The sequence below is a fragment of the Panthera leo genome, chromosome C1, assembly GCF_018350215.1.
Source record: "Panthera leo isolate Ple1 chromosome C1, P.leo_Ple1_pat1.1, whole genome shotgun sequence".
Taxonomy (NCBI): domain Eukaryota; kingdom Metazoa; phylum Chordata; class Mammalia; order Carnivora; family Felidae; genus Panthera; species Panthera leo.
This window is the reverse complement of record NC_056686.1, coordinates 106,359,387-106,431,475: the sequence shown is the minus strand read 5'-3', so window position 1 is coordinate 106,431,475 and position 72,089 is coordinate 106,359,387. Positions and strand designations below refer to the sequence as shown.

At 42.6% G+C, this 72,089-nt stretch overlaps 1 protein-coding gene and 1 long non-coding RNA gene across 2 annotated transcripts; one reads left to right on the top strand and one right to left on the bottom strand.

The window, feature by feature from the left end:
- Positions 1 to 32,082: 32,082 nt before the first annotated feature.
- LOC122228737 lies at positions 32,083 to 45,384 on the bottom strand. Its single transcript, XR_006206725.1, has 3 exons — positions 45,239 to 45,384; positions 42,035 to 42,104; positions 32,083 to 32,236 (listed from the first exon to the last, which is right to left on the bottom strand). It is a non-coding gene; the product is annotated as an uncharacterized LOC122228737 (long non-coding RNA).
- Positions 41,840 to 44,759, top strand: CRNN (cornulin). Its single transcript, XM_042954021.1, has 3 exons — positions 41,840 to 41,977; positions 43,317 to 44,034; positions 44,176 to 44,759. The coding sequence occupies exons 1-3, from the start codon at positions 41,840 to 41,842 to the stop codon at positions 44,757 to 44,759; spliced, it is 1,440 nt and encodes a 479-aa protein (XP_042809955.1).
- Positions 45,385 to 72,089: the final 26,705 nt, after the last annotated feature.

Here is a 72,089-nt window from a genome sequence, read left to right as displayed (position 1 = left end):
GGGGAAACAGAAACTTCTACCTATAACCCCTGAGTTCCAATAAGATGCAGTGGAAGGAGGAAAGGAGAGAAGGAGAAGCAGTCCTTGCACAGGGCTCCCAAGCCAAGGTGGGTAGCAGCCACAGCCCAGACTGCAGACCAGTGCACATAGAGGGAGCTCTGAGAGCCTGTTGTGGCTCCAGCAGTTCTGCCCTGGGGCTGGGGTTTCCAGGAAGAAATTGGAGAAACTGTGGGCTGGACCCCCATGTTAGCAATGCAGGGGACACTGTGCAGGCACAGGCATTGCTGGGGTGGTGGGCAGACTGTTTCAGCCTGAAAGTGAGTCGAATAAGTCAGATGAAGTAAATCTGGGACAAGGACAATTTTGCCTTTTAAGTCTATTTGCTGTGTGCTGGTAAGTAGTTAATAACAGACATTAATGGGAGGAATCAAGATGGCAGAAGAGTAGGAAGACCCTAGGCTTGCCTCATCCCCCAAACACAGCTAGATTAATATCAAATCATTTTGAACAGCCAAGAAATCGATCTGAGGATTGAGAAAGCAAAAATACACAACTAAAAAATTGCCACATCATGGAAGGTAGGAGCTGTGGAGAGTGATTTGGGGGAGAAAAGAGCTTCAGGTACTGCAGTGGGGAGGGAGCACTGATCACAGATAGAGTAGTGAGAGTGAAAGAGAGAGAAAGTAAAAGCATGCATAGGGGATTGTACAAGAAAATCCCTCCCCCAAAACCATTGACTGAGAAAAGGTGAGGAACTGAATACTGCAAGTCTTTATAAGCCACAGAGCACAAAATCTGAAGTTTTAGAAGTCACCAGGGTCATGCATGGCAGACTTAGCAGTGCTCCAGTGAGGAGGGAGGGTGGAGACCCAGGACCAGGTTGTGTGGTTTGAGGATCCCCTGGGCCTCACAGGGAGAAACAGTTCCCCTGCTTGCAGTGCATTTGGGAGTGGTGGCACAGCCTCTCTGAAGACAAAAGATGGTGAGTGCCATTGAGCGGGGACACTGGCTGAGGGCAGTGAGCCTTGGTGCCTGTTTTCTGCTTCACTTTACCATAAACTCTGGGGCACTTCCAGCTAACACAACCAATTTCTGGGACAAGCTGGCACCAGCCACAGTGCAATGAGATCCTCCACCAGAGGATCAGCATGGGTCTGCACCACGTGGATCTCTAAAATTTGGAGTTTGAAAACCCAACCAGGAAACCCAGCGAGATAAAACACAGGAGTGTTGTGCTGTGTGGCAGCAGACAGTTCAGACACAGGCAGGGTGAAGGCAGGGATCTGGAAGAAGCCAGTGACACAAGAGAGGTGATTGTTTGCTCTTCTATGAGGGCCTCCTTTAGGAGAGCAAGCAGGAGCAAACTCTCTGCTCTGGAGACAGAGAGAGCAGGGTGACTCTATTTTCACCCCACCCATCAGCACTGATGAACTTCAGGGAGCAAAACAGCACCACCAAGTGAAAGCCAGTGCTCCTTAAACCAAACTCCCTGCCTTGAGCCCTGCAGGTGTATCTCCACTATGGCAAGTCCACCTGAGAATCAGCACAGTGGGCATCACCCCCAGAAGACCAGCACAAACCACTCCTACACACCAACTCTACTGATCATAGAGTGAAACAAATCTTCAGCTCTAGGGGAAGCAGGGTCTAGCTTCCTTTGTTGTTGTTGTCATTGTCGTCATTGTCGTTGTTTGGGTTTTTTGTGTGTGTTTTTCCCTCCTTGGGAAACAGAAAAGGCAATTTTTTTATTTTTTTAAACTTTAATTATTTTATTCTATTTTTTGATCTAGCTTATTTTAACAAGCAGACCAAAACACACCTAACATCCAGCTTCTTTTTTTTTTTTTACCATTACAATATGTCAAAAGGGGTTCACCTCAAAAGAAAGAACAGGATGAAGTAACATCCAGGGTTTAATCAATACAGATATAAATAAGATTTCTGAACTAGAATTTAAAACAACAGTTATACTGAATAATACTAGTTGGGCCTGAAAAAAAGCAGAGAAGACACTAGAGAATCCCTTACTGCAGAGATTAAAAAACCCAAAAACTAATCAAGTCAAAATTAAAAATGTTGTAACCAAGATGCAAACCCAAATGGATGCAATGATAATGAGGATGGTTGAGGTAGAGGAATGAATCAGTGATGTAGAAGATAAAATTATGGAAAATAATGAAGCTGAAGAGGGAAAGAAAAATATTGGATCACAAATTTAGGCTTTGGGAACTCACAGACTCCTTAAAAAGTAATGATATTTACATAATAGGAATCCTAGAAGATGAAGAGAGAGAGAAGGAGGCAGGAGGTTTATTTGACCAATTATCACTGAAAATTTCCCTCATCTGTGAAAGGAAACAGACTTCAAGACCCAAGGAGCCCAGAAAACTCCCATCAAATTCAATATAAGCCAACCATCACCAAGACATATAGTGAAATTCACAAAATACACAGACAAGGAAACAATCCTGAAAGCAGCAAGGGAAAAAAAAGTCCTTAACCTACAAGGGAAAAGAGATCAAGTTGGCAGCAGACCTGTCCACAGAAACCTAGCAAAACAGAAGGGAGTGTCATGATATATTCAACATGCTGAATGGGAAAAATATGCACCCAAGAATATTTTATCCAGCAAGACTGTAATTCAGAATAGAAGGAGAGATAAAGAGTTATCCAGACAGGGGTGCCTGAGTGGCTCAGTTAGTTAAGCATCTGACTCCAGTTCAAGTCATGGTCTCATGGTTCATGAGTTCAAGCTCTGCATCAGGCTCTGTTCTGACAGCTCAGAACCTGGAGCCTGCTTCAGCTTCTGTATCTCCCTCTCTCTCTGACCCTCCTCCACTCATGCTCTGTCTCTCTCAAAAATAAACATTAAAAAAAAAAGTAACCCAGACACACAAAAACTAAACAAGTTCAAGACCACTAATACAGACCTGCAAGAAATATTAAAGGTGACTCTGAGTGGGGAAAAAAGAACCAAAAGCAACAAAGACTAGAAAGAAACACAGAATATCATTAGAAACACCAACTTTACAGGTATTACAAAGCCACTAAATTCATTTCTATCAATAATTACTCTGAATGTAAAAGGACTAAATGTTCCAATCAAAAGATAATAGGGTATCAGAATGGATTAAAAAAACAACAAGGCACATCTAGATGCTGCCAATAAGAGATTCATTTTAGACATAAAGACACCTCTGGATTGAAAGTGAGGGAATGGAAAACTATCATTTTAACAGACATCAAAAGAAAGCCAGTGTAACCATACTTATATCAGACAAACTAGATTTTAAATCGAAGTTTGTAATAAGAGATGAAGAAGGGCATTACATCATAATTGAGGGGTTTATCCAACAATAAGATCTAACAAGTGTAAATATGTATGCCCCCAACTTTGAGCACACAAATATATAAATCAATTAATAACAAACATAAAGAAATTCATTGATAATAATACAATAATAGTAAGGGATTTAACACGCCACTTACAACAATGGACAGATCATTAAAGCAGTAAATCAACAAGGAAACAATGACTTTGAGTGATACACTGGACCAGATGGACTTAACAGATATATTCAGAACATTTCATCCTATAGCAGCAGAATACATATTCTTCTCGAATGCACATGGAAAATTTTCCAGAAGAGATCACATACTGGGTCATGAATCAGCCCTCAACAGGTACAAAAAGATCAAAATCATATCATGCATATTTTCAGAGCACAATACTATGAAATGAAGTCAACCACAAGAAAAAATTCAGAAAGCTCTCAAATACATGGAGTATGTTATAGAACATCATACTAAATGAATGGGTTAACCAGGAAATTAAAAAAGAAATTAAAAAGTACATGGAATCAAATGAAAATGAAAACATGACAGTCCAAAACCTTTGGGATATAGCAAATGCAGCCTTAAGAGGGAAGTATATTGCCACATGGGTCTACCTCAAGAAACAAGAAAAGTCTCAAGGACACAACCTAACTTTACACCTAAAGGAGCTGGAAAAGGAACAGCAAATAAAGCCTAAAGCCTGCAGAAGAAGGGAAATAATAAAGATTAGAGAATAAATGATATAGAAACAAAAAGAAAAAAAACAGTAGGACAGATTAACAAAACTAAGAGCTGGTTCTTTGAAAGAATTAATAAAACAGATAAACCCCTAACCAGACTTATCAAAAAGAAAAGTGAAAAGATCCAAATAAATAAAATCATAAGTTAAAGTGTAGAGATCACAACCAACACCACAGAAATACAAATAACCATGAGAATATTATGAAAAATTATATGTCAATACACTGGACAACCTGGAAAAAAATGGACAAATTCCTAGAAACATACAAACTACCAAAACTGAAACAAGAAGAAATAAAAAATTTAAACAGACCCATAACCGGGAAAGAAATTAAATCAGTAGTCAAAAATCTCCCAATAAACAAAAGCCCAGGGTCAGATGGCTTCCCAGGAGAATTCTACAAGACATTTAAAGAGTTAATACCCATTCATTTCAAACTCTTCCAAAAAATAGAAATAGAAGGAAAACTTCTAAATTCATTCTACAAGGCCAGCATTACCTCAATTCCAAAACCAAAGACCTCATTAAGAAGGACAACTCCCAGATCAGGGAAGTTTTCAGCTATAATTGCTCAAATAAACTTCTGCCCCCTTTTCTCTCTTTTCATTTTCTGGGACTTCTATGATACAAATGTTATTACGTTTTAAAGGGTCACTGAGTTCCCTAAGTCTACATTTGTGACATTGATTCATTCCTCTGATTCACCCATCATCATTACGTCCAGGTTTGCATCTCAGTTATAGCATTTTTTATTTCATCCTGACTAGTTCTTCATTCCTTTATCTCTGCAGCAAGGGAGTCTCTAGTGTCTTCTATGCTTTTCTCAATCCCAGTTACTATCCTTATGATTGTTGTTTTAAATTCTGGTTCAGGCACATTACTTACATCTATTTTTATTAGATCCGTGGCCATGACCTCTTTATGTTCTTTCTTTTGGGGTGAATTCCTCCATGTTGTCGTGTGTGTGTGTGTGTGTGTGTGTGTGTGTGTGTGTGTGAGTGATTGTTAGGAAAGCCTGTTATATTCTTGCTCCTGAGAGTAATGGCTATTTTAAGAAGAGGTCCTATATGTCTTGGGCCTGGTGCCTCAGGAGGTGTTTCAAAGTGTACACTTTGCTGTGGTGTTTTGGTTGCTCCTTCCCTCAGGTCAGCCCTCTGCAGAGTTTCTCCTTGCCTTCAGTGGGGAGTGTTTGGATCTTGCCCACTTCGTGGCAAGTTATAACTAGGTGTGTTTTCATCTGCCTGTTAAAAGAAGCTACATCTTACTTCCCTGAACCGCACAGTGGTTCAGATTGTATCGTAAGTGTAACAAAAAGCAGGCCCCAAGGTTTGCTGCCTTCAGCAGGTGTCTCTTTGTCCCCAGAGAGGCCGTTCCACTTCTCCCAAATGCACTCCAAGAAGGGGAAGTGTTTCTCCCTGTGTGACCCAGAGGATCCTCAGACCACACTGCACATTGTCAAGGAGAACTTCTTTTCTTTTTCATGTTTATTTATTTTTATTTTTGAGACAGAGACAGAGTGTGAGCAGGGAGGGGCAGAGAGAGAGGGAGACACAGAATCTGAGGCAGGCTCCAGGCTCGGAGCTGTCAGCACAGAGCCCTACATGGGCCTCAAACCCACAAACCGTGAGATCCCACAGACCTGAGCCTAAGTCTGATGCTTAACCGACTGAGCTACCCAGGGACCCCTGAGGAGAACTTCTTCCTTATGTTTTCTTCTAGGAGAAAGTATTTCCTCTACCAGACATCAAGAATTATTATAAACCAATAGAAATTAGTATAGTATGGTATTGGCAAAGAGAAAGACAAATTGATCAGTGGAACCAAATATAAAACTCAAAAATGGACCTATGTATACATGGAACATCATGGATGAGAGAGCAGCCTTGAATATCATGAGTGATTTGCTGTCTGAACCATGACGAAGTAGATAACATAAAAATTTCTTTCTGCTGTAGAAGAAACGAACAGACATTTCTCCAAAGAAGACATCCAGATGACCAACAGACACATGAAAAGATACTCAACATCACTCATCATCAGGGAAATGCAATTCAAAACTACAATGAGATGTCACCTTACACCTGTCAGAATGGCTAAAATCAACAACACATGGAACAAGTATTGGCAAAGATGTAGAGAAAAAGGAACACTCTTGCACAGTTGATGGGAATGCAAACTGGTGCAGTCACTATGGAAAACAGTACAGAGATTCCTCAAAAAATTAAGATAAAACTACCCTACAATCCAGTAATTGTGTTACTGGGTATTTACAAAACAAACAAACAAACAAAAACAACACTAATCCAAAGCGATACATGTACCCCATGTTTATTGCAGCATATTTACTATAGCCAAATTATGGAAGCAGCCCAAATGTCCATTGATAGATGAATAAAGAAGACATGGTATATATACACAATGGAATGTTATTCAGCCATAAGAAAGAATGAAATCTTGCCATTTGCAACGACATGGATGGATCTAGAAAGTATAATGCTAAGTGAAATAAGTCAGTCAGAGAAAGACAAATACCATATGATTTCACTCATATGTGAAATTTAAGAAACAAAACAAACAAGCAAAGGGAAAAAAAGAGAGAGAAGCCAAGAAACAGACTATTAACTACAGGAAACAAATGATTACCAGAAGGGGAGGTGGATGAGGGGATGGGTGAAATAGGGGATGGGGATTAAGGAGGGCACTTGTGATAAACACTGGGTGATATACGAAAGTGTTGAATCACTATATTGTACACCTGAAACTAACACTGTATGTTAACTATACTGGAGTTATAATAAAATTTAAAAAATTTCTTGTTGCTGTAAACAGCTAAAAAGCTGAATAAAAGATATAAAACAAATTTTTCCCATAATTGGGCAGAAATCAACACAGTTACACTCCATGAGAAGCACAGAAGTTAAATTCCATGTTCAACATGAATTCTTTCCAAAGTGGCCAACTATGCGGAGGATGCAGAGATCAGAGTAAAGATAGTAAAAATGTGGTGCTCATGGTCCCAGAAATGAACTAGAGATGTCCCAGAAGGACACCTAAAAATCTTCATTAAAGCTCTCCCGTGGGTCTTTGGCCAACCCCTAAGTTCCTCATGATATGACAGAAGGTCTAGGACAGAAGAGCCACTGGGAGGCCAGAGAACCGAAGATATATTAGGGGCTTCACAGTATAAGAGACAGAAGTTGGGGTTTGATCCCAGATTCAGTGGAGAAAATTTGGATACCCCTTGAGTTTTCAGTTGGGACCCAGAAAGACCATGTGCTGGGATTATGACTCATGACCAAGAATAAAGCAACACCATGGAGTAAGGAAATATATCAACTATAACAAAACCCAAGGCAAAACCAGAACAGGATCTGGTAATTTAACTGCCTGCCAGAATAAAACACTCTTCAAAAGAAGATAACATGATCCAGAGCCTCTACAACGTATCATCCAGAATAATTTTTAATCAGTCATACAAAGATGTAAGAAAAAGTGATCAACATAAAGAGGAAAAGCAATGAATAAAAGCAGTCCAAGAGATAATCCAGATGCTGGAGAACTTTAATATAACCATAATAAATATGTTAAAGAATATGGAGGAAAACCAGATGAAAAAGAAAAGAATTTCAACAAAGAATTAGAATCAATTAAACAATTAAATGGATATTCTAGAACTAAAAAATGTAGTATCCTAGGTTATAAACTTACTAGATGGATCTATTAGTAGATTGGGAAAGGCAGAAGACAGGACAGGTGAAGAAAAGTCAAAAGAAAATATATGAACCTACTATGCACACAAAGAAAAAATGGGAGGGTAGGGAGTGAGTAGAAATAGAGCAGAGTGAACAAGACAACTGTACTACACTCAAAATGTCAATATGCATATACCTGGATTCCAAAAGAAGGGAGAATGGGACAGAGCAATCTTTGAAGAAATAATGGCCAAGAATTTTCAAAATCTGATGAAAGACACACAGATACAAAAAGTTCAACAAACTTCAAGCATCATATATGTAAAGAAGGCCATATCTAAGCAAATTATAGTGAAATTACAGAAAATCAAAGTATAATTTAGTAAATTACAGAAAAATAAAAAGTAGCCAGGGAGTAAACATTATTTTCAAAGGAGTAATCATAAAAATGATGGTTGAATTTTCAACTGAAATGATAGAATCTAGATTGTGATGGAATCATATTTTTAAAGTGAGGGCAAAACACATATTTAATCTCCCCAAACTAAGAACAACCCAAATGTCTATCAACAATTGAACGGTATAGTAGGCAAAATAATGGCTCCCTAAGGATGTCCAAGTCCTAACCCCCAGAACCTGTGAATAATTTTCATGGGAAAAGGGACTTTGCAGATATGATTAAACTAAGAACCTTGAGGTAGGAAAATTGTCCTGGATTGTCTACAATTGGCCCACTGTAAATTACATGGGTCCTTAAAATCTGAGACCCTTTTCTGACTGTGTTCAGAGAAGGGGATGTGAACGCAGAAGGATGGTCAGAGAGATGCAACACTGTTGGCTTTGAAGATGGAGGAAGTGTCCATGAGCCAAGGAATGTGGGCAGCTTTCTAGAAGGAGGAAGAGGCAAGGAAACAAATCCTCCCCTAGAACCTCCAGTAAGGAATGCAGCCCTACTTAGACCTTGACTTCTAACCTACAGATCTCTAAGGTAATAAATTTGCATTGCTTTAAACCACCACATTAGTGATAATTTATTATAGCAGCAACAGAAAACTATTACAAATGGATTAAAAAATATGTGATATATTTATAAAATAAAATACTACACAACTATAAAGACAACAAAGTCAACATAGATCAATTTCACAGATATAATGGTGAGTGATAAAAGATACAAAATAGCATATACTGCACGATTCCATTTATTTCTACTTCTATGAAAGCTTCATAGGCTTTCAGGCAAAACTGATTTGTCATGACAGAGTTCAGAATAGTAGTTATTCTTCATACTGAATGAAAGGGAACAATGAGGCAGTGTTTTGATGTGCTGGAAAAGTTCTTTATCTTGACCCAGGCAATTAAAAAAATTTTTTTTAATGTTTATTTATTTTTGAGAGAGAAAGAGAGACAGAGTGTGAGTGGGGGGAGGGGCAGTGAGAGAGAGGGAGACACAGAATCTGAAACAGGCTCCAGGCTCTGAGCTCTCAGCACAGACACAGACACGGGGCTCAAACTCACTAAGTGAGACCATGACCTAAGCCAAAGTCAGACACTTAACCAACTGAGCCACCCAGGCAACCCTGACCCAGGCAGTTTTTACACTGCTGTATATATATGTAAAAATGCATTAAGTTCTACACTTAAGGTTTTTGTAACCTAATTTTTTAAAGTTATACCTTGATATGAAAAAATAATGGGGAAAAAATAGAGTACTCAATTATTGCTGGTAGGGAGGTTAGTTATCCATAGAATAAAAAAAATTTTTTTAACTTCTTTTGTTTTTACTTTGCTGGTCTTTCACAAGAGGGCACCCCTGCATAAGAGCAAGTCCTGACCTTGCTTAGCGCAGATGGCTATTGACCACCTGTCCCAGCTGGGCTTTCTAGCTCATCAGGAGCTGTTTCCCTGCACAGTGACTATGCTGTTTTAAACCATTTATGGGAGGCATACATGTAGCCAGATGATAATATATGATAAGTGCTGTGACAAAATCATTTTTTCAACAATTAGATAAGACCTGGTAAGGAATCTGTGTAGCCAGGTCCAAGGATGAGCATAAATCAGCAAAACCTAAAATGCATGCAGTCTGTCTGTTTAAAAGTCAAAACCATAGCATCTGGGAATATTTTTATGAATTTTGACACCTAAAAGTTTTTAAAAGGGATGTTCTTGAGTTGCCCTATCAAAAAGGGGACTTTCTTCTTCCTTTTAAATAAACTCCACACATTTCTACAGATCAAAGTGCAGTCTGTTTTCTACTTATTGTTACCTGTTGCTGTTTACTTATTCATTCTTTCAACAGTTACTGAGCACCTTACCATGCCCCAGGTCCTGTGCTGCCACCTGGAATCAGAGAGAAATTATATACCTCCCTATCCTGGGGGCAGGGGGTTCACACACTGGGGAGGACACAGACACAATAACCACAAAGTCAGTAGAAGTCATGCAGGGGCCACGGAGGACTGGGGCTGGGGGAGTAACAGGTGGTTGCTGGGAACAGGTGATTTTCAAAGTTATGGCAGTTGAACGGGAGATGAGGGAAACCTTAAGTGTAGAGAATACTGTTCCTAATAAATACCAGCACAAGTAATGTTCAAGGACGTTAGCATGATGCTGCCATAAAGGTACCAGATACTATAAAGTGCTTTGGGAAAGCTGAAAAGGGAAAAATTAATTTGCTGCAGTCACAACTAGAAAAGCTTCCTCCACCATTTCCAAATTGACCTGGAAAAGGTTGAGTGAAGCCACTGGATGAAAATGTGGTTTGTACAACCAGCAGGTAGAGTCCACCCCTCCTCTAAGCACAGGGCCTGGCTGGATTCTTCCCAAAGTTTATCACCCAGGAAGCAGCCAAATACAGATTGATGCCTGCCTGGGGCAACCCCACCTGCGCGCGTGCACACACACACACACACACACACGCACACCTGCAGTATATATCCTGAACTATTCTGTACCCACTACCCAGAGAAACAAGAAGAGGAAACAGCCACGGTGAACAAAGCACCATGTTTGCTTTCGTTTTACAGAATGTAACTTCTGGGCTCTCCCTTTCAGAAATTTTAAAACAATGCCTTCTGAATGCCAAGAAAAATCAAAAAGTAAAAACGGTAGTGGATTTCAGAGTCGTGAGGTAGCTGGAACCTAAAATGAGGGGTACAGCAAGCAGCCTGGTGAGAAAACCCAGCACTCGCTGAGACCCCCCTCCCCCCACTTCGCCACCTACGGCTCCTGGGTAACTGTGAGCTGGCCCACCCACGCCACACCCACTGAGCCTGGAACCTGGCCTCCACTGCAGGCAGGGACAGTTCACCCCCAAAAGAAACACAGGAAGATAGGCAGGAGGGCATAGAGGAGAGAATAGGGGCTCTGGAGCAAAAACACCTGACTTGCTAGCCCTGAAACCATGGACAAATCACCCAATCTCACTGAACCTTTCCTCAGTTTATGAATGCTTCATACCACCCTCCAATAGGGGTGACAAGATCGGCACGTGGTGGTGCCCAGTGGTGCCCAGCGGGTAAGAGCTACTCAGGATCCCTATGACTCTCCTCCTCTCTCACACTCTCCCAGCCACATAGGCCTCCTTGTGTCTTTTTTAATAGGCTCTACTCTAGCAGTTACTGAGTTAAGTTTTTCACCTCTCTATGGCTCAATTTTTTCATCTATAAAATGGTTGTTAAAAGTTATCAATCTCTAAAAGTTAGTGTGAGGCTTCCACAGTGTGCTTGCACAAGTGCACAACCTATACATCCATACAAAAATGCCCCACTGTTCAAAAGGCCCCGCTGTTCAGGAAATGTCAACTATAATTAAAAGGGCTATGCCGAGGACACCCGGTTACTCCGTCAGTTTAGCCTCTGACTCTTGATTTTGGTTAAGGTCATGATTTCACAGTTTGTGAGTTCAAGCCCCCCACATAGGGTTTGGCTCTGGCACTTACAGCATGGAGCCTGCTTGGGATTCTCTGTCTCCCTCCCTCTCTGCCTCTCTCTCTCTTTCTCTCTCTCAAAAATAAATATATTTTTAAAGGGCTATGCTGGATACTTTACAGAGCTTCCTTGTGTAATCTCATTTAATAAACAATGAAATCACTGGATTCATTCTCCAAGGGGCTTGCTTTGGGTTCTTTCTCAAAGAATGGTGCATCCATCTACAAATTCTGGGTTTTTTGTTGTGTCTTGCATGAGTGAGGCACACTCTCATCTCAGGGCATTTGTACTGGCTGGAATGTTTTTACCCAAGATACCCCCTTGGCTCACTCCCTAACTCCATTCAAGTATTTGTGCAAAAGTAAGCTTCTTAATAAAGCAGATCTGACCAGTCCATTTAATTTGCAACTTAGCCTCCATCTCCCACATACATTCCCAATCCTCCTAATTCTTCCTATTTTTATAGGCATTATCACCTTCTAACATTTTGAATAATTTACTTGTGTATTAGGCTTAATGTTTAGTGCTTACTCTCCCCCCCCCCCACCTTTTGCACCCTTGCTTTTATCTATTCTGTTCACTGCTGTATCCCTAGTGCCAATAACATTGACAGGCACATTGTAGAGGCTCCATAAATATTTACTGGTGTTGTGAATTAATGCATGCATGAAAGACCTTCCATCTCACAATCAAGTCTCCTCCTTGGACAGAGCTGGTGTTAAGGCTGAGCTGGTGTTAAGAGGAAAGGTGGTCCCTTATAGGAAAGGGCTGGTCGGAGGCCAAGCTCTGCACATGGCAAACTTTTTTCCAAATGGCCGTCAAAAGCATTTAGAAGGTAAGAGTGAAGGACTGCCCTTGACATATATCTAGGGCCCAAGGTTCTTGTCCCCAGTGCAGAGGGGCATAAACTTGCTGGGGAGAAGCATCACAGGTAGGGAGTAAAGCAGGGCCGGTGTCTTTGGGGATTGGCCCCTATTGTGCTCCACTACACTCCGAGTACTCAGAAATCAGTAAACGTTGCTCCTTGCCCTGGAGGTGCCCACAGTCAACGGTCAACCTTTGTCTTTTGGAGAGGGGCAAACTTGGATATGATTTCCAGTACCATCACCACTGAATTATGATTTTGGACACGTCAAATAATTTCTCTGAACCCGGGTTTACATCTCTGTCAAACAGGGATAGTAATGGCCACTGCTAAAGGTTATTCTGAGTGCCCAGCTCACTGCTTACACACAGTGTGCATTTGATACAACTATTTCCCTTCCCCTTCCGTCGTCGTGAGACTGAAATTTCACCAACTTCCCATTTCCGGAGACACGGGGGTGCGTTTCAGCACTTTCCCTCAAGAGGGCGCCAGAGCACCAAGGAATCCTGGATCTCGGGATGACTCTGGGCAGGGCCCCTTGACAGCAAGGCAAGTCAGTCCGCGACATTTGCGGGGCCCCAGTCCCGGGTATCCCCTCTCTCGGTGCCCTGGACCCAAGCCCGCCCTCCGGTGCCAGCCTGCTGCCCTTCCCAGACTCCATCCAATCAAAATGCCAGTATTCTTTTCAGTCACTTTGTGTAATGGTTGTCCTGGGTAAGTGGGACAAAGCCGATTGTGCCCGCATGTTGCTAGGCAATATTCGCTCCTCCCAGGTAACACAGGTAGATTTTAGCAGGGGCTTTCTGAAGATGTATTTGGGAACCGAAGGGCATTCCACATGGTAAAATCAAGAGCGGCTCATTTAGACTGATGCATTTCATGGGGAATGCTGAGGATTTTAGTACTTATCCTCGGTATGCTTATATTAAACAAAATTGCTCATAACCCACCAATTTTCACCTACGAAACAACAGCTTCATATCGTCCAAATTAATATTTTACCCCTTCTCGTCTTCTCAATTTCACTACAGACTCTAGCTTTCTTTCTTTCTTTCTTTCTCTTTCTTTCTTTCTTCCTTCCTTCCTTTTTCCCTTTCTTTTACTGTACCCATTATCCTTCTGCCTTTAAATTCTGTTTTCACTCTTTTTGCATCCCCTCCTGGCCCTAAAGTTTCAGGGTCTTGCTCTTTGCCTTGGCCACGCCTCCCGCTGCAGGCAGCCGCTGTACTGGGAAGTGCCCACCTGGCATCTCAGAGTGCAGGTCCCTTGGGCATAGCAGGACACCAGCCAGCCAGGGCGCAGGGGCCCAAGGTCCTCTCTCACCAGGAGGTCCTATGAGCCCTCTCTCAGGGTCTGGAGCGTGAGTCCTACAGAATCACAATCTTCACCCTCTGAGGCTAACTGTCCTCAGCTGTAAAACGTAAAAGGAGACTGCCCACACATAAAGTTATCACAAGGAATGAATGGACTATAGACTGTAAGAAACCCAGCACCATGCCTGGCACATGACAGTCACTCTGCAAAAGACAGTCGTCTCTTGGGTCCCAGACACCGTCTATAAAACCAAAGCCCTCAAAACAACCTACCCCCCCATCCTCCCCTCCCTAAATTCTCATGTTTACTGTTGCATCCCCCACAGTTCCCCATCTTGTCAAATGTGGTCTGGTCCTGTTCTCCAGGCCTTCTGTAATTATTGCCTTTAAAGGCAAGAAGCCCAGATCACATACTCTTGAGATTGTTAGGGCATGGGCCAGGGTCAGGGCCAGGGCTCTATGACTCCATGGGGCTGAGTCCTGCCAAGACTCTCCTGGTCTGTGTGGGGACCCTAAGATCTTCCCTCCTATACAGCCAAGTAGTGACTGTGGTATCAGATCCCTATGACAACACTCATATTTCCACATTTATCTGGAATACTAAAAATACCTCATATTTTATTTCAAAAAGGAATAGTTGTCATTAATTTCTGTTCTTTCTCTGCAGATGTTGATGCAGTTGAGAAGGCCTGCAGTTCCTCTTCCTCAGTCAGTATGTCTGTCCAGTTAGGGTGACTGGGGAAGAAGACCTGAATAAAATAACTATCCTAGAGGAAGAGGGGCCAGTCCTTAAGAAAATCTGGCTTTGAAGGTGGAGGTGAGCAGCGGCCTCTATCCCTGGTCAGGTTGGGGGAAGGATGCTGGGAATTGGTTCTGGAAAACGGATGTCCCCTTCCCCCTCCTCCCTTCCATACCCTCTCCATTTGTTTTTAGCACCTCACCCCCACCCCTCACTTCCCCAGTTCTTGAAAAAATGTCTGTCAAGGCCTGTGGGAGTGGAAAGGGACCCAAGCTGGCTATGGAGGGATTAGAAATGACTGGTGAACACAAGAGAAGGGGCTCAGCCCCACTAGAAACAAACTCCTTGGAAGGATTTTCAATAGAGAAATTACATGTTTGTTCAATTTGAAATTTTAAAGTAATGTAGACTCCACTTATATTTTTAGATTTTGATTTTGAAAAAGAACAGAATAATGGTATTGAGCTAGTAAAAGTATAAAGTGTAAACTTATTTTTTTCTAATGAGAAGGGAATTACAGGGATGGATTTATCCTCCCACTTGAAAAAAAAACACAAAACCTGACAAAACTTTTTTTTTTTAATTTTTTTTAAACGTTTATTTATTTTTGGGACAGAGAGAGACAGAGCATGAACGGGGGAGGGGCAGAGAGAGAGGGAGACACAGAATCGGAAGCAGGCTCCAGGCTCTGAGCCATCAGCCCAGAGCCTGACGCGGGGCTTGAACTCACGGACCGCGAGATCGTGACCTGAGCTGAAGTCAGACGCTTAACCGACTGAGCCACCCAGGCGCCCCTGACAAAACATATTAAACGCTTGTCGGGACACTGGATCTCAAGCAGTGAAGGACTGTGATCTCTAAGAGATGAAAAACAAAGGAAGTGAGCCTGGGGTACCCCTAGCCTAATGCCCTAAGGTTTCTAGGCTACAGTGCATGGAGGGGAGCCAGGCAGAGCCCAGTGGTCTTTCTGAATTAAGGAAATGGGGCTTGGTCCCGAAGACTAGGGCAGCCAGACTTTCAGGGCAGGTCCTGCAGAGGAGGGCTGTGTAGAGACAGAGCTCTGACAAGCAGGGGAGGGCCTCTCTCATATCTTCAGCTTAATGGTGACTAGCATCTGTGTGTGAGGAAACTCTATGAGGTTGGAGGAAGAAAGGGTGAATCCTAGGAATCACCCAGGGCTGAGAAGAGTTCCATTCCCACCAGCCAGAGTGGAAAAGCCCTAACTCACTGGGCACTGGATGGAGTACTCAGAAAAGGTTTACTTCAGTAATGGAGTAAAATTAGTTGTAGACTAAACCTTTACACATCTTTAAAAGAAAAACTGGAAAGGATCAAACTTCTTCCAAGTAGCTTAACTGTGCCCCAGAACAAAGCTCAAGAATATTTATAAAAACAAAATTGTGTATATAGCCCCCAACAGTTAGGTAAAATTCAGAGTGTCTGGCATCCATCAAAAATTATCTGGCATGTGGAGAAGCAGGAAAGTATGATATACAATGAAGAGAAAAATCAGCAAAATCAATATTAACCCAGAAATAAGTTGACAGATGATAGAATTAGTCAATGAGAGCATTAGAAAAGTGAATATAACCATATTTCATATGTTCAAAACACTAGCAGAAAGACTAAGTAGGGATATGAAATATATTTTCAAAAAAAAAAGAAACAAAAATTGAAAAACAAGTGAGGTGAGCTGTGGACAACTTCATGCAGCCTCATACACTTGTGATTGGAGTCCTCTGGAGAATAGAGTGGGGTGGAGGAAAATATTTAGGAAATAATGGCCAAAATTTTTCTACATTTGATTTTTTAAAAAACATATATACACCTAAGAATCTCAATAAATCCCAAGCACAAGAAACACAAAGAACACTACACCAAGGTACTTCATAATCAAATTGTTTAAAACCACTGATGGCGGGAAAAAAAAATCTTCAAAGCAGCCAGAAAAAAAATACATAATTTACAGAGGAAGAAAGAGAAGAGTGACAGCAGGCTTCTCACCAGAAACGATCCAAGCCAGAAAATGGTGGAGGAATATCTTTAAATTACTTTTAACCTAGAACTTTACACCCACTATAGACATCTTTCAAAACTGAAGACGAATTAAGGACCTTTTTAGACATTCGAACGCTGAAAGAATTTGTCACCAGCAAACCTGAACTACAGAGATGATAAAGGAAGTCTTCCAGTGAAAAGAAAATGATAAATGCAAATGTGGAGTTACACAACAGAATGAAGAGCACCCAAAATGGTAATTATGTGGGTTCACAGGAAAACACTTTTTAATTATTTGAATCTCTTTTTAAAGTGGCACAGTGACATGGAATACTGAAGACCAGAAACTATCATAATGGTGAAGGCACCTAGGAGTCAAGGTGGCCGCGCAGCAGCAGGGAGCCTGTGGACTTTGGGGAAGACATAGCTACGCACTAGCCTGCCCTTCCCAGATGACAGACTCCCTAGGCCAGATGGATAGTGACTCCCAACAGCAACAGAGATGGAATCCCTCAAGCATAGATCATAAAACCTGAGTGGATGGCCTTTGGGTGACCTGGTCCTCATCTAAGCTTTCCCACTAACTTGCCATGAAGTTTAGTTTTGGGCGCCTACGTCTCTGGGTCTCAGCTCCCTCATTTGTGAAACGAAGGGTAAAGACTAGGTAAATATCAAAGGACCTTTCCATTTCCCACATGGAAATTCCTTGGCCCTACCCTATCATGAGCCAGCTAGGCCCTTCTGCCTCTGTTCTGGTAGAGCCTCCAGGGGTAGAGAGGCAGGGAATTCCCCTCTGGGGAAGGGTCCAGAGAGAAGGCCTTGGGAATCAGAACCTAAAAATCAAGTTCAAGATTCACTGTGACTGTCAGCCACTGCCCCACTTCCCATGTGCAATCATGCCAAGCACTTTGATTCTTTCACATAACTCTCCATTCCAACCCCCAAAACAAGAGAAATCATTATCCCAATTTTACAGATGAAGAAACTGAGACCCAAAGATGTTAAGAAACTCACCTAAAGTCAAGCATGTGGGGCTGGCATTTGGGCCAAAGGCCATGCTTGCCCTGACGCATGCTGGCATGTGTCAGGGGCTCGCATGCAGGCCGCCATGCACTTCTTTGCACAGGACCGCCCCCCACCCCAGGAGTAATGCTTCTGTCTGCTGTTTGCTCCTCAAAACCAAACTCTAACCTGGAAAGGCTCTTACCCTTCTGGTCCAATCCTCTCATTTCACTTATGAAGAAGTTAATTCAAAAGGGTTTTTAAATATTTACAACCTCTTACACTTGCCAACTCAGTTCCTATGGAAGTCCACTCCAATGAGAGTAGGGCTTAATGATAGCTCTCCTCCTTTACTGGGACAGAACTTCAGGGCTTACCCGAAGTATTAGCTACTTCGAGTACCCAAGTATTAGCTCTTCACAACAAATGTAAATGCTCATAATAACAACAAATTGTTTTAAATACCTATTTTATAGATGTGGATATGTCAGCACAATTCAAGTAACATGGACACATTCATGTAACAGAGTCATTTAATGAAAACTGTAACCTTTTTCCCTCAATTCCAATCTCCTGCTTTTCACCTGTCTTCTTCCAAGCCACTCTACCTCCAAAGCCTGTGATAAGCAATGTGTGTATGAGTGTGTATGTGTGTCTATGTTTATTATGTCCATAATTAGAGGAAAATGACAAGAAAAAATGCTCAGAATAAGACCAGCCAGATGCAGCAGTGGCAAGTGGCACCATAAGCAAGGACCCTTACTCTCCTGCTGAAATCAACACCAGTGCTAGAGTGTCCTCCTCTGCCTGCCTCTTCTCATGGTCTGAGCTGGGCCACTGCCTCTGTGCCCAGCCACGTGGCAGAGCAGCACTCTGCTCTGTGGACCAGGTCTTCCATTCAACCTCCCCAGAGCAGGCCCTATCCCAGCCCCACCTCCCAGCCTTCTCTGGAAGTCAGGGAGGAGCCAGGGAGAAGCAGGGGGCACCTTACGCTCTCCTCATCTTTAATGAAGGAAAGATATAATCACTTCTCAGCTGCCTGGACCTAATTAACACCTGCCCAGAGTTTCGGTTGCTGATTAAGGGCACCTCTCCCTAGCCGAAGCTCCTATAGGAAAACCTGTTGCAACGTGCTAGAGGAGGGACAGCGGAGTTAAGTTCAGTGCAGGGATGGGGTCCCTCCTGTTTCAGCTCTTCCAGCATCTCAGCACTAGATCAGGAACAAGCCAGGCTCTAACTAAATGGCAGCCCTGCTTTGAAACTCTGCCCTTCTGCCTGCATCCTGCTCAGACCCAGAAGGGACACAGTCCCTCAGGGTCTCCAATCCAAATTGTCTCTCTGAATGCCTCTCCCATCAGTATACTTCCCTTCTCCCCCATCAGAAGAATCCCAACACTGGCACCAGGACTGTTCATCTATGAACCCAATTTCCAAGTCTATCCAGACCCTTCCTAACTTGAACTCAGCACCTGGAGTCATGCCATAGCTTTCATGACCCATCCCTATTTCCATCTCCTCCCCAAATTTACACAAAAACTCATCTCAATTATTTGAAGAAGGAATAAACAAACAAACAAATGAACAAAGTCATCACGGGACACCATAAGCACTAGGAAGAAAACAAAGCAGGTGATATGTAAAGATTTCCCTCAGGGGTAGGACAGTGCCACCCAAGTGGCTGGAGACCAAGAAAGGCCACTTCCTGGAGCAGTCCCATGCACAGTCTACAGCCGGCCCACATACCACCTCTCCATGCTCAACCACCCTCCCCACCCACACCAGCCCTCCCTTCCCATCATTCCTGCCTCCTCCATAGCCCTTGTAACTCTTGGATATGTTTTACTTATTATTTTGCCTGTTGCTAGTCTACCTACTCTCCTTGAGAGTAGTGTTTTGTATGTTTTATTATCTGCTGTGTGACCAGTGCCCAGAATAGGGTTTGGCAAACAGCAAGAACTTGATAAACACATATTGAATAAAGTGGCCTCCATTTATCCTGGCAAGTTGAGCATGAGCCAATGACCAAGATGAAGCTGGCTTTCCAACCCCCTGACCCTTTTCAGAGAAGGCATGGGCAGAGTCACCTCTGATCTTCCAGAACCAAGAGAAGGACTCAGTTCCCTCACCAAAGGCCATGCTGAAGGTACAGCGACTCCCATCTGGAGAGATGTCCAGAACCTTTACCCACTACCATGGAGCTTGACAGCTTGAAGAAGACAGGTGTAACAGAAAAGCAGGAGATTAGAATTGGGGGATAAAGGTTACACACACACATTCTCACACAGCACACAGCAAGCCCTACCATGTTGGGTCTCCTTCATAGCCCTGAAGCAAGCCCTGTCATTGAACTCTCCAACCCTCTTCCTGGTCAAGCAGCATCAGTGGACAGATAGTATCCTTTAAAGGGTCTCTGAAGAACCATTCTGACACTCAAAACACTCATCCTATGCAATAGAAATAAGGCATAGGTTCCTGCCTTATGCCAGGAAGAAACAACCTGAGGAAATTACTACTCAAGACTCTTAGGGCTGGTGTTCTTGAGGATGCATCCGCTGGAACTAGAAAGGCTAGAGCTCAAGGAAATTCAGTCCAGGGGTCCATTCTGCCTCCTCAGCTTGTAGAGTTGGATGTTAGAGAGTGAGCCCAAATAAGTACAGTGTTTCTATACATGTACAATCAGGTCATACGGCCACAAGACAACACAAACCCTCTGAATTCAATGTGGCCACCAAGTTCTTAGGACCACTCTCCTATGGCATTGTTCTTAGAACCATATAATAGCTGTGCATGGGTGATCCAGGAAAAATCCAGACAGGCACAGTTGTAGGCAAACTATAAGGAAGGTCCTAAACTCCCACCCACAGCACATCATTTGCTCTCACACATTTGTCCTAAGCTTGAATGAGTGCTTCAGTAAATCTAAGTCCTTAATTTAAAGGTAAGGCAATACCTTACCCCCACCCAAATGAATGTCAAAAGCCAGTTGGCAAGGTTTAAGGGGAAAGGTACAAGCTTTGAAGTAAAACATACCTGGATTTAATCATCATACTCCCACCTGTGGACTCCATTCAGCAAATATTTATTGAAGCCATTCTGTGTGCCAGACACTACCACACCATGAAAAAAAAAGAAGAAGAAGAAAACAGAGCAGACAGGGACATTGGACAAATTATTTAAATTTGTGGGCTTCTGCTTTCTCATCAAAAATGGGGTAGTGGTCACCCCTTAGAGATGTTGAGAGGATTTTATGAGATAATATGTGTAATTGTGGAGCTATTTATATTATTCATGGTTATCAATAAAGCAACATTGGCAGTAATATGCATGAAGAGCCATACAATTGTTTGAACTCTTGAACTAATATTTATCCTATGAAATGTCTCCTAAGGAAAATCCCAAATATAAAGATATATAAAGGAGAGTGATGGGAAGGCAACAAAGTGCCTCCTAAGTGTATACATTTTTCCAGGCACCAGGTAAAATATCTAACATTTGTTAATTCACAAAAATGAGCAAAGGAAGAAAAAACAATGTAAGAAAACTAAATATTCAGCAGTAGCATAATGAATGGAATATTTACAGTCATTTAAAGTAATTGTAAAGACTATGTGGCAACAGAAGAATGCTCATGACATCATGTGAAGAGGAGAAAGTAGGTTACAGAAGGTAGGCATGAGGATGGTGACTGCAGCTATGTATGGCGCCTAATGCATTAGCATGGCACACAAAACAACAAGGCTTGCTCTACAATGATAGGTTTATGAAGGTGAGTCTTTGTTCTCTGTTTGTCAAACTGTTGGCAGTGTTGTTTTGTTGTTTGTTACATTATTTTTATAGATCTACTTTTCCTAAGGTGTTCTATTTGCAGGTTATTTCACTCTCTCCTATATGGCCAATTCTGAGAGGGGAAGATAAAGATATTTTCATGCTTGAAAATCTTGGAAGATAGCAAATCTTTGAAGAGGCATCAGCTGTGTTTCATTTATTGCTGTTTCCTGAAAAATAAATGGAAGAGCTATTCATTTATATTTAGCTCTCCAGATATTCACAACAAGGCTTCAGAAACTAAGGTACTGCTACAGAAGTACTTGTGGGCACTGCCACCAACAACTAGAGGACTTTATGTCCCTAGGAGGTCTCGTACAGGTTGACTACCCACCCACCCAACCATACATCTACATAATCTACTACCTACCTGTCTATCCATTTGATGACTTACTATCTGCCCATCCATGTATCCCACCATTCTGTTTACCAATTCATCCATCCACTCTTCCTTGGAAGGGCCTCATCACAAAACTCACTAAATTCCAAAAGGAATTAGAGATTTAGTAGAAAAGTCAAGGTGCAGGTTCCCAAATTGGGTCAATGATGCAACAGGACAGGCCTGAGAAGATGATGTTTTTCATCTTCTCCAGTCCCTGGTGGGCTGTTTAACAGCCTGTTCAGCAACTCGTCAGGATCCCAGAGCCCATCCTAGGAACAAAGGTCTCTAAGTAATCAGGTCACATTTGTCACCAGTATCCTCCCTATCCCAGTAGTACCTAGCTGGCTGGCTGGAGCAGGATCTTCAAGGCACTCCAAGCATTTGCCACCCAAATCTGTCACTTACCGGCACTGTAGGGTGGAGTGGGAGAGGCTGTGCAGTGTGCACTTGTCCAGCTGCCAACTGGAAACCTGTTTTAACCAATTAAATGATGAGCTCTTGTTACATAAGCCCCAATTGTGACCTTCTCAATAAAGCACTAATTGAGGTTGATGAGGGCAATCTACCCTAAACCTTCTCATCCCACAGCAGACTGCTGATGATCCTGCCATAATCCTAATGAGGTTAGTTGGGGAAACTGAGCCACGGTCTGAAGAGTGACTGGGATGTGTTCACAGAATAAGCTAAGGAACTAAACATTTATTGTGTGTGTATTCTCTGTGAGGTCTAAAGCCAGAGGCTAGGACTGCAGGGATGAACCAAGTACATAGAAGAAAACAGACCTCAAAACAGTGACGATCTGTGTGTAAGGGGCCATGACAGTTGTAAAGATTGGGTGCAGTGATAGTCCAGATGTGGGAGCTGCCACATCTGCCTCAACAATCCCAGAGGCATCAGGTGAGGAGGCATTGCAGCTGGGCCTGGACGGCACATGCAGACATGGCTGCTCCCTGCAAGGTCAACCCAAGGAAGAGCACGGAGGAATGGGGCAGATGAGCTATAGCTGCTCACATGGTTCTCAGCAGCTCAGATTTGAAAATGGAAGCTACCGAAGGTGCTTAGCCTTCATACCTCAGGTCACTGCTCTCATTCTTTATTTTGTCTACGACAGTCTCACTTCTCTCCACCTGGCCCCAAAGTCCCCCAGGTGACCAGTCACCCTTCAAGACTCAACTCTCATGTGGCCTTTTCTGTGAAGCCTTCCTGAGTGATGAGCCAGCCCCCTTGGTTCCCCCAGGGTTTTGTACCCAACTCTAGGACCACAGTTATTAGGTCACATTCCAATTAGCTTGTAGATCCTATCTCCAACAACTCTTGTCTTCATATTCCTTATAGTACACACAGTGCCTGGCACACAGTAGGCGCTCAACATCTGATTATGGAGAGACTCACTCCTCCCAGGACCAACTCACACTCAGGTGATCCTGAAGCATCATCCAAACCCACTTCCTGTAGGGCTATACTTGTTGTCATGGCAGAAAGCCACCAGTTAACCTGGGAAAAACAAGTCTATGTGAAATCTAGCTAGCTCCCCAGCCAGTGTGCCACAGACCAGCTACCACTGCCAGCACATATCATAGTTTCATATGTTTACAGGAAATGTGGAGCTCTCTGGACATGCCGGTCAACAACCAGTCATCCCAAAAATACTGGCTGACAAGCCACCAGGGCACCAGTACACTTTGGTGGCTGTGATGAGAAGTGGGAACAACTTACTAGTCATCAGAAATAAGGTTGTTAATTTTAATTAATGAAAAAGCCTGATTGACATTGTCCTCATTATGATTTCCTGACTTTCCCAAAGCAGGCACGTCTTACTTTATAGCGGGATTTTTATTAAAAAGAAAAAGTTAGGGGCATCTGGGTGGCTCAGTTGGTTAATCTTCTGACTTTGGCTCAGGTCATGATTTCACAGTTCATGGGTTCAAGCAGCATCAGACTTTCTGCTGTCAGCCCAGAGCCTGCTTCAGATCCTCTGTCTGACCCCGTGCCCCTCCCCTGCTTGTGCTCTCTCTCTCTCCATCTGTCTCAAAAATAAATAAACTTTTAAAAAATAAAAGAAAAAGAAAAATTTAAGACAGTCAGTGGGAATAGCAAATGTGGGGCAAATGTGGGGCATACAGTCACTGATTCAGAGTTATTGATAGATTAGCAATCGAATCTAGTTTGGTACTCACCCAGTTAGTCACTTTTGGATGGGAAAGCAAGGTGTTGAGTGTGTTGGAAGAGGGTCTAGTAGGACATGGGGAGGGTGGAGGGGACACGACTCCAGAGGCCTCTGAGGGCCACCTGCCAGGGCAGTAACACTGCCAGCAGGACAGATCCCACGTTGCCAGGCTTCTCCCCAGGCTGTCCCCCTCTGCCCACCTCAGCTCACCCCCCTTCCCACGCAAACTTTATGGCCTGGGCCCCTAGAGATGTTCTGTACTTTTGGTTAAGCTGCCTTGCGTGGGGACAAATGATTCCACCTCCTTGTTAAGAAAAAAAATGGGAGCAGGGATTTTTTTTTCAAAGGGAAATTTATTTGGGAAACTGAGAGGAAAACAAAATAAAGAGAGTAAGTAGGAAGTGGTGGAAGTGGAAAGCCATGTGAGGCGCAGAGGCCGTACCCCACAGCACTGAGGTTATAGATTGGCGTGGCTGGCAGGTGCCACCCAGACTCTGCCCTCTTACTCTTAGAAGGGATCAGCAACCTGCCTCCAGCTGCTCCCCCCATACCTTTACCAATAGGGTGCAGGCAGCTGGGAGGAAAACACTTCTGCTCTTTCTCACCTGGGGGCTCTGAGGTGAAGGCAGTTCTACCTACCCACCCCAACCAGCGTCCCCAGAGGCCCCTGGGCCTTGTGCCTAGCGGTGCCTGCCAGCGGGTGAGCTGGATGAATTTTTCTCTCATCCGGCTCCAGTTCCCCTGGTGCTGCCTGCTCCATTAAGGCCCTGTCCACTCGCTGGTGCACCTCTCCCATCTTGATCCTCCATTACAGCCGCTGGTTAGTAGGCTGCATGCTCACTGGGCCTGTCATGGACTGTCCTGTCAGCACTACTTAGGTCCCCCTCCAGAGGGCCCTGACATCTGTGGCCAACTTCTGTCCTGGCTCTGGTGCAGGACCTGCTGGGACTTGTCTCCCTAGCAAACCTCTCCTCAAGCCCAACGGCCATTCCCATCCATCCTGGGTAGTGGTAGGCTTCTCACCCCCAAGCCAGACTCTCTACCTTAAGACCAACAGGACACAGGTCCCTATCATTTATTTTGCCCAGACCCTCCACACTTCATGCTTACATCTGCCCAGACTGTCCCTATTGCTCCTGAAATGAAACCCAGTGCCTGCCCCCCCCGCCCCCACACCCATCCCCTCTCAATGTCTGAAACTTTCAAATCCCAGCTCTTCTATTCAACAGGCCACGGACTTGGACAAACATGTTGAGCCTTCCAGGAATAAGCCCCATCTGTAAAGTAGGGAAAACGATAATAACTAACCCAGAGGGTCACGGGGGAAACCATGTAGGTAACTGTGTGCTGTCAGTTTTATTGACCTCTGGCCTCAGACTGGTAACTTTGCGGCTCATCTTCCCCACGTGAAATATACTCTTTCTCTGATTTGGGGTGGCATTCCACACCCTGAGGAGCCTGGCTTCCCTGCGGGTTTTCTCTTTCTTTTTTTTTTAAAGTTTATTTATTTATTTTTGCAGGGGTGGGTGGTGCAGAGAGAGAGAATCCCAAGCAGGGTCTGCATTGCCAGTGAACTCATGAACCCTGAGATAGTGACCTGAGCCGAAATCAAGAGTCACATGCTTCACTGACTGAGCCACCCAGGTGCCCCTGTTTTTTCCTCTTTCTTTACCTGCCCCCCTCCACCCTCCAGAGCTGGTGCCTGGTAGATGCCCTCCTGCTATATATTCAGCTCGACACCAGGTGGCAGTCTGGCCACAGGCCCTAGATGGGTTAGCCCAGCCTCCTGCTTGACTCAGAACCAGGCCTGAGTCCTCTGCCCTACCCCACCCTCCTCCACAGCTGCCTCTGTGAGACCCAACATGGCCTCTGGTGGAGTGTGGAGGGGTTGAGGCCTGGGTGGGCTCAGGGGGCAGGCATGACAGCTGTTCCCTGGGAAGGCTGACTTACCCACAGGGCGTTGGGTGCCCTCTACCCTTGAGGCCCAGAGGCCCCTCTCAGACCCACCGAACCTGAGACAAATTCTTTCTACAGACTCCCTCTTGGGCATAAGCACATCAAGCCCTTCCCATTCTAAAACAGTGTTTCCTGGTTGGTCTCTCTCTTCCCCTCCCTTCTCCCTTCTATCTTCTTAGCCAAACTTATTGCAAAAGATGCCCACACACTCTCCTTGACTCCCACTCACTCCTCAACCCTCTGCATCCTGATTTTTATTCTTCAAAATCTGCTGTCTCTGGAGCCAGCAGGAACCTTTGCTCTCTACTTTGCTGCATGTCTTTGACACAGGCCTCACTTGTGCCCCAATCCTTGGTGCAACCCTTTCTGTTCTCCATCTCTCTTTAGAATCTGCTTCATACATGACACTCAAGCCCAGTACTCTCACTTTTTACCTAAGACTTACATCTGGAAGATTTCCAGATCTCTACCTTAGGGCCTGATGACCTCGACTCCAGTGCCCTATCTCTGCCTGATTCAACTCACACCACAGTGAATTCATCTCTTCCCCAGGCCTGTTGCTCACCTGCTTCTCCTCCTGTTTTCTGACCTGGTGAAGAGCATCACTAGCAATCAGTGGTGGCCAAAGTCATTGTTGACTCCTCCCTGTCCCCCCACAACCTCGAGACTTCAATGTCCTACCCATTGTACCTGCTTATGGCCTCCCAAATCTCTTCTTTCTCCAGCCCCCTTCCCTACCCCAGGCCAGGTCCTCATCTCTTCTCTAAAAACTGCTGCCCTAACCCTAACTTGTCTCCTTGATTTCACTCCTGCCTCCAACACTGCATTCTCCTCACCACAGTGTTTTCTCTATTAAACAAACCATTTCTTACACTTAAAACCCGCCAGGGCCCCAAATGCTATTGCGTTCCCACTCCAGAACTTTCACAATCTGACTCCACCTGCCTCTTCTAGCTACATTGCTGAGTAACATCTGCCCCCAACTCTGTCTCTGCCCCAGCAAAAGTGTCCCTGGGCACCCCACACCTCTGCCTTCTACTACACCCCATCTGCACCACCTCCTTTTTGTACACTCGGTTCAAGATTTGACAACTCCCTAACCCCAGTTCTGAGTAGGGTACCCCTTCTCTGTGCTCCCTTGATCAGAGTACTCAGTGTAATCAGTGTAATGATAGTGTGATTGCATGTCACTAGGCTCTGAGCTTGAGGGCAAGAGCTGAGAGGTTCAGCAAGAGTTTGTTGGATGGATGGATGGAAAAATGAAAAGTTATTGTCCAGAAAAAGTCCCTTGCTTATTCAGAGGTGGTCTAGTGTTCCAAGTCCTCATCTTAACCCCAAGCCTCTGGCACCTATTACATGAGGTCTCAGGCCTCAGAACCCGAAACACAGCTGGATGTTTCCCCTGGAGCCAGGGAGTAGGAACAGCCTCCCTGGGTACACTGCCAGGAAGTGTAGACACAGGGGTCCAGCTGTGCCCTCTCATCCCAGAGCTCCTTCCCTACCAGAGAAATGGGAGCAGTGCAGGCAAGTACGTGATGAGAAGACAGCCGGTCCCTTTGCAGAAGAAGGGACCTCTGAGCCATGTGTCAGCCTGGGGAAACCCAGAACAAGAGCACAGAAGTCAGGATCTCCATTGATGATTCAACTGAGATGCAAACACTTGAAAAAGTCTCAGGGCAGAGCTCCTGCTCCTGTGAATAACAACGGCAAAGAGGCTACCACAGCACCAATAGTGTTGTCTCATCCTACTCCCACCTCATTGTGCCTCTTAAATTCTTAGCCATCCTTCAAGACTCAATACAAGTGCATGGTCTGTGAAGCTGTCCAAAGCCATCCACCCCAGTCTGAATTAACCATTACTTCCCCCCCCCCCCACTTCTGTAGTACATGGTTCCCATTTCTTTTACAACGCTGTCTCAATTTCTCTTTCAATGGAATTCCATAAGGCTGTCTTAGTCTACATCCCTGGCAAGGTTACAAATTCTTGGCAGGGAGAAACTATGTTTTATTCATGTTCACATACCCCGCAGTTCTAGCCTTATGCTCTAGGCATTTGATAAATGCCCATCAAATTGAATAATAATTTTCAAAGCATTAAAAAAGCACCATGCAAACAACTAGGTTCATAAGTTCAAAGTAGATGGGAGAAAACAGGAGTGATCACAAGGGTGGGGCTCATCTGGGAAGACTTTCTGAAGGAGGTGTGGCTGGAGGAGACTATGAGGAGGGGCTGAAAAGGATGTAGGAGGCCTGTCATCCTAACTTCTGGGAGGGAAAGGCCAGGCTTTTCTGCTTCCTTACCCACCTTTCCCCCTCATCCCAAAGCAGGGGAGCAGCAGTACAGGGGTTAAAATGTGGACTCTCAAGACAGACTGCCTGGCTATACATCCTAGCTCAGCCACTGAAGAGCTGCGTGACCTTGGGCTGACCACTTCACCCATCTGGTCTCAGTCTCCTCCCCCTGTAGACTGAGGAAAAATAGTACCTACCTCACTGGATTATGCGACGATTTAATGAGTTAATCTACATTAAATTCTTACTAGGTGCCAATGGCTAATCTCAGTGCTTTACATAGATTAACGCATTTAATCCTCACACAGCACAATGAAGTTGGTACTATTACTATCCTTTACAGAGGAGGAAACTGAGACTCAGAGAGCATGGGGTGGGGAGATCATCAGCATAGCCTAACCCAAAATGTCACACATTCTCCAAACATGACAAATGGACCTGCTTACCCCAAACCACCCAACTCTTGCCCTGAAGAACCAGAACCACAGTCACAGCTCAAAGTAGTAAGAACTTTGTTTTGTTGTAATTCATAACCGTCTGTAAAACACCTTCCCATAAGATTTTCGCTGCAGCCCTATGAAAGAGCCCTATCCATCTTGCTTTTCAGATGCGCCTTGATTCAGGGAGAGGCAGTGGGAAGTGTGGGAGAAGTGAGCAGCTGCCTTTTCAAAGGCAGGCACCATGTTCCCCATCAGGGCCCCTCCCCTGGGCCAGAGGTGGGGCGGCAGGGCATGAGGCAGTGGGCAGCAGCCAGCTCTTCCTCACGCTTCCTCCAAGGACTGAATAACTTGTCCTGCCCCACCGAGGGGGCTGGGGGCCTGGCTCATACCGGCAAGAAGGCCAGGGAGCTTATAGACAAACTACCAAGGCTCCAGGGCTTACAGATGACAGAAAACAAAAAGAAAATCATCACCAGAGAATTTTAAAAAATATTCAAAAGTAATTTACAAAATAAAAATGTTTAGCTTGGAAGACTATAATTTTCCATCTCTAAAGAAGGGGACAAAGGAAATGAACCAAAAATATATGCATAAAATATAAATCACCAATAAACACGCGAAGAAAAAAAACTGTCCTCATTACAATCAATAAACAGAATTCAAATCATTACACTCAGATACCATCAATTAAAATTGGTACTTTTTTAAATTATAAAATATTAGTGACTTTTAGGGGCTGAACATTCATGGAAGTGCAAAATTGAAACCACCTTCTGAGAGAGTAGTTTGGTCTGTGGTATGTAAGAGCCTTAAAGTTACTGATGTTCTTTGACTCCACAATTTTATTTCTAGATATTAAGGTAAAATTTATAAATAGGTACAAAAATATATGTTTAAGAATACATGTTGTGTGTTTGACACAAGAAAAACAAGAGGCACAATGAAAAAACCTAAGAATGGGATGATTACATAAGCGTATCCATTCAGTGGAATCCCTTGCTACCACTAAATATGATACAGAAAACCTGAAGGTTATATAGTGACTTTAAAAAAAGGTACTTGTGTGGGGTGCCTGGGGGGCTCAGTTGGATAAGCGTCAGACTCTTGATTTTGGCTCAGGTCATGATCTCATAGCTGGTGAGTTCAAGCCCCAAGTCTGGCTCTTCACTGTCAGCACAGAGCCTGCTTGGGATTCTGTCTCCCTCTCTCTTTCTGCCCTTCCCCCACTTGCTCTCTATCTCTCTCTCAGAATAAATAAAAATAACTTTTTTAAAAATTGTTTAAAAATATTTTAAAAAGGTACTTGTGCGGGGGCGCCTGTGTGGTTCAGTCGGTTAAGCGTCTGACTTCAGCTCAAGTCATGATCTCACTGTTCATGAGCACAAACCCCGCATCAGGCTCTGTGCTGACAGCTCAGAGCCTGGAGCGTGCTTCGGATTCTGTGTCTCCCTCTCTCTCTGCCCCGTCCCCAATCATGCTCTGTCTCTCTCTCTCTCTCAAAATTAACTAAACATTAAAAAAAAATTTTAAAGGTACTTGTGCAAATCAGGTAAAAATAAACAATATACTGTATTTACAATAATGCCCATATTGTAGAAAAATATCTGTATACAGGGGCACTATAATGAAATAATTAAAAGCCAGATTCCAAAGTCAGAGGACTTTACTCCCTCACCCAGAGGCATTGATTGTGTTTGTATACAGGGGAACAGTGGAATGAGAGATACAAATCTGGGGAGAAGGTTGGTATTGCAGGTGCCAGGACCCCTACAACCCTTTATTCTCATCCTTGCCATCCACAGACTCTGTGCTTGAAACTGTCCTTCACAAGCTATATGACATTGGGCAAATCACTTAACTTCTCTGTGCCTTATGTTCCTCATCTGAATATAAACATAATAATGGTACCTACCGCACTGAAGTTGGGAGGACTGAATGAGTTAATAACTGGAACATAGTAAGTTACATGCATTAGCCATTATTATCCTTGCTTATGAACACACAGAAAAGCTACTTGGAAGGATATATAATCTAATGATTCTTTATGCTATGTGGTGTCACAGTAATGTTTATTCTTCCTTTTGATATCTTAATTTTCTGAATTTTCTTTCATGTACCTTTACTTTAAATAAGAAAAACTATATCACTTAATTAAAATTAAAGAAATCTGTATCAAATGTCTTAGGAAGAAACACAGGGAATGAAAGTCCAGACCAAGGATATAAGGGAGCAATGATTTACTAAGAAATTGGGAGAAGGGGGGAACCCTATACTTTGAAAAGCGATGATGGAAAACCAAACAGAGTACCTACACTGTGATAGCTATTTTAATATGTCAACTTAGCTAGGCCATGGTGCCCAGTTGTTTTGTCAAACATCAGTCCGGATGTTTCTGTGAAGGTATTTTTCACATGCCATTGACATTTAAATCAGTAGACTTTGAGTAAAGCAAATTACTCTCCACAATGTGGGTGGTCCTCATCCAATCAGTTGACGCCTTAAAAGGACTAGCGTTTGCTCAAGGAAGAGGGAATTCTCCCCCCAGACTGCCTTTAGACTCAAGACTTCAATATCAACTCTGGCCAGAATTGTCAGCCTACTGGCCAGCCCTGTGAATTTCAGACTTGCCAACCCCAACAATTGTGTAAGCCATATCCTTAAAATAAACTCTCTCAATTGGCTGTTTCTCTGGAGAACCCTAACTGATATACAGACCATGTGAAGAAACCAGTGAGAATGCTTCCAACACAGTGATCCATCTACACAGCCTCTCAGGGAGTGGTGAACTAGCCTGTAATTATCGGTGTCTATATCCTCTTTACTGCCTGGAGAAACAGTTATTATTATGCTCAAAACAACCAATCAGAGGGATTATTAGTGCCTGGAAGTGTGTAAGAACACAGCCTTCCTCATTTAAGAAACAAAGGTAAAATACTCCCTGTCATGGTGAAGCAGAGTTGGGGATTCCCCTGATGGTTTACCTTGAGGACTTTGCCTCACACCTTGAAGGGTTTTATGTTTGGTTCTACACATGTGGCAGCAGGATTAAAGAGAGACAAGCCAAGCAGAAGCAGCATTTCGGGAGGAGCATATGTGAAACATGCAGCAGGTCCAGACAGGAGCAAGCCCTGGGCGAGACATAGCACACCTGGTGTGCCAGGCCTGGGCACCAGAACTGCAAGGCAATGGCCAAGGGGCCCCACCCAATGCTCAGGACTCCATTAGGAAAACACACAGGGCTTCTCTGAACTCAGATCTTAGGAATGGACAGCAAAATGGCTTATTAGAAATGATGGAACACACATTATTGTATAAATGATTTGAACTTCTATAAATATATTAACTGAAGCAAAATTGCATTCACAACAGATTACATAACCATTTCCAGAGTACTTCCGGGGTTAAGTGGATTCCCTCCTCACTGCGGAATGGGTGAACCACGCAGGTGTGGTCCTCTCTGGGTTTCCCTCTTGTGCTATTCTGGTTTTGTGTCACCCTCTGAACCTCTTCTTCATCAATGTACCTCCAAACTGTCACATCCTTGTGCCACACCTGCTATAGAAATTACAGAGAATGTTCTGGTTTTTTAGTTGCAATTGCCCAAAGTTCACAATTTCCATCGACTTGCAGTTCAAACTATTTCTGGTCCCATTTTGCTACTGAATAGTGAAATACAGGTTGAAACTTAGATTTATCTTCTACAGATGTGTGCACACACACATACACACTCATGATTCAACCATGTTAACGTTCTAGAAACAATTACAGACCTCCCTCATGACCACAGGAGCCTCTGTTTCTTCTGTTTAATCACACCAGTCCCTGTTGTGTACAGGCTTGAGCCCAATCCTGAATAGCTTGTGTTCTGTTATGTTCTTGACCCATCTTCATGAATGAATCAGACCTCTACTAGCGACTGACAGCCTACTTTTTTCCACCAGTCTTTGGGTAAAACATTTAAGACTCGTTATTTTATTTAATCTACAAGCCATCCATAAAAGAACAGGCATTATACAAGCTCTGTTTTTATTTTTTTGTACACATAACAGTTCTTTTGATTTAATTATATATTTATATATTAAATATTAATATCTATTAATATTAACATATTAATATATAATATTAATATAATAATATATATAATTTATTGTCAAATTGGTTTCCACACAACACCCAGTGCTCATCCCAACAGGTGCCCTCCTCAATGCCCATCACCCACTTTCTCCTCTCCCCCACCCCCCCATCAACCCTCAGTCTGTTCTCAGTATTTAAGAGTCTCTTATGGTTTGCCTCTTTCCCTCTCTGTAACTTTTTTTCACCCCTTCCCCTCCCCCCTGGTCTTCTGTTAAGTTTCTCAGGATCCACCTATGAGTGAAAACATATGGTATCTGTCTTTCTCTGCCTGACTTATTTTACTTACAAGCTCCGTTTTTAGAGATGAGGTCAAGGCTCAGAGAAGTTAAGGGATTTGTCCTAAGTCACTGAACTCAAGTGGTAGAGCCAGATACATCCTGGGATCAGTTGGCCTGTGAAGCCCTTGGTTTCCATTTTAACAACAGAAAATGTCATGCCTGCACAAGGACTGGCTAAGAAGAGAGAAATACAGAAGCAAGCAGGGAGGCCCAAATTCTTGGCTGGTGACAGCAATGGAAGAGGCTAAAGCTATCCCCTGTGATCCCACATGATGTCACCATGCCCACACCCCAGTAAGCTGCTTCTGAGGACTTGCCCTCCTATGGGCCATCCTGACACATGCCAATATTCCTCAATGTGACCTTCCACCTAAGTCCTTGTTCCCACACAACTCAGGGAGCTGTGGAGGATGCCTCATGCTAACAAAAGCGTGTTACCTACCACTCAGGGTTACTCAGGCTCCTGTCTTCCCCCAGCCCTCCATGGAGGTGGCTGTATAGTGTGAGGAGCCCACCCAGCCAGGAGCAAAAACTCTCAAGTCCAGTCCTATCTCCACCCAAAACTGTGTGACTTTGCCATGTCATTTCCCCTCTTTGAAACTCAAGTGCCTCCTGTGGAGTATGGGAAGAAGAAGAAGCTTTCAGGGTGTTTGTGAGAGGTTAGGACAGCAAGTGTGGTGGTCACCTTAGCACACTGACCTGTGCACAGCTGGTGCTCAGTCCTGAGTGAAGGTTTAGCTGGTGGATCTTGGCTCTGTTGACTGTTCCTTGGAGTCGGCTGCTGCCACTATCCAGCCTTGGGGGCCTTGCCCATGACCATCTCCCCTAGATGGCAGGCAAGGAGCTCCACGCTGGTGTGCTTGGAGGAAAGTGACTTCTGTCTTGGCCACTTGGCCAGCACATATTTAGGACACAAGAGCACACATATGTGCAGGATAGGAATTCCTTACACAGCAATGACGGACAGGCACGTGGACTCATAGGACCCTCACAATAATTGCAAAGGCCACCAAGCATTGGAAGCCTTCAATTCCAGAACCAGGGAGTGAAAGCAGGTTCTTAGCACTCAGGTGGAGTAGTGGGCACCAGACGGTGGATCACTGCCCCAGAGAACCCCACAGCAGCTCTACATACCAAAAACTGGAGGCAGGCTCACTGCAAAGCCATGTCACTTTTGCCCACAAAAGTTGTGTAAATTGAATATCATTTCCTTCTGTTTCACAGACAACTATAGTTTCACTTTGGAATGACTTGCAAATAATGGCTCTTAATGTTACCCTTATCTACATTTGTTCTGAAATACTCAGTGGTGTATAGACTAATACAAAGGTAACTGAAGGAAGTCTGTGGTAAACCCTCTTGTGGGAAAATAAACATACCTTCATTAGAGAATAATCACCCACAGTGTTTTTTCTAATTTCTACTTTTGGATTTTCCAAGGTGTGTGTATTATTTATTACTTATGGATTAGTGCTTCTTAAAGAAGCAGATTGAGTAACCCATGTGAGCATTAATTTTGTGTACATTCCTCTTGCCTGTATTCAAAAGGACTACTCATCACGACTTCAAATGACAAGAATAATAATGCCCTGCACAGGTTTTAGTGTTCTCGGTTCAGAAGGCACTTCTACACTGGGTGCGTATTGTTAACTCATAATAACCAAGTAGCACAAACAGAGGTTGTCGCTAGTTTACAGATAAGGAAACAGGAGCTCATCGAGTAAGTGAAGCCAGGCAGCCAGGCAAGTATGGGGGGCAGGGCATGCCAGTCCTTTCCACTCTCAGGATAAGAACATTCCTGTGTGTCTTCTTGTCTTGCTAACATCACGGTGGTCTGAAGATAATGAACATGACATTTGCCAATAGCCAGTGGCCCCTAGAATAACCTCAGGCCCTCAGCACCACCACTTCACCCTTTTCCTGTTAAATCAGGACTCTATTTCCAGGCCCCAAAGTAACTTCCTACTAATGGCTTTCATCTTTGCACAACTTCGATGTCCCTTTGTCATCCAGTGTGCTCACAACACCTGATCATTACCTTTTAATCCTGGCTACCACCCTAGGAGGGATAGGCACTTTGATAAATGAAGGAGGAAATAGTTCACAGCTGGCCAACTCCAGTGGAGGCTAGCACACATGGGTTTGTGAGGGTTTTAGGGAAAGCACCACAAATCCGGTCCATCCTGATGAGAGCTGACTTGGAGCTTTGCTCCATTTTGGTCCTGGCATCTCCTGAAGCCTTAAATTCTGAACTATCCCATGTTATCCCCATGAGCCAGGGATGAAGCCCAGGAGCTGTAGTGGGATGGAATGTGGGGCCAGGCATGGTGTGTGTGACACATCACCCAGCCTTCACAATTGCAGGGCAAAGCTTGTTCTCCTGAAGAATGAACCAGGCCTCCATATCAACTTAGCATATGTATACTTACAAACTAGCCTTGTCCTCAAAGAGACGCCCGAACAAGAACGGATCTCATCTGGTTAGGATAATATGGAAATACATCATGGAGTCAGTGGTATTTGAGTTGTTTTGAAGGGACAGAGGCCATTTGCATGGAGGAGAAGGAGAATGCATTCAGACAGGAGGAAGTCCTGGCAGACAGGCAGAACACAGCAGAAGCTGGGTTTGTGGGAATGGCAGGTCCACACTTCTTTTTCCAAGGGAAAAAGACCTTTTTATTGAAGTGTAAAATACATACAGAAGAGTGCACAAAATCATTAATGTAAGAGTTTTCACAAAGTAACACATTAATGTGTCCACCACCCAGATCCAGAACCAGCATGTTATCAGCATCCCAGAAGCTAGGTTCGTGCCTCTCCAAAGTTAATATTCTCATGTATAACTCCGTGGTTTGGTTTTGTCTGTTGTTTTAATTTTCTATAAATGGACTCATACTATGTAGATTTTATATCTGTTTTTGTTTTTTTTTTTTTTTTTGGAAATTTATGTTTGTGAGAGTTACCCATGTTGTTACGTATAACAGTTTTTTTTTTTTTTCATTTTCACTGCTGTGTGGAATTCTATTACGTGAATGTGTTTGGTATCATATTTATTTTGTATTTCCTAATTAAACTTTGATATTATATCCTGAAATATTTAAATGGACAAATGAATAGGAAAAAAACCCCACCTGTTAAAGAAAATGTTTTCCTAAAACATGATGGAATGACATTGAACTAAGCCATTGACAGGAAGGCCTACCTGAAAGCAGATAAAACCACTTTAGGATCAGAGGGTTGAATTTAGAGGCTGCCCCACAAGAACAAAAGCCCAAGTCAGACTACAGGATTGTTCTAGGAAAGACCCCACTGTCCTGCATCACCCTTAGATCCCAAGGCCTCAGTCTAGCCCTCTCCGTGTGCACCTACGTCCTCACACCCTTCAGTCCTGAATCAGAGTCCCATGCAGGTGTGTTTTGTGGCCAGGCACACTGCTCATATGCCAGCACCCTGTAAGCATATCAGCAAGGCAGGGAAAGGGAGTTTTCTGGCCTTGAGACAGGTCCAAGTTTTGACATAAATAAAGACATACTGGGAAGTGTCTTATCTATTCCCATTACATTTAAATCAACAAACCTTTGGTACCACCAGAACTGTGCAGACTCATTAGCACTGATGAGGCAGAAAAAGGAAGAACTTCCCCACCTCCTATGATATTTCTCATTTTTCCCAATGGGAAGGAGGTTGAAACCTTCTGGTTTGCTTGCTCTAGGAGCTCTGCCTTTGGGCTGGACACCTAGCTCTGGGAAATTCAGACTCCCTTTCAAATGGCAGCTTCCAGATTTCCTGGCAAATGGTAACGACAGTATTAGTCACACGCTCCCTGTCTGCATAGGACTCAGAGACACAGCAGGACCAACACCACCTGTCAGGTTGGGGATTAGGCCCAGAAAGTATAATAGATACTAAATCGCTGCAAACTGTGTCAACAGGGATGTCTCTGGTATCTGCCTAATCCTCCCTGGCATATCCGGGGTTGAACTTGAGCATCTGGGCTTCCAGGATGCTCTAACCAGGACCCAGGTTGGGTGGGCTTGGGAGAAGAGGCCACATTTGGGGCAAAGAAAGCATAAAGAGTCTCAAAACTGTCCACTGCTCTTTTTCCCCTCTAAGAATCATGCCCTCACCCTGCCTCTCAGTCAGGATGTATAGGCTGTGCATGGACAGGTGACTTCTCTCACCACACATGACACTCTGGGCAATAGCTCTCTGGCTTTCAGAACTGTTTTTACTCCTTTCTGAGGGTGAAGCCAAAGATTATGGAATTTTTCCATCTTCTGCTTTTGGGGGGAAATTCAAATGACCACCTCCAATCATTCCCCACTGCCAGGTCCCTGTCTATGTCTCCATTCTGTGCCCCAGGGTACAAGTGAAGGTATCTTGTTTTACAGATTTACGTCTTACAACACCTTGTCTTCCATTGTCAAATTCTTCAGGGTGTTCATGGCCTGTTTTCCCAACTAGACTGATTCCCTGGAGAGCAGAATTTTACTCTTCATTTGTAGCCTACTAAGTGTCACAAAGATGGGCTGTTAAATACTTGTAGAAATAAATTATCTCTATCAGCAACAAATTTGAGTGAGTGTGTAAAAAGGAATCAAAATGCAAAAATGAGTTTGTTTTATTGAGGTATTTCTGTTTATCCCAAGGCAAAGTGAACATAAGAGAAGAGTTTGATTCAATTTCAGACAGGGTCCCTGATCTCTTTCTGCCTCTAGATCCAAGGGATGTGACTACTAAATAAAGTCCCTCATTTGTGACAACTCTTCACAAATGTCACACACTAACAATGTGACACCCTCTGAGACTGCCAAGCCCATCCCTGGCTCACCCTCCTCCCCCCAGCTCCGCCTCACCCACCCCCACCCCCACCAGCCACCCTCCCTCCACCTTCATGGCCCTCAACTCCCCAGGCTCAGTCCTGCCTCCTGGAAAGACACAGGCTTCAGAGGCAGGCAAACCTAAATTCAAATTTAATTCTATTGCTTTCTAGGTATGTGACCTTGGGTAGTTTACTTAACCTCTCTGTACTTCAGTTTCTTCATCTGTAAATTAGATATAATGATACCTACCTCAGAGTTACCTCATATCAAGCACCTGGTTTGTTACCTCCCAAACTTACTTTCCCTGAGTTCCCAAACTCTTCTGGAAGTTCTAAGCCCCTTCAGAAAAGACTTAGAAAATCACTCACAGAAGGAAGGTCTACTCTGCAGGACCCCCTCTTGTTCTCCAGCCTCCCCCTCTCACACTGGCCTTCTCTGAACTGACCATTTACCACAGCAACTTCTGCCCCCCTCTCACCAGGGACTGGAACCAGCCACTCTCCATGAAGTTGGCCCCTTCTGCAGGCTGCACCTCACCCTGTGCTCTGTGCCCCTTACTGGATCTTGTGCCGTGGCTACAGGCCTGCCCTCCCTCTGCCCATCTTACTGCACCTTCCTATCCCATCATTACCTTTCCTGTGGGCTGCATGCAGCCAAATAAGTGACAACTGTGAAGATGTCTTTCCCTATCCAGAGTCATTCCAGAAGCTACATGTACTTCCCACAAAAATGTGTGCTAGAAGCCCCTTCAGGACTTGGCTTCAGAGCTCAGAATGCTTCCTTCTCAGCATCCTCAAGTATGGTTGTTCTTTATCCACAGAGAACAAAGTTGATGTTTGTAAAGTACCAAAAGTCATGGAGAGAAGAAGCAGCAGCTACATGTTGCATAGAGGGGAACATGGCCAGAAATCGAGGGCTCTACCACACCCATACCTTCTTCAGAGCGGGCACTACTCCAAGGGCTCTCAGCGTCTTTATTTATAAAAGGGGTTTAGTTGTGAGGATACAACAAAATGAGGTGGTAATGAAAATGGAATCAAATTGAAGCAACTCAAACAGTAATTGGCAGTACTGTTACTCTCTTGGGACTTTCTCCTGGGACTTCCAGGCTGCAAAACCTGTGAGGGTAGAAACTGCTCACAGCCTGTTCCACACTGTTTCCCTCAGTCCTTAGCCCTGGGTCTGAAGTGGAACAGGCGCTCCATAAATACCTGCTGACCAATCGAGCAGTTGAGTTCCCTGTGTTTGCAATGAAGGGGTTGCACCTAATTATCTTAAGTCTCTTCTCCCACCAGCTGTAAAACACTGCCTGCCCATAGGATGGGGGCTGGGGGAAGCTATTAATTTTGTTTGTTTTAATCAAAAATGAGACCCAACCAAAAAGAAATGAGATTGAATTTCTTGCATGTCTCATAAACTTGGCATGAAAGGCAATTCCAAAACAAGATCCAAGAATGTTCTAAGTAATGGCAAAATTACAACATTGCTACAAAACATGTATAGTCTCCCAAAGTGACCACTTTGGAAAGGATAACCCTCAATAGATGGAAATGTTTTAAAATGTTTATATCTTAAAAAAAAAAAAGGAGTCCCATGACTTTGCAGTCACATGGAGATGATGAAAGTTCACCAGGAGCCCCAACCTGTGCCTAGCACTTCTGAGCCCATCATATCAGAAAGGAGCTTGCCTGACATGAGGAGACAGACCCAGGGAAGGAATCAGGGAGGTACCCAGTGTAGTAAGAGGGAGTGCTCATTCAGCCAACACAGCCCTGTGTCAGCAGGTAAAACAGACAAGAAGGGAAGTGGGGCTGGGCTGGGCAGAGCCTTGAGTGAATCAAGCCTTCCCATGGGGCGGGGACGTCTATCTAAAACACCAGCCTCCATTAAATCCCCTATAAAAGGTTCCTGTCCCTCTGACCTGGTACTCTATTCACCACCTAACAGCCACTTGCTCATCCTGCCTGTGCATTAGGTAAGTGCCCTCTTGAGAAACCTCTTTCTCATTCTCACTGTCCTGGTGATCTGAGCTCATAAAACCAAGCTGTCAGATCCGGGTCATGGCCTGTGGTGCTGGCCATGGACAGAAAGTGTCCACTCTGACTGGGCCTCAGGCAAAGTGGGCATGGGCATGTGGGAGAAGATGCTGTCCTGAAGCCATGGGGCTCTTTCCTCCTCCCCTGAGACTGGCCTGTCAGTAACGCCTCTCACCAGATCATGTTAGCAGCAGCAATGGAACCACTCACTCCTGTGCCTTTCTGGACAGCAAAGGTGTTTTGTTCTTAAGGTTCTGGAAACCTCTTTGCAGTACTCACAGTGTATGAGGCCAGAATCAGGTTACTTATGCCAATCTGACAATGGGCTTGAACCTTGTCACAGAGGAAGGGGCTAACATGACAGTATTCCCCAGGGCCTTATTAGGCAAGATGAGTTTGTAGGTTTATCCTAAGGCATCTGAAGAGTAACTAAAAAGTAGCCTTATTTTTAATGTTTATAGGTCAGTGATTAAGGTCTGACATGCTAAACAACAAAAACCCAGGATCTTTTCATTTCTCTGTTGGGGTACAATATTTGAGTTTTGTACCTTGACGTGCAAAAGCAAAGTCTGCCTGAAATTTTTGGCTACTGGAGGGTAGAAAGGACACCCCTTGAAGAGCTTACCTGGGGTCTATAACCTTCAAAATCCTTCTGGCCACACTGCCCCATCTTCCCTAGCACCAAGCCTCCTTCCTGCCTCCCTTCACTCTCATGCTTCTGTACCCAGGCCTTCCTCTTCCTCCTGCATTTGAACTTGCCATCTCCCAGTCTTTGAGGCTTCTACTTTAATGCACCTCCATGTCCCTTTGCCTTTTGCCCATGCAGCTGCACTTAGGACTCCCTTCAAGCTATGCCCAGATCCCTAGCTAATGAGAAGCAAAATCTCTCCCTTCAGTTAGGAGTCATTCCTCATAGGTCACCAGTTTTGTGGACTGGAAGGAGCCACACAGCTATGGGAAGGCTGACCTCCTTCACAGTTCACAGGTCCCAGTGCTGAGGACAGATGTCACATTCAGAGGAACTTAAGACTTGGAACTGGAAGGCACCCTGAGTATGGCCAACAGCTGGTAACCCAGCCTTTTCCTGAACGCCTACTCAAAAGGCAGCAAGAAAGGGTGGAACCCCATGGGGTTCCTGCCTGCCCCCCCTGAGGCAGGGGTCAGCTTAGATATGTACTTACTGCCTGTTGGTGTTCCCAGAAGGACCCTAACACCATATGACTAGATAGACCGTCCACAGGATGCAGTCTAGAATGCTCATTGCATTTGAGTTCAGGAGATATGAACTCTTGGGTTTCTTGGTCCCCTACAAGCTATGGGGCCTTGAGCAAATCACCTAACTTCTCTGAGCCTGTTTCCTCACCTATAAAAAGTGGAGATAATAAGGATTATAAGAGATGATGCATATGGAAGTACTCTGAGCAGCAGAGTTCACACAGATGTACACATATTATGTATGTATATAATAACATCATAATGATATTTAATAGCTGTCACTTAGTATAAGCCAGCATCTTCCAAGTGCTTTATATGAATTATCTCTTAATCTTCACAATAATCTTATCAAGTAAATACTGGTATTACCTTCATTTCACAATGAGTAAACCGAGGCATAGAAAGGCAAAGCAAACTGCCCTAGCTCACCTGACAGGCAGGTGGTGAGGCTGGCATAGAAGTCCTGACTCTGGAGCCTGTCACTAACCATGATGTGCCCCTCCTTCGCATTCATAAAATCCATTAAGTAGGAAAGGGAGAGCGAATACTCAGAGCCATCAGAGGCAGAGCTGAATATGCAAGGAAAGACCTAGAAGGAGCAGGAGGAAACGCTGAGGTTGATTTTGGAGCCCCCATGGGGGCTTTGCTTCTTTCTCCAGTTTGACTCCAAAGATGCCTCAGTTACTGCGAAACATTAATGGGATCATCGAAGCCTTTGGGCGATACTCCAGGATGGAGGGCAACTGCAAAGTGCTCACCCGGGGGGAGCTGAAAAGGCTCTTGGAGCATGAGTTTGCTGATGTCATTGTGGTATGATGTGCCCGGCGAGGTGGGGAGGGTGGGAGAGGAAAGAGGAAAGGGGTTTACCTGCAGATGCTCTGCCTCAGGAATCTGAAGAGGTAGCCACTGGATCCAAGCCCACTGGATCTCCTGGCAGCTGTGGAGGAGGAGAAAAGGAAGGCAAAGGAACAAGAGATGGTAGTTTCCTTAGAGAAAATACCTTGATTTCAATTAATTCTAATTTAGAGACAAGGTGAAAGGACTCAAAAGGGACAGCTCAGGGAAGAATAGAACCCTTGAGTATTCTAGAAATGAAAGTAATTGCTGCTCTCTGCTGCTACTTAAATCTGATGCAGTAGCCATTTCCTATGTCCATCAGAAATTCATTCATTCATTTATTAGAAGCATAGCTCTGTGTCTTGCAGTTGCTCAAAAATATTAGTTGAATGGTCACATCAGAAATGTGTTTTTGAGGGCAAGTTGGTTGTCATCAGCTGGGAGGACACTCTGGGAGCCCCTCCTTCTCTTCCCCTACCAGCAAAGCAGACCCAGGGCATTGATGCCCTTCCCTGCCTCTTCCTGCCTTTGGTTCCCATCTAAAGCAACCAGGACAGGGGTGCCTGGGTGGTTCAGTCGGTTAAGCGTCCGACTTCAGCTCAGGTCACGATCTCACGGTCCGTGAGTTCGAGCCCCGCGTCGGGCTCTGGGCTGATGGCTCAGAGCCTGGAGCCTGCTTCCGATTCTGTGTCTCCCTCTCTCTCTGCCCCTCCCCCGTTCATGCTCTGTCTCTCTCTGTCTCAAAAATAAATAAACGTTAAAAAAATTTTTTTTAAAGCAACCAGGACAATGGCCTTAGGGACAGGAATGTGTAGGCACAGCAGGATGCATACTCAGGGCAACTTGTGGTCTCACCAAACCCCACTCACCCCACCATGGGAAAACACCTGAGCCTCAGTGAACCCACAAAATCTCCCTGAGGCCATATTCCTGCTGTCTTTGCCTGGTGTTGGGCACTGGAGAGAATCCAACTCAGTGCCAGGGGTCAGGAGCCGAGGACAGCCCAAAGAATCATTATGAGCTCAATCATTCATTCATTCATTCTTCAGTGAGTCTTGCTCCAGTTATCCTGTAATCCAGAAATTATGCCAGGCACAGAGGATACAAATCAAAAGGTGCTTCCTACCCTTGTGAGAAGGGCTGCACACTGAAAGCTATTTCATATTAGGGCTGCTGTGGCTATGTACGCACCCTGAGGCTGGCACAGGTGGGCTCCCTGGCTCAGGGGTGGGAAGCCTGCAGACTGAGTGAGCTGGCCCAACCACACCTTCCCCAGGGGCAGTATGCTGATTTTGCCTCTTCTCCTCCCCAGAAACCCCATGATCCTGCCACTGTGGATGAAGTCCTGTGCCTGCTAGATGAAGATGACACAGGGACTGTGGAGTTCAAGGAATTCCTGGTCCTGGTGTTTAAAGTCGCCCAAGCCTGTTTCAAGACACTGAGCGAGAGTCCTGAGGGGGCTTGTGGATCTCAAGAGTCTGGAATTTGCCCTGCTGGGGACTCACAAGAGCTGGGGGAAGGACAGAACAGTAGAACTAAGGTGGAGCTGGCTAGGGAAGGACAGCATTGTGAGGAGAGCCAACATAGACAGAGCACACAAGCCTCCAGAGGACAGGTAGGGGCCAGGGCTCAGACCCGTGGTCAGGATATTGGCCAGGATAGACAGTCTGAGTCTCAGAGACAAGAGAGAGAGAGTTTGCAGACACAAGCTGGGGAATGTACACAGCAGACCCAGAGAGTGGGAGAAGACAAGAGCCACCAGACCAGGGAGAGGGAGTCAGAGAGACAGTCGCAGGCCAGGGAACAGGATAGAGCCCACCAGACAAGTGAAACAGTGACTGGAACTGGAACTCAGACCCAGACAGATACCACCCAGACTGTGGAGGAAGACAGGAGCAGTCAGATAGGAAGCCCTGGTACCCAGCCACAGGAGTCCACCCATGGCCAGACCAGAGGGACTGAGGTCCAGGGTCAAGATAGGAGTCAGACAAGCCAGATAGTGGCAGGAGAACATGTTCAGACACCAGGAGGTGTCACCCAGACCACAGAGCAGGACAGGAGTGCTCACATAGGAAGCCCTGGTACCCAGCCACAGGAGTCCACCCATGGCCAGACCAGAGGGACTGAGGTCCAGGGTCAAGACAGGAGTCAGACAAGCCAGATAGTGGCAGGAGAACATGTTCAGACACCAGGAGGTGTCACCCAGACCATGGAGCAGGACAGGAGTGGTCAGATAGGAAGCCCTGGCACCCAGCCACAGGAGTCCACCCATGGCCAGACCAGAGGAACTGAGGTCCAGGGTCAAGATAGGAGCCAGACAAGCCAAGTAGTGACAGGAGGGCACATTCAAACACAGGCAGGATCACAAACCCAGACACACACCCGGACCACGGAGCAGGGCAAGAGCCAGTCTGCAAGCCACGCAGGGGATAGAGATGAGGGACAGATTCAAAGGCAGTCAGGCAGTGGTCAAAGATGGACACAAGTGAGCCACTATGAAGCAGGAGAGGCAGAGATGGGAGGACAGGCCCAGGCTGGGGCAAGCACTCTGACAGGGAGACAGGACTGGAGCAGCACTCAACCAAGGTGTAGTGTGACAGGCGGGCAGGGAGAGAGCGAATCCACTGTGGTTACCCAAGAGTGGGTGGATGACCACACAAGGGATACAGCAATCCCAAGGCAGGACCAGGGTAGCCTGCATTCTGGCATGCTTCCAGCCCAGGGCCCAGACACAGTCCAGCCAGAAGGAAAGTGAGGCCTCACAGCCAGGGGGCTATATTCCTACTTCAAAAGCAATAAGCCATGAGTGTCCCAGCCCCAGACTCCAGTGCCCAGTACCAGAAGAAGACAACTGCAGAGGGGTTGGCTTGTCCTGCGCTGGCCAGTCCAGTTGGCATGTCAGCTCTTTATCATGGTGTTTCTCTTAGGTCTTTCTCAGTGAGACCATTTCTGCAAGGTGCTTTCTATCCTAAATTCCTCTCTCATCTGCTCCACTGTGCAGACCCCTCAGGAACAGGAAAACACAGAGCCAATCACTCATTTATGCCAGATTCTCCTCAGCTTGTGGGGCTTTTCATAGCTATTTTTGTCTCTTCCATCTGTCCATTGCCCCATATATCCTAATGCACCAATAAAACCTTCCTAAGCAACTGGGCTCTCTGTCCCTTTCAATCACTATTGACATGATGGGTTAAGGCTACAGGGCTATGATAATGAACTAGACATGGCCCCTACCTTTGAAGAGCATCCGGTTGGGAAAATAGTGCATGAGATTCCAAGAGTTATAAAAGTGTCAAGAGAGAAGATATCATATTTTTATACTTTGCAGACAGGGATCAGAAAAGTTTTCAACCAGAAGAGGTTTTTCGCAATGCCCTTAAAAGACAAGCAGGATCTAGGGAAGGACAGAGGGAGGGAAAGAGGTAACACTCTAATTCTAGAATGTTAAGTCTCTGTTCACCTGTAAGGTCACATAAGAAGGCCAACTTAAGGTTACCAATAAATGGAAGAAGGCCAGTGGGGACTATGTAGGGGAGAAGGCATGTGTTACCAGGAACTGAACCAGAAGACAGAGCCCCAGAAACTCCTCTGTGTCAGCTCTGACCTCTCATTATGTTTCATCAGCTAGATATAAACAAGTTATCTGGTAGAAACTCTTAACTATGGTTTATTATAATAATAACTTCAGAACTAGTTTTTAAAATATAGATTTATCTGCCTAACTGCAGAAATGCTGAGTCCACAGGTTTTGAGTGGGGCTTATGAAAACTGTGTAAAAGCTTTGTAAGGGGACTCCTGCTTCTGGCATTGTGGCAAACTAGATACTCTGAAGGGCTTTCCACAACAAAATAACTAGATCATGCATAAGGCATATTTTCCATTGCATTTTGGTTTATAGGAAGTAAGGGCAATCTCCGAAGAGAAAACAATATGTGTTAACAACCCTTAGTCGGGGGGAGTTAAGATGGAAGAGTAGCAGGGAGATCCTATACTTGCCTTATCCCTCAAACACAGCTAGATATTTATCAGATCATTCTGAACACCCAAGAAATCTGAGGACTGAGAGAACAAACTGCACAACTGGAGAGAGAGGAGAGGCCACATCATGGAAGTAAGGAGGTGCAGACACATGATTTGGGGGAGAAAAGAATTGTAGGTGCTGTGGAGGGGTGGGAGCCCTAAACATGGAAAGAAGAGAGAAAGAGAGAGAACATTGCACAAGAAAAACACTTCATCAAAATCATTGATAGGTAAAATGAGAGGGGCTGAGTAGTTACAGGCAGCAGAGTCCAAAGTCTGAAGTTTCAGAAGTCTGCACCATCATCAGGTCAAGCCTGGTGAACATAGTAGTACTCCTGTGGAAAAGGAGGGCAGAGGTCTGGGAGCAGACAGCATGATCTGAAGATACCCTGGGATCACAGTGGGAGAGACAGTTCCCCTTCTTGGAGTGTATTTGGGAGAGGTGGCATTGTCTCTCTGTCTCTGCATTTGGGAGACATGTCTCTCAGGGGACAAAAGTGCCGATGGGCACCACTGAGCTGCCCCGTTCCTTAGCATAGGAACAGAAGCACCTGTTGAAGGCAGCTAACTGAACACAGCTTTTTGCTGTGTTTTCTTGTAAACTCCAAGCTGCTGCATGGTCATGTAACTGCTTTTCTGGGACAAGTAAGTACCAGCCACAGCACAGTGAAACCCTCCCCTAGAGAACCAGCTTAGGTCTTCACCACACTGGGTCCCCAAAATTTGGAGTTTTGAAACCCAGCCAGTGCACCTGAGAGAAAAAAAAAGGAGTACTGCAGGGCAGGCAGACAGCTGGGACACAGACAGGGTGAAGGCAGGGATCTTAGGGATGCCTGGAACACACAAGGGAAGATTATTTGCTTTTCCACAAGGGCTTCCTGAATAGCATCAGGGATAAACTCCCCTCTCTGGGAATGAGAGAGCCAGGTGAAGACATTTTTATCCCTGTCCATCAGCACAGGTGGATCTCAGTGAGCAGCACAGCACCCAGAGTGGAGGCTTGAACCAAATACACTACATCCCACTTTATGTGCTCTGCAGGTGTTTTTTTAGTAGGGCAAGTGTGCTTGCAACAGTGAATCAGAGCAACAGTGGGCCCTTCCCCCAAAAGAATAATACCATCCCCCCACATACACCAAATCTCCTGACCATAGAGTGCTAAAAAAGCTTCAGCTCTAGGGGAAATAGGATCCAGCCTCTTATATCAAGCAGACCAAAACACACCAAGTTAAAACTTGTCCAACAGTGGACAAGGTCCAAACACTACCCATTTAAGACAAGGTAAAACTCTTCAAATGACTCATCTGAGGGAAAGAGCAGCCAAAACACAACATCAGAGTATACACAGCACACACCAGAGACATATCCTGAAGCACCAAGCCCTAGACGGTATATGACCTCTTCTTAATATAGCCATTTCTCTCAGGAACAGGAAACATGATAGGTCTTCCTAATCCACAGAAGACAGAGACCCAGAAAAATGCCAAGATGGAGAAATTCATCCCAAAAGAAAACAAGAACAGGTCACAGCAAGGGATCTAATCACAACAAATATAAGTAATATGCCTAAACCAAAATTTAAACCATAATCATAAGGATACTAGCTGGCTAGAGAAAATCATAGAAGACACCAGGGAGTTCCTTAACACAGAGATAAAACACCTAAAAACTAGTCTGGCCAAAATAAAAAATGCTATAATCTAGATGCAAAACTGACTGGAGGTAATGACCACAAGGATGGAAGAAGCAGTGGAACGAATAACTAAGTAATAAGTAGAAAATAAAATTATGGAAAATAATGAAGCTGAAAAGAAGAGGGAAATAAAACTATTGGATTACAAATGTAGACTTAAGGAACTCAGCAACTCCATATGGCGTAGTAACATTCATATCATAAGAGTCCCAGAAAAAGAAAAGGGAAAGGGGGCAGAAGGTTTATTTGAGCAAATTATAGCTAAAACTTCCCTAATCTGGGAGAGGAAAAGGACATCCAAATCCAGGAGGCACAGAGAGCTCCCATGAAAAATTTAAAAAAGCAGGCCAACAACAAGACATATCATAGTAAAATATGCAAAATATAGAGATAAGGAAAGAATTCTGAAAGCAGCAAGGGAAAAGAAATCCCTAACCTTGTAAGGAATACAAATAGGGTTTCCAGCAGACCTATCCACAGAAACCTGGCAGGCCAGAAGGGAGTGGCATGATATACTCAATGTGCTAAAGAGGAAAAATATACACCCGAGGTGTATATTATCCAGCAAGGCTGTCATTCAGAATAGAAAGAGAGATAAAGAAACACAAACAAACAAAACTAAAGGGGTTCATGGCCACTAACCCAGTCCTGCAAGAAGCATTAGAGGGGACTCCTTGAGTAGGAAAGAAAGACCAAAAGCAACAGACTAGAAAGGAACATAGAAAAAACATATGCAGGTCATACAACGGCACTAAATTCATATCTATCAATAATCTGAATGTAAATGAACTAAATGCTCCAATCAAAAGACATAAGGTACCAGAATGGATTAAAAAACAAGACCCATCTAGACGCTGCCTACAAGAGACTCATTTTAGACCTACAGACACCTACAGATTGAAAGTGAGTGGACGGAAAACCATTTATCATGCTAATGGACATCAAAAGAAAGCTAGAGTAGCCACACTTATATTAGAAAAACTAGGTTTTAAACCAAGACTGTAACAAAAGATAAAGAAGCACAGTATATCATAATAAAGGGGTCTATCCAACAAGAAGATCTAACAATTATAAATATTTATGCCCCAATTTGAAAGCACCCAAATATATAAAACAGTTAATAACAAACATACAGAAAATCATTGATAATAGTACAATAATAGTAGGGGACTTTAATATGCCAATTACAACAATAAACAAATAATCTAAACAGCAAATCACCAAAGAAACAATGGCTTTGAATGATACACTGGACCATATGGACTTAATAGATATATTCAGAACATTTCTTTCTAAAGTGGCAGAATATACATTCTTTTTTTTTTTTGTCTTCTATTTTATTTAGTTTATTTTTGTTTTTTTAAATATAATTTTTTATCAAATTGGTTTCCGTACAACACCCAATGCTCATCCCAACAAGTGCCCTCCTCCATGCCCATCACCCACTTTCCCCTCTCCCCTACCCCCCACCAACCCTGTTTGTTCTCAGTCCTTAAAAGTCTCTTATGGTTTGCCTCCCTCCCTCTCTGTAACTTTTTTTCCCTTTCCCCTCCCCCATGGTCTTCTGCTAAGTTTCTCAAGATCCACATATGAGTAAAAACATATGGTATCTTTCTCTGTCTGACTTATTTCACTTAGCATAATACCCTCCAGTTCCATTAAACATTATTTTCAAGTACACATGGAACATTCTCCAGAGTAGATCACATACTGGGTCATAAATGAGGCCCCAACAAATACAAAAATACTGAAATCAGGTACATATTTACCACAATGCTATGAAACTTGAAGTCAACTGCAAGGAAAAATTTGGAAAGATCACAAATACATGGAGGTTAAAGAACATCCTACTAAAGAATGAATGGATTAACCAGTAAAGTAAAGAATAAAAAAAATAATACATGGATGCAAATGAAAATGAAAACATGACAGCCCAAAACCGTCGGGATGAAGCAAAGGCAGTCCTAACAGGAAAATATATTGCAACACAGGCCTCCTTCAAGAAGGAAGAAAATTCTCAAATATACAACCTAACCTTACACCAAAAAGAGCTACAAAAGTAACAGCAAATGAAGCCTAAAGCCAGCAGAATAGGGAAATAATAAACATTAGAGCAGAAATAAATGGTATAGGAACAAAAAAACTCAGTAGATTGGATCAATGAAACTAACAAGTGGTTATTTAAAAAAATAGTAAAATTGATAAACCCCCTAGCCAGATTTGTCAAAAAGAAAAGAGAAAGGACTGAAAGAAATAAAATCATGTATGAGAGAAGACAGATCACAACCAACATCACAGAAATACAAACAATTAAAAGAGAATGTTATGAAAACTTGTATGCCAACAAATTGGGCAATCTGGAAGAAATGGGTAAATTCCTAGAAACATAAAAATTACCAAGACTGAAAGAAGAAGAAATAGAAAATTTGAACAGACCCATAACCATCAAAGAAATGGAATCAGTGATCAAAAATCTCCCAACAAAGGTTCAGGGCCAGATGATTTTCCAGGAAATTCTACCAAACATTTAAAGAAGAGTTAATATCTATTCTTCTCAAACTGTTCCAAAAAAATAGAAATGAAAGAAAAACTTCCAAACTCATTCTCTGAGGCCAGCATTAACTTGATTCCAAAACCATATAAAGACCCCACTAAAGAGAATAATTATAAGCCAATATCCATGATGAACATGGATGCAAAAATTCTCAACAAGATACTAGCAAATTGAATCCAACAGTACATTTAAAGAATTATTCACCACAGTCAAGTGGGATTTATTCTAAGGCTGCAAGGTGGTCCAATTTGCAAATCAATCATTGTGATGTACCACATTAATAAAAGAAAGGATAAGTACTATATGATCCTGTCAATAGATGCAGAAAAAAACATTTGACAAAATACAACATCCATTTCAGATAAAAAAAAAAAAAAACTCAACAAAATAGGGATTGAAGGAACATACCTCAACATCATAAAGGCCATATATGAAAGATCCACAGCTGATATCATCCTCAATGGGGAACAACTGAGAGCTTTTCCTCTAAGGTCAAGAATAAGACAGGGATGTCCACTCTCACCATTGTTATTTAACATAGTACTGGAAATCCTATCCTCAGCAATCAGGCAACAAAAATAAATAAAAGACATCCAAATCAGCAAGGAAGAAGTCAAACTTTCACTATTCACAGATGACATGATACTCTATGTAGAAAACCTGAAAAACTCCATCAAAAAATTGCTAGAACTGGTATCAAATTCAGCATAGTCACATGATACAAAATCAATGTACAGACATCTATTGCATTTCTGTATACCAATAATGAAGCAAAAGAAAAAGAAATCAAAGAATCAATCCCATTTATAATTGCACCAAAAACCATAAAATACCTAGGAATAAACCTAACCAAAGAGATAAAAGATCTGTATCCTGAAAACTATAAAACATTTATGGGGTTACCTGGGTGGCTCAGTTGGTTGAGTATTTGATCTTGGCTCAGGTCATGATCTCACAGTTCATGAGTTCGAGCCCCATATTGGGCTCACTTCTGTCAGCACAGAGCCTGCTTCAGATCCTCTGTACCCTTCTCTTTGCCCCTGCCCTGCTTGCACTCTCTCTCTCTCTCTCAAAAACAAAAATAAACATTTTTTTTTAAAAAAGAACCCTTATGAAAGAAATTGAAGAGGACACAAAGAAATGGAAAAACATTCCATGTTCACGGATGGAACATTCTATGTTCACCTTGTTAAAATGTCTATACTACCCAAAGCAATCTACACACTTGATGCAATTCCTATCAAAATACCATCAGTATTCTTCACAGAATTGGAACAAACAATCTTAAAATTTGTATGGAACAATAGAAGACTCCAAATAGCAAAGCAATCCTGAAAAAGAAAAGAAAAGCTGGAAGTATCACTATTCCAGACGTCAAGCCACATTACAAAGCTGTAGTGATCAAGACAGTATGGTACTAGCACAAACACAGACACATACATCAATGAAACAGAATAGAAAACCCAGAAATGGACCCACAGCTATATAGTCAACTCATCTTTGACAAAGCAGGAAAGAACACCCAATGGAAAAAAAAGACTGTCTCTTCTACAAATAGTGTTAGGAAAACTGAACAGCAACATGCAACAGAATGAAACTGACCACTTTCTTATACCATACACAAAAATAAACTAAAAATGGATGAAATACCTAAATGTGAGACAGGAAACCATCAGAATCCTCAAGCAGAACACAGGCGGCAACCTCTTTGACATCAGCCATAAACACTTCTTATTAGACACATTTCCTGAGGCAAAGGAAACAAAAGCAAAAATGAACTACTGGGATCTCATCAAGATAAAAAGCTTCCACACAGAAAAGGAAACACTCAACAAAAGTAAAAGACAACCTTTTAGTTGAAATGGGAGAAAATATTTGCAAATGTCATATCTGATAAAGGGTTAGTATCCAAATTCTATAAATAATTTATCAAACTCAACAACCAAAAAACAAATAATCCAGTTAAAAAATGGGCAGAAGACATGAATAAAAGTTTTTCCAAAGAAGACAGATGGCTAACAGACAGATGAAAAAAGATGCTCAATATCACTCATCATCAGGGAAATACAAATCAAAACCACAATGAGATACCACCTCATACCTGTCAGAATGGCTAACGTTAACAACTCAGGCAACAACAGATGTTGGCAAAAATGCAGAGAAAGAGGATCTCTTTTGCAATGCTGGTGGGAATGCAAACTGGTGCAGCCACTCTAAAAAACAGTATGGAGGTTCCTCAAAAAATTAAAAATAGAACTACCCTATGCCCCAGCAATTATATTACTAGATATTTACCCCAAGGATATAAAAGTACTGATTTGAAGTGATACATGAACCCTGTTTATAGCAACATTATCAACAGTAGCCAAATTATGGAAAGAGCCAAAATGTTCACCGACTGATGACTGGATAAAGAAGATGGGGTATATATATATATACAATGGAATATTACTCAGAGGTAAAAAATAATGAAATATTTCTATTTGCAATGACATGGATGGAGTTAAGATTATTATGCTAAAGCAAAATAAGTCAGTCAGAGAAAAACAAAAACCATATGATTTCACTCATATATGGAATTTAATAAACAAAACATGAACAGGGGGCACCTGGGTGGCTCAGTCAGTTAAATGTCTGACTTCGGCTCAGGTCATGATCTCATGGTTTGTGGGTTCAAGCCCTGCATCAGGCTCTGTGCTGACAGCTCGGAGCCTGGAGCCTGCTTCAGATTCTGTGTCTCCTTCTCTCTCTGCCCCTCCCCCACTTGTGCTCTGTCTCTCTCTATCAAAAATAAATAAATGTAAAAAAAAATCAAAGAAAAAAACAACAGATGAACAGAGTTGGGAAAAAAGAGAGGCAAACCAGGAAACAGACTTTTAACTATAGAGAACAAACTGATGATTACTGGAGGGGAGGTGAGCAGGGTTATGGGTGAAATAGGTGATGGGGACTAAAGAGTATGCAAGTGATGAATAACTAAATTCTACATCTGAAACTAATATTACAATGTATATTAACTGGAATTTAAATTTAAAACTTAAAGAAAAAACCCATAATAATAATGGAATATTTTATCTCTCTCAGTTCAAGACATTAAGTATTGAGAAGAACTGAACAACACAATTACTAAGATATAAAGAACTCTTTCCCACCAATATATTAACCCAACAATAAAATTACACCTCTTAAACATGGAATATTCAATATTAGGCCACAAAGAAAACTTAAACGCACTATTTAAAAATAGAAATAATAGAAATAGTGCTCTTGCATGCACATATAATATCAGTAAATATTGCCAAATCTCTCTGTTGTTATTGTTTTGTTGGAAATTAATAACAGACACCTCTATTAAATAACTCTTGGATAAAAGGAGATGACTACAAAATGAAATTGTAGAACTGTTAGAAAATGATGATAAGTAAACTAGATGTATAAGGATCTGTATTAATTACATGAGTGCTCCCAGGAAAATCAGTGAAGAAAACAAAAAATGTATAAGGAACTATTTTAAAAGGCATAAGCATAAATTAATGACTAAGAAAATAGGAAATTAGTACAATAAATAAATAAGTAAGTAATTAACCTATTATTTTGAAAGAACAAAGTAGGAAACTACTAACCAACCTAATTTTTTAAAAGGTAAGACAGGTATAGGTGAGAAAGCACAAATGCACAAAATAAGAAACAACAATGGACAAAAGATATAAACAGCTTGTTGACAGAAGGCATTCAGATGATCCTTAAATATATGAAAAGATGCTAAAGCTTATTTATAACAATAGAAACACAAATTAAAACTGTACTGAGATATCATTTCTCACCATTAGTTTGGTGGAATTCTGAAAGTTTGAGAAAAGACTTTGTTGACAAGGCTGTGGAGAAGAGGCATTCACACACTTTTTGGTGGGAAAACAAAATGATACAGCCTCAGTGGAGGGAACTTGGGGTTCATCATTATTACCTCTACCTATTTTGTTCATGCTTTTTCCCAGTGCCTGAAGTAGATCCTGGCAGATAGTAGCATTCAATAATTATTTGTTGAAAAAAATAGAATAACTTGATCTCCTCTTTCACATACATTAGGTCATATAATCTCTAGATAGTCTTGTGATTATGGAAGGCAAATGTAAATATAATCAAGCTCATATCAACTAAGAAAATGGTTTCTTTTAGTGTTACCAAAGTCATGCAATTAGAAAATGGCAGATATAAAACTAAACCCAGACTTTTTTGGCCCTAAATGTAGTGACTGATCACCTCACAGAAACAAGAAGCACAGAATGTGTGAGAATTTACACAGAGGGATTGGAAAGAAGTCACAGACCGTGGCCCTTCTAATCCCACCTCAGGCCCCAGAAGAACATTCTGGCCATGAAAGTGTGGAGCCCACTGACATCTTGGAATAGATGCCATTCTCTGGATTCATGTTCCAGGGAGCTTCCAGGAAAAGGAAGGGTGGTACCTTAGAACAATGGGGTGAAATATGAAGGCAGAAGTCGTCCTGAAAGAGAAGTCAAGCAACAATGAATTCAAGCAGAGTAAAGAGCTGACAGCCTATCCCCTGTAACCTCCTGTGCTTTGCTGGACAGATCTGAAAGCTACAGTAGAATCCCTCCCATGTTTAGGTATAAATAAAAAAGAGATTACTTGTAAATATTAAACATTAGAATGGATCAAATCAGAGACATATTCACAGTCAACCTTAAAAAAGAAAGAATGGTGTCTAAACTAACAGAATCTGACTGCAACTTTAATGTATTAACCTTTCATTCAGAGGGGAGGGGGGTTATTCAGCTAAATGTAGAAAAGGGGATTCATGGAGGTCAATGAGGCTGGACCCATATAAGCAGTCTATGTCTAGGCAAGAGAGCCAAGTCCCAGTGGCAAGGTCTATGATGGCAATGGAACTCTCTAGCAGGTGACTGGCTGGATGCCATTAACCTCCAAATCAACAAACCAAGTTTCCTTCTCTGAGTCTGTGATCACCAGCTTCTAATTATGATATTGCTGTCTATGTGGAAGAAAAGACACTGCTTAAGGGGTATGAGTGACCAGTCCTTTCAACAATCATGTTTCTTGTTGTAAATTAATGAACTGAAATCATGACTGCCAATCTTAGTCTCTGGGCTTGGCATATATGAGTCTGCCACTCAAGAAGGATCTACTTTCTTTCTGAGCCTGGGTGTCTGTGAGTGGGTCCTAACCCCTGTGACCACAAGGCCCCCACCAAAGTAACCACACTGCTCCATCACTGGTCATGCCCCTCCTTCTCTCTGGACTTTCTGACATTCCTCAAACGTCTAAATTTTCCTAGATGCAAGAGGGAAATTTTGTAGAAAATATAGAAGGGTGTGATGTAAATGGAGTGTATGTGTTCACTGCCCCTGAGATGAACTATATTTCTCTTGAAGAGGAGGGGGATAACCCTTCCACATGATATCAAACATATTAAAATGTATCTATAGACCACTTAAGTATGATTTTTACTAAAAGTTTTTGAAAACATTTTAATAATTTTGTTTTTGAAATTATTTACATATAAGTCATACATTCATTTTGGCTATGCTTTCTTTTCAATTACAGTATACATTCTAGAAAAAAACTCTATATTAAAATTGCTTAATTAGTAATAACTTTTATGGATATAAAAATTTTATAGATTTCACAATGAATGAGGTTCATGATTTTTTATTTCTAGACCTTTCAATATTTATAGATTTCAATTTTACCCAATTTTATTTTGGAGCTGACATACTTACAGAAAGACATCTATTTATCTCTGATTCATTTTGTTGACTTTTTAAAAAAAGTTGACGTTTATTTATTATTGAGAGAGAGAGACAGAGCATGAGCAGGGGAGGGGCAGAGAGGGGGAGACACAGAATCTGAAGCAGGCTCCAGGCTCTGAGCTGTCAGCACAGAGCCCGATGCTGGGCTCCAACTGCAAGATCATGAACTGAGCTGAAGTTGGATGTTTAACCAACTGAGCCACCCAGGTGCCCCTAAACATTTTGTTGACTCTTCCAAAGCTCATAAGCCTCAGTCACATTGCCTATATAGTGTGTAAAACGGCCAGGTCTTCAAGGATACTTTGGCTGAAGACTCCCTCCAAAGCCCAGCCAACCTCTTCCACTAGTACTTTGCATTCATATGGAGGGCAGGTGCACCACTGCTACCCCCTGGTGGTGGTGAGAACTAATACCTCTAAAGGAGCTTCTGCAGGCAATCAGATTTTGCTGGAATGAAAGATGGTACCAGAAATTAGGACAGGTTCAGTCAGTAGTATGACACTGGGCACATTTCCTGAAGGAAGTGGCCCTGAAAATTTCAGTAGTGACCCACCCCAAGCTGCTCTGAGCTATAAGGTTGAGTGTAGGTGTATGTATGTGTGTGTTTGTTGGGGGGGGGGGGTGCCCTTCACAGAGCCACTCCCAGTGACAAATGGGCTCCTGCTCTGATTTGGGGCAGGTCCTTCTCTGATCCCCCTGTAGAGCTAGGTCTCTTGACAGGGCTTTGGCTCCATTGCACAGGGATGGCCTTATAGGTGCCTAAAATTATTTTACCTGGGAAAGGGCATTTTAGGAGCAGTCCCTGTGGAGAGGCAGGAAGGTAGATATCCTGGGGTTGTCCCTCAAGGCAGGAAACAGAAATTTGTACCTTCTCCTTGGGGCCCTGAGACCAAGATGGTGGCCGACCTTTGTCCTGGCCACTTATAGGAACACCAAATTCATCTCCCAGGATGGATGTAGACCACTCAGCTGTGTGTGGAGCGTCCTCAGTGCTCCCCATTTATACATAAGCTGTAAGTAATGAATGGTAGTTCCCTTCTGTACATCTCTGGGAAGTGGGCAGAGTTTGAGGTGGAAGGGAAACCTCCTATTCTGACATATTTCCATGTAACAGAGGGATAAAATTAAGAAACTAAAGTAGCCAAATGGCTTTGCCTCTATTGTGTCTGACTGGAAAGAGGCTTGCAGTTCTTGTAGACAAGTTGAGAATTAGGGCTGGGCCTGTTGACAGATAAGGCCTAAACTCTCAAAGCAGCATCACCTCCTACCATGGCTGAAAGTGTTCCCTGAAACTTCTCCTTACAACACTGAGCAGATCTCCAGGGGGAAGAGGCTCCTCATTCTAGGGTGCTATCAGGATTGCTGAGGCAGTTTTGAGGCTATGGCTCTGGGGTGACATGTGGAGGGAACACTGGTTCTAGTTTATCTGGGGTTCTCTGGAGAAGAGCTAACATCCCAAAGATAACAAAATGGGGCCAACTTGAAGAGGCCTGCCTGTTGGAGAAGTGTCATGGGGCCAATACAGTAATCCATACCATATTAAGTCTTCACTCTCCTGTCTAGAAAAGAAAATAAACCAGTCGTGGTAACCAGCCAGCCACATGCTACTCTGAACACAGGGTTTTGCCTGGACTTTGTATAATCCTGTACAGAGCAGTCACAAGTTTAGTCAATGCATGTCTTTAAATGTCCTAAGCAAAGTAAAAAATCCTTTTTTAAATTAAGAAAATTTAGTTACAAACCATTATATGCTTGTCATGAAGAAATCATAAAAGACACAAGTACAAAAGACACCAATAATACTCTTGCCCAGAGATAACCACTGCTATCTAATCCCTTCCAGATCTTCTATATGCAAATTACCATATAAATATCTACCGAAAATGTATGTCTATTATTACATATGCAAATATATATGCAATCTATAAATTATACTATGTAAAACATAAATTATACAGCTATATGTAACGCATATAAATTATACTTGTATCAAACTATATATGTATGTATACAAACATGAATGGTTGCAAAATAGCTTCCATGAACTATCTCCAGTGATTTAGAGTATCCCATGTTAGTAGACTTTGGTGGTTGAGACTGTATGCTATGGTAACAGGTTGCCAGGGTTCAAACCTCAGCTGCACACCTTACAAGAAGTGTGCCTTTGATACAGATATGTCTATATTAGTTATCTTACCTGTAAAATAAATAGTGGTATCTCCTCATAGTTAGTAGTTATGAGGACAGATAAATCTTTACATATAAAAGTATATGTATGCCTGGCACATACACGGCATGGCCAGCACTCAAAAAACATTAAGAACTAAATGAAGCATGCTTTAAGACCAGTCATTTAGAAAGCAAAGAATGTTTGAAGAAGGAGAAGATACATATGGTCCTAATCAGCCTGACCTTGGCCCAGTATAGATTCTCAGGGTCTGGGCTTTCTTCTCATGAAAATATAATTGTGGCTTTTAGCAGCTGCTCTGGACCACAGCTCATTTCACAGGTCATTTCTCTCTCAAAGAAAACCTAAGGATTAGGGCTGAATGTTTGAGTATTAACTATCAATGTACCCATATAACACTAACCCTCCCCTCTGTCTCTCAAGCCCCTTATGTATCAGGACAAAATCAGTTTCTCACTGCTTCACCCTCTCACTCTTTAAAGATAATTAGGCTGTTACCTAAGAAGAAGGTAGGGAGTATATCTCTAAGTGGCTTATTTTTCCACAAGACTCGGGCAGTGGAATGGAGGGTGTGTGTGGCATAGTCAACCCTTAGTGCCTCAACTCTTGCATCTGACTTAGAGAAGCACATTTAACAAATTAGAACAATTCAGGCCACATTGACTGGAAAAATAAATCTTCATTTTATGATACATTTCATCCCATATCATGAAATATTCCTTGTTTGATTCCTATTTTTTTCTTCCAAGGGAAAGTCACCAACCCCAGAGGAAAATTCCTATAAACATGCTGGAATCTACCATATCTTTTAATTCTAATTCCAAATCTAAATAACCATAAATAATAAAAATGGAATGCTATGCTGTGATACATTTGTATATTACTACAAATCTACTGAGCACCAATTTTGTGCCTGGCATATTATAAAATAAGCCAGACCTAAGTCCCACCATCAAGGAGTTAACATAAAACTAATAGATACAATGGAAAGTATTGAAATAACCAAGGAATCTTAGCTCAGAGTTCAGAAGTCCCTGCTCTCTGCTTGGGGACCCCAAAATGAACCTTAGCCTTGTTACGATTCCAGGTGTTTCTGCCACAGCTATCACCAACCCTGAAAATGGCTATTTGAGCCTCAATCTCTGGTGCAGAAAGATGTATTTGTAATGGAACTCTACTCACCATGACTGTGACCTCCCCCTCCCCAAACCCCCTCTGTCATTTCAATAAGCATCTTTTCCACTGCCTGCCACTCACAATAAATACATAGTTGCCCTTATAAAACAGAGGACTAAAATCCACTTCTCTTTTCCATGATACACCAGACAGGAACTCACTGCTCTAATTACCATCTACTTCATGATAAGATCGGTAGCCATACCAATGGTTGAAGTGTTTGTGTTATGAATGGTTGTTATAAATTTAATTACACCTCCTTACCCAAATCAATGAAAGATTAAATCACACCTTAACATAACATATTATTTTTCTTGAAATTTAGCAGCAATGCAGTAACCTGCACCACAGGTTTATGGTTTTTCCATCCATGACCTGGTCTTTCTCACCTAGCTGGTTCTGGCCTCTGCCTCCCCTCTAGAATTTTGCCATCTGAATAAGCTGCTGATGACTCTGCTCTACGACCTTACATAAGCACCTCACCTACGTTGACACGGGGCCTGCAGGTGGCTCTGCTGCAATTTGTGGCATCTGTTGAAAGCAGGCAGCTTATCCAGCTCAGTGGCATGCCACAAGTGCTAAATCCACACCCCTTCACAGAGGAATTTGTCTGTCCCCCAAATGGAGGCATCTTTCATTCCCCTCACACAGAATGACAACCCTCACCTCTCCCTGCACCTAGGAACTAACAATAAAATTTGTCTATACCAAACTTTTTCAGGTTTCTTTTTTTATTGGAGTATAACTTCCATAAATGTTATATTAGTTTCAGGGGTACAAGATACTGATCCCACGATTCTCTATATTACTCAGTGCTTACCATGGTAAGTGTGGTGACCATCTGTCACCAGGCAACATTATTACAATATTCTTGACTATATTCCCTGTGCTGTACTTTCATCTCCATGACTTATTTTGTAACTGAAAGTTTGTACCTCTTCATCTCCTTTATCTATTTTGTCCACCCCCCACCCCCCTCCCCTCTGCAACCACCAGTTTGTTCTCTGTATTTAAGAGTCTGGTTTTCTTGTTTGTTTGTTCGTTTTACTTTGCAACATTGCCCACCTTCTCTGTTCCTTCTGTAGCTTGGGACTCTGGTGTTCTCCTGAGAGCATCGTGTTGTAGTGAAAAGCTGCCAATGCCAGGCCAGGTGTCAGAATGTCAGACATTCTGGGCTGAATCCTGGCTCTGCCACCTACCATCTGCATAACTTTGGCACTGAAACTCTTTATGAGCTTCAGGTTCCTCACTGGAAAATGAGGATCGCATTTCCCTCACACAGTTGTTGTAGGTTAATACTATGTGTACAGTAACTTTCATGTAGAGATGTTTGATCAACATGGGTGCCCTCTGCTCCCCTCTGCCATATCCACCTATCCCTATCACCTGCACCAGCCTGCCTGACTTCCCCACACCGGAAACTGCCACCTTCTGTTCTTTTCTTCTAATCATATTTCCCAGATCCTCTTTTGAACCTGTGTACCTACAACCTCAGCTTGGTAAGATCCTTGGGAAGCCAGGACCACAACTATATTGTTGATGGGTCAGTTACCTAGAATGCCAGGTTACAAAAAGAATAATTCATTTTTAAATAAATGATAGTAAGATGGGCTTACACACTACTAGAGGGGTAGAAAATTGGAACCAACTTTATAAAATAAATTTATAAATATACAACAGGAGCTTTAAAAATGTTCATACTTTTTGATGCAATGATTTCATCTCTAGGGATTAATCATATTAAAGAAATAATCAGATATCTTCATTTATTTGTATATAGGATGTTTGTTACATTGTTGTAATAGTTAAAAATTGGAAATAATCAAAAGATCTAAGAATAGGACACCAAAATAATGGAGTAAATACCAGGCAGTCATTAAAAATCAGGTTTTGAAAGAGTTTATAATGACATTGGAAAATTCTCACAATTTGATACAAATTAGGAGTATATTAACAAATTTTAAAACACATAAAACATAATATAAAAACAGGGAGGGGGACAAAACAGAAGAGACTCATAAATATGGAGAACAAACTGAGGTTTACTGGAGGGGTTGTGGGGGGGGGGTGCTAAATGGGTAAGGGGCACTAAGGAATCTACTCCTGAAATCATTGTTTCACTATATGCTAACTAATTTGGATGTAAATTTTAAAAAATAAAAAATAAAATTAAAAAAATAAAATAAAATTAAATTAAATTAAACTTTAAAGACAATAAAAAAAAAACACATAAAACACAGAATTACCATATGATCCAGCAATTTCCACTTTTGGGCATATACCCAAATGGAGTAAAGGCAGGGACCAAACATATTGGTAACTCATGTTCATGGCATCCTTACTCACAATAGTCAAAAGGTGGAAGCAACTCAAGTATCCATCAACAGATGAACTGATAAACAGAATGTGGTATATACACAGACAATGGAATATTATTCGGCCAAAGGAAGAAAATTTGGGGGGGGGGGAGCTTTTTTATTGAAGTATAGTTGACCTCCAACGTTATTAATGTTTCTGGTGTACGAGAGTGTGACGTGACAATTAAATCCATTACACAGTGCTCACCACAGTAAGTGTTATCCCCGTCTGTCCCCTTACAACACCGTTATAATATTACTGACCATATTCCCTATGCTGTACTTTTCATCTCTGAGATTTATTTATTTTATAAATGGAAATGTGTACTTCTTCATCCCCTTTATCTATTTTGCCTATCCCCCAACCCCTTCCCCTCTCCAACCACCAGTTTGTTCTCTGTATTTAAGTCTGTTTCTGGTTTTTGGTGGTTTGGTTGGTTTGGTTTGGTTTGGTTCCACATATAAGTGAAATCACATGGTATTTGTCTTCAAAGGAAGGAAATGTTGACACATGCTACAACATGAATAAACCTGGAGGACATTATGTTAAGTGACATAAGCCAGTCACAAAAGGACAAGTACTGTACTGTATGGTTTCACTTGTATGAGGAACCCAGTGTAGTCAAATTCATAGAGACAGAAAGTAAAATAGTGGTTGCCAGGGGCTGGAAAGAGAATGGGGAATTAGTGTTTAATGGGGACACAATTTCAGTTTGGAAAGATGAAAAACTTCTGGTGGCAGACAGTGGTGATGGTTGCATAACAGTGTGGGTGTACTTAATGCCATAGAACTGGACACATAAAATGGTTAAAATGGTAAATTTCATGTACATATTTTACTACAATAAAAATATACATATTATATATACATACACACAATACACAGACATATGCATACATAAATGAAACACTGAAGGCTATAAGCCAAATGTTAGCAGTAAATTGTGAAGTCTGAATCATGAAATTTTAAGAGATTTTTGCTGTTTTTCTTTGTATTTTTCTGCATTTTACCATTTTCCTGTTATTAACATGTATTACTTTTATTTTTTTAATGTTTATTTTTGAGAGAGAGAGAGAGACAGAGTGCAAGTAGGGGAGGGGAAGAAAGAGAGAGAGACACAGAATCTGAAGCAGGCTCCAGGCTCTGAGCTGTCAGCACAGAGCCCGACACAGGGGCTTGAACTCACAAACCACAAGATTCTGACCCGAGCAGAAGTCAGAAATTTAACTGACTTAGCCACCCAGGCACCCCTGAACATGTATTACTTTTATAGTCAGAAAAAAAAAAAAAGTCTGTTTCTTTAAATCCATTTGAGCTTCCTTGAACTTGCTCTTTGCTTTGGCCAAGGTAGAGGCTGGGCCTGTGGGAGAGTTTCTCCTTTCCAAGCCATGCCCTAAGCCTTCACAAGGCAGTCTCAGGCTTGCAGCGCTCAGAATCTCTCGTCCACACACAGCCATTGTTGGAAAGCATTTATAAGGTGTCTTTGAATTTACGCCTGTTTTCATGAGGGATTCCTCCCAATGGTCCCAGAAGCTATGATGGGATTATTCCCCTTGACTTACAGCCAGGAAAAGCATGTAGAGATTTTGTGTGGCAGCAGCACAATGCAGTGGGAAATGTGCCACAGAAGAAGCCAGCCATCAGAACTCTACAGTGTGACCATTGGCAGACATACCCACTTGCTAGCAGTTCCTTTCTTCATGGATCAGATGACCATGACCCAATCCTTCAAACCAAGCCCACAATGAACTTGCCAAGGGAGATGCCCAGACCCTGAGGGTCACTAGCAGTCATGGCTTCAAACGTGCTTCTAAAACTATAGTCAGGATTCACGTGTAACCTTTAGCATTTTTCATATGGGTCCTCAACAGTGCTGAGTAGTCACACAGTCTTCTGTCCTATGTGATTAATGAACCCCAATCATTTGTGACTAAATGGATCTCAAGAAATACAATCAGGACCTATGTGTACAGAGCACCTCACAGGCCCTGTTTAGAAGACACCACTGGTTCCCCTTTGACCTTAGAACACATTCTAAATAAGGACTTTATTCTGATAAAGTTTCACAAGGCCCTCCCAGGCCTGATCTCTGTCCTCCTTTGCCAAACTCAGCTTTTGCTGTGCTTTACCTCTGCTTTGTCCTCTTTAGTATATCTTATCCCCTGGCTATATCAGGCTTCCAGAAACTCCCTTAACACACCAGGCCCTTTGCATATGCTGGTCCATCTTGCTCCAGCTGGTGAACCTGATATCCTTCAAGACTCAGCACACATAATAGTAAACATTATCACTCCGTTACAAGGTTACTAACACTGTTCTAAGTGTCTTACCTGTAATAACTGATTTTTTTCTTTTACACAACCAGGTTCTGAACAGGTTTTGTTTTTTTTTTTTTTTTCTGTTGCCTAACTTCCCTATTTTCCTGCCTGTTTTCTTTTCTTTTTTTTTTTTAATTTTTTTTAACATTTATTCACCTTTGAGAGACAGAGAGAGGCACAGCGTGAGCAGGGGAGAGGCAGAGAGAGGGAGACACAGAATCTGAAGCAGACTCCAGGCTCTGAGCTGTCAGCACAGAGCCCAACATGGGGCTTGAACCCACGAACTGTTGAGACCATGACCTGAGCCAAAGTCGGACACTTAACAGACTGAGGCCCCAGATGCCCCAATTTCCTGCCTGTTTTCTTAACACAGTCTTTAGCCTTCTAATTGATTCTATAAACCACTAGATATCCTTCCTATAAAATACTATTCTTCCTAAGAATAGTAGAGGCAGAGGTGATTAGAGCCCATAATCTTATCTTATAAGACATCTATCAAGCAAACCTTTGTTGGATGTCACTAATTCCAGGCACTGTGCTACTGTGGACAGGCAAGTGGAACAAAAGGCTTCAATTCTGCTCTTGAGGAGCTCACTCTGTCTGAGGAAAAAAAAAAAGAAAAGACAAATAAACAAGAATGCAAGGTAATTAAAGGTACAAGGTGAATACCTATGAAAGTATAACTTAGCTCTATGGGAAGCCAGATGGGGACTCAGAGAAAGTTTCACAGAGGAGATGACATAAAGAGATAACACAGCAGCAGTGGCCACAGTGGGCTCTGGAGCCAGATGGCCTAGCTTCAAATTCTTCATCTTCCACACATTGGATATGTAACCGTGGGCAAGTTAGTTAATGCTTTGGCCCTCAATTGCTTCATCTATAAGAATATCTACTTAGTCATCTCTGCATCCAGCTCAGTACCTGAGGTCTATCTGTGGAACGAGCTCCTGGGACTGGTTCCGGCATGATCTATTTTCCCTCCAATTTCATTCTGCAGTGAAAAACAGTCTCAAGCCCAAGTCTCAACTTCAGTTGCTAGTTTATTGATGGTTCTTCCCCTGGCTGGAAGGATCATTCTTTCAGTCCTGGACCTGGATTATGTCTCAGCCCTTCCTTGCTGTTTTCTAACTTGAGCTGTACTTTAAGGTTAGGCTAACAATTCAGGCTTAGCATTCTTATTCAATGAAGAAGAAAAATCCCTCTGAGTCCAAGATCCATTCTCTGAACTTATTCCAAATAGGTTCAAAGCCACCAATGCTGGGTTTTATTCCTTCTAGATTCTCCCTAAAAGCAGCCTTACTTAACCAAGCAGCCCAATACAGTAAAAAATCTTAGTCTTTTAGTGTCAAGACATTTGGGTTTAAATCACAGCTCCACCTCTGACAGGCAAGTTACTTCTTCAAGCCTTCAAATCTATTTCATAGGGTTATTTCAATGCTGAAAAAAGGAAGATATGTAACAGAACTCTGGTTGAGTCCCTTCCCTTAGTTTCTTCCTTTTATTTTCTATATTCCCATTTTTAAATTTCTTCTGGTGGTCACATCTATAGCCATTTATATTCCCACCTATTGTTCCAATTTCTCTTTCAACTTTTTTTTCTAAAAGTTCTATCTTGCAAGATAGTTTCTAAGGCTACTTCCTTGGGCATACTTTGTATAAAAGCCATGTTCTTTATTCATTCCATTTTAACTCAATAAAATTATTTTCATTTCTAATTTAAATGTATGTCATTGTACTTCAGGGCATCTGACAAGATCCCTGGCAAAAGGACACTTGGAAACATAAACAATTATGTAATTTCCAAGATAAAATATGGTGATTGATGAAACAGTATCTTTCTTGAGAAAGCTTATGTATCATAGTAGCATTCTATCCACATCCTATTCTAATTAACATCTTATTAATTATTTGGATTCATCAAACTTGCAGATGGCAGAAAGCTAAAGAAGATGATAAACATCTTCAAGTCAGTACTAGCTCCAAAAAACAAAAATAATCTTAGCAGGTTGTATTGATGGGCTGAATAAAACAAGATGTTAAGGGGGAAAATGTAAAGTTCTTTCCTTGAGTCCAAAAAACCCCAAGATCACAAGTGTAGGATAAGACTGAATTGGTTGACCAGTAGTCCATCTCCCACAATCAACTTGGTATGATTTCATATTGTTATATAATTGCCAAAAAATGGATACAATCTTAGGATGCATTAGAAGTCTAGCTTTATACTAATAGTCTATCTTAGGCAGCTAGACTACATCTTTTGAACTGAATTTCGCTAAGAATGACACATTTTAAAAAAGATATTAGTGAGGAAAAGGCTTCTGGGAAGATGGCAGCGTAGGAGGATGCTGAGCTCACTGCGTCCTGCAGTTCACTTAGATTCCACCCACACCTGCCTAAATAACCCAGAAAATCGCCAGAAGACTAGCAGAATGGATTCTCCAGAGCCAAGCATAGACGAGAGGTCCACAGAAGAGGGTAGGAAGGGCGGCGAGGTGGTGCACACTACACGGACTGGCGGGAGGGAGTCGGGGTGGAGGGGCAGCCTGCCGGCAAAGCAGAGCCCCTGAGTCTGGCTTGCAAAAGCGGAGAGGCCTGACAGAGTGTGTTCGGACAGCAAGTGGGACTTAACATCTGGAAGGTTATAAGTTAACAGCTCTGCTTGGAGAGCGGGAGCGCTGGAGGACAATGGGAGGGAGAGTTGTTGAGCCCCTGATGACAGAGCGCAGCTTGGTGGGGAACAAAGGTGCTCACCAGTGCCATCTCCCTCACCCATCCCCCAGACAAAATCACAAAGGGAACCGGTTCCTGCCAGGGAACTGGCTTGCACCACTCAAACACCCAATGCTGTGCTTCTGAGGATCCATCCCTCCAGTGGCGGGTCTGACTCCCTCCTGGTGCCGCAGGGCCCCTCCCAAAGCGGATCACCAAAGGAAAAGAGAGCTGAGCCTGCCCCTCCCACCCCTGTGCACCCTGCGGATCCACCCCAGCTAATACGCCAGATCCCCAACACCACAAGCCTGGAAATCTGCAAGTAGCCCAGACGGGCCACGCCACCCCACAGTGAATCCCGCCCCTAGGAGAGGGGAAGAGAAAGTACACACCAGTCTGACTGTGGCCCCAGCAGTGGGCTGGGGGCAGACATCAGGTCTGACTGCAGCCCCACCCACCAACACAAGTTATTCCAGACAACACAGGGGAAGTGCCACGCAGTCCCACACCACTCCAGGGACTATCCAAAATGACAAAATGGAAGAATTCCCCTCAGAAAAACGTCCAGGAAATAACAACAGCTAACGAACTGATCAAAAACGATTTAAATAATATAACAGAAAGTGAATTTAGAATAATAGTCATAAAATTAATCGCTGGGCTTGAAAACAGTATAGAGGACAGCAGAGAATCTACTGCTACAGAGATCAAGGGACTAAGGAACAGCCAGGAGGAGCTAAAAAATGCTATTAGCGAGCTGCAAAATAAAATGGAGACGACACAGCTCAGATTAAAGAGGCAGAGGAGAGAATAGGTGAACTAGAAGATAAAATTATGGAAAAAGAAGAAGCTGAGAAAAAGAGAGATAAAAAAATCCAGGAGTATGAGGGGAAAATTAGAGAACTAAGTGATGCACTAAAGAGAAATAATTTACGTATAATTGGTATTCCAGAGGAGGAAGAGAGAGGGAAAAGGTGCTGAAGGTATACTTGAAGAAATAATAGCTGAGAACTTCCTGGATCTGGGGAAGGAAAAAGGCATTGAAATCCAAGAGGCACAGAGAACTCCCTTCAGACATAACTTGAATCGATCTTCTGCATGACATATCATAGTGAAACTGGAAAATACAATAAACAGAAAATTCTGAAAGCAGCTAGGGATAAATGTGCTCTACCATATAAAGGGAGACCTATAAGACTCGTGACCAATCTCTCTACTGAAACTTGACAGGCCAGAAATGAATGGCAGGAGATCTTCAATGTGATGAACAGAAAAAATATGCAGCCGAGAATCCTTTATCCAGCAAGTCTGTCATTTAGAATAGAAGGAGAGATAAAGGTCTTCCCAAACAAACAAAAACTGAAGGAATTCATCACCACTAAACCAGTCCTACAAGACATCCTAAGGGGGATCCTGTGAGACAAAGTACCAGAGACATCGCTACAAGCATGAAACCTACAGACATCACAATGACTCTAAACTCATATCTTTCTATAATAACACTGAACGTAAATAGACTAAATGTGCCAACCAAAAGATATAGGGTATCAGAATGGATAAAAAAAAAATACCCATCTATTTGCTGTCTACAAGAGACTCATTTTAGACCTGAGGACACCTTTATATTGAAAGTGAGGGGATGGAGAACTATCTATCATGCTACTGGAAGTCAAAAGAAAGCTGGAGTAGCCATACTTATATCAGACAAACTAGACTTTAAATTAAAGGCTGTAACAAGAGATGAAGAAGGGCATTATATTATAATTACAGGGTCTATCCATCAAGAAGAACTAACAATTATGAATGTCTAAGAGCCGAATACAGGAGCCCCCAAATATATAAAACAATTATTCACAAACATAAGCAACCTTATTGACAAGAATGTGGTAATTGCAGGGGACTTTAACACCCCACTCACAGCAATGGACAGATCATCTAGACACACAGTCAATAAAGAAACAAGGGCCCTGAATGATACATTGGATCAGAGGGACTTGACAGATATATTTAGAACTCTGCATCCCAAAGCAACAGAATATACTTTCTTCTCGAGTGCACATGGAACATTCTCCAAGATAGATCACACACTGGGTCACAACACAGCCCTTCATAAGTATACAAGAATTGAGATCATACCATGCATACTTTCAGACCACAATGTTATGAAGCTTGAAATCAACCACAGGAAAAGTCTGGAAAACCTCCAGAAGCATGGAGGTTAAAGAACACCCTACTAAAGAATGAATGGGTCAACCAGGCAATTAGAGAAGAAATTAAGAACTATATGGAAACAAATGAAAATGAAAATACAACAATCCAAATGCTTTGGGATGCAGCGAAGACAGTCCTGAGAGGAAAATATATTGCAATCCAGGCCTATCTCAAGAAACAAGAAAAATCCCAAATACAAAATCTAACAGCACACCTAAAGGAAATAGAAGCAGAACAGCAAAGGCAGCCTAAACCCAGCAGAAGAAGAGAAATAATAAAGATCAGAGCAGAAATAAACAATATAGAATCTAAAAAAAACTGTAGAGCAGATCAATGAAACCAAGAGTTGGTTTTTTGAAAAAATAAACAAAATTGACAAACCTGTAGCCAGGCTTCTCAAAAAGAAAAGGAGATGACCCAAATAGATAAAATCATGAATGAAAATGGAATTATTACAACCAATCCCTCAGAGATACAAACAATTATCAGGGAATACTATGAAAAATTATATGCCAACAAATTGGACAACCTGGAAGAAATGGACAAAATCCTAAACACCCACACTCTTCCAAAACTCAATCAGGAGGAAATAGAAAGCTTGAACAGACCCATAACCAGGGAAGAAATTGAATCGGTTATCAAAAATCTCCCAACAAATAAGAGTCCAGGACCAGATGGCTTCCCAGGGGAGTTCTACCAGACATTTAAAGCAGAGATAATACCTATCCTTCTCAAGCTATTCCAAGAAATAGAAAGGGAAGGAAAACTTGCAGACTCATTCTATGAAGCCAGTATTGATTCCTAAACCAGACAGAGACCCAGTAAAAAAAGAGAACTACAGGCCAATATCCCTGATGAATATGGATGCAAAAATTCTCAATAAGATACTGGCAAATCGAATTCAACAGCATAAAAAGAATTATTCACCATGATCAAGTGGGATTCATTCCTGGGATGCAGGGCTGGTTCAACATTCGCAAATCGATCAATGTGATACATCACATTAACAAAAAAAAAGATAAGAACCATATGATCCTGTCAATCGATGCAGAAAAGGCCTTTGACAAAATCCAGCACCTTGTCTTAATAAAAACCCTGGAGAAAGTCGGGATAGAAGGAACATACTTAAAGATCATAAAAGCCATTTATGAAAAGCCCACAGCTAACATCATCCTCAATGGGGAAAAACAGAGCTTTTTCCCTGAGATCAGGAACACGACAGGGATGCCCACTCTCACCGCTGTTGTTTAACATAGTGCTGGAAGTGCTAGCATCAGCAATCAGACAACAAAAGGAAATCAAAGGCATCAAAATTGGCAAAGATGAAGTCAAGCTTTTGCTTTTTGCAGATGACATGATATTATACATGGAAAATCCGATAGACTCCACCAAAAGTCTGCTAGAACTGATACATGAACTCAGCAAAGTTGCAGGATACAAAATCAATGTACAGAAATCAGTTGTATTCTTATACACTAACAATGAAGCAACAGAAAGACAAATAAAGAAACTGATCCCATTCACAATTGCACCAAGAAGCATAAAATACCTAGGAATAAATCTAACCAAAGATGTAAAAGATCTGTATGCTGAAAACTATAGAAAGCTTATGAAGGTAATTTAAGAAGATTTAAAGAAATGGAAAGACATTCCCTGCTCATGGATTGGAAGAATAAATATTGTCAAAATGTCACTACTACCCAAAGCTATCTACACATTCAATACAATCCCAATCAAAATTGCACCAGCATTCTTCTCGAAACTAGAACAAGCCATCCTAAAATTCATATGGAACCACAAAAGGCCCCGAATAGCCAAAGTAATTTTGAAGAAGAAGACCAAAGCAGGAGGCATCACAATCCCAGACTTTAGCCTCTACTACAAAGCTGTCATCATCAAGACAGCATGGTATTGGCACAAAAACAGACACATAGACCGATGGAATAGAATAGAAACCCCAGAACTAGACGCACAAACGTATGGCCAACTCATCTTTGACAAAGCAGGAAAGAACATCCAATGGAAAAAAGACAGTCTCTTTAACAAATGGTGCTGGGAGAACTGGACAGCAACATGCAGAAGGTTGAAACTAGACAACTTTCTCACACCATTCACAAAAATAAACTCAAAATGGATAAAGGACCTGAATGTGAGACAGGAAACCATCAAAACCCTAGAGGAGAAAGCAGGAAAAGACCTCTCTGACCTCAGCCGTAGCAATCTCTTACTCGACACATCCCCAAAGGCAAGGGAATTAAAAGCAAAAGTGAATTACTGGGACCTTATGAAGATAAAAAGCTTCTGCACAGCAAAGGAAACAACCAACAAAACTAAAAGGCAACCAACGGAATGGGAAAAGATATTTGGAAATGACATATCAGACAAAGGGCTAGTATCCAAAATCTATAAAGAGCTCACCAAACTCCACACCCGAAAAACAAATAACCCAGTGAAGAAATGGGCAGAAAACATGAATAGACACTTCTCTAAAGAAGACATCTGGATGGCCAACAGGCACGTGAAAAGATGTTCAATGTCGCTCCTTTCAGGGAAATACAAATCAAAACCACACTCAGATATCACCTCACGCCAGTCAGAGTGGCCAAAATGAACAAATCAGGAGACTATAGATGCTGGAGAGGATGTGGAGAAACGGGAACCCTCTTGCACTGTTGGTGGGAATGCAAATTGGTGCAGCCGCTCTGGAAAACAGTGTGGAAGTTCCTCAGAAAATTAAAAATAGACCTACCCTATGACCCAGCAATAGCACTGCTAGGAATGTATCCAAGGGATACAGGAGTACTGATGCATAGGGGCACTTGTACCCCAATGTTTATAGCAGCACTCTCAACAATAGCCAAATTATGGAAAGAGCCTAAATGTCCATCAACTGATGAATGGATAAAGAAATTGTGGTTTATATACACAATGGAATACTACGTGGCAATGAGAAAAAATGAAATATGGCCTTTTGTAGCAACGTGGATGGAACTGGAGAGTGTGATGCTAAGTGAAATAAGCCATACAGAGAAAGACAGATACCATAGGTTTTCACTCTTATGTGGA

Excerpts from the sequence above, each read along its gene's own strand:
- CRNN (XM_042954021.1), top strand. The coding sequence starts at position 41,840 with ATGCCTCAGTTACTGCGAAACATTAATGGGATCATCGAAGCCTTTGGG. Across the intron at positions 41,978-43,316 it reads AGTTTGCTGATGTCATTGTG|AAACCCCATGATCCTGCCAC; the intron begins GTATGATGTGCC and ends TCTCCTCCCCAG. Across the intron at positions 44,035-44,175 it reads ACATGTTCAGACACCAGGAG|GAGAACATGTTCAGACACCA; the intron begins GTGTCACCCAGA and ends AGATAGTGGCAG.